The sequence below is a fragment of the Lissotriton helveticus genome, chromosome 1_1, assembly GCF_964261635.1.
Source record: "Lissotriton helveticus chromosome 1_1, aLisHel1.1, whole genome shotgun sequence".
In the NCBI taxonomy this organism is placed as follows: domain Eukaryota; kingdom Metazoa; phylum Chordata; class Amphibia; order Caudata; family Salamandridae; genus Lissotriton; species Lissotriton helveticus.
In genome coordinates, this window is record NC_136057.1 from 439189938 (window position 1) to 439262026 (window position 72089).

Here is a 72089-nt window from a genome sequence, read left to right on the forward strand (position 1 = left end):
GTTACTAAAGGCTCGGGTTTAGCACCACCAACTTGTCGGGCATCCGCAGCAGCAATATTAGCCCATGAGTCACCCAACTCTTGATCATGATCTGTATGACAAATCTTTCCCCATAAAGGCTGTGGAACAACATTCCCAAACAACATGTCTATGTCAGCTAAATTCATGATGCATGAACCTGCAGTCTGTGACAATTCCTTGTAATACCCTGCAGGATTCTTACGGGGATCAGGCAATGTCTGTTTAAGGGCCAAAACTTCAGCTCGCTTCCAAGGAACATGTACCCATACACGCTGAAAATGAGGCTGAATAGGTGGGTTAGCATTTGCGTCCCCTTCCCTCCATTGTGGGGGAACTTCTCTCATGGGATACTGTCTATCTTTCTTCTTAACAGAAGAATCAGACTCAAACAACGACTTGGAAACACCTTCAGTCCTAAGCGACAACAACGTCGCAAATGCTTTCTTAACATCTGTACCCACAATTGCGCCTTTCCCAAACTCGAACCGTACATGGCACAACTCAGACGGATTGGACTCCAAATCATTTTCCTCTCAATCCTCAGAAAGGAAAGTACACATTTTCTCAAAAACTTATCTCTGCCTCGGTTCTTCCCACTGATGGAAGACATCCATAACAGACTCTAGCCCATACCTCGTTGGTTCAGTAACCCATTCATGCGCCAAATAATTCAATGTCTCCTTCTCCCTAGAATCAGGCAGTTGGCTACGCAACTGCTTACGCTCTGTGTCAGGAGTTGCACTTGTTGCTCCAAAGAAAGGATACAGAAGACTAGTGACAGTACTTGCCACTCTCTGACGAGAGAACAGGACTGTTGGGACATGTATGGGCCTGCTCCGTGCTTTACGGAGGATACTGCCGCTTCTCCCGCGGGATGCCAGAGTAGAAGTAGTGCGTAGTACCATCCTCAGTAGGTTAGACTACTGTAACGCACTACTTCTAGGAGCCCCAAAAGTTTTGATCCACAAATTACAGAGGGTTCAAAATATGGCGGCTAAACTAGCCCTATCCCTACCTCGTTCGGCGTCTTCTGCGGGAGCTCTGGCATCTTTGCACTGGCTGCCGGTCCAGCAGAGGATCTCCTACAAAGCTATGTGCCTGGTTTTTGGGGCACTGCATAGTCAAGGACCAATACCATTGCAAAATCTTTTTTCGTGGTATCAGGCTGCCAGACCTCTGAGATCCGCCTCAGCTTTCCTAGTGAATGTCCCTAGAATAAACAGAGTGAGAATGGGTGGCCGCGCCTTTAGTTTTACGGCCGCCACAATGTGGAACACTCTACCTCTAAAACTGAGGAGCAGTCCAAATTTGATTTTATTTAAAAAGGACCTTAAAACTTTTCTTTTCCCTAGAGCAGATTAATTTGTAGAATTGATGGTGGAACTGATCTCAGCGCCAGGATACCCGCTGGGTGACAGCTGCGCTTAACAAGCATTAAAATACATACATACATACATACAGTACTTGCCACTCTCTGACGAACAGAAGGAGAAGTCGATGAAAAGACAAGCGGAAAAGCAGGGTGAGGCGAGGCAGACGCAGAGGCAGTGTCAGAAAGAATACCAGGAGTGGTAGACGTTATAGTAGTTAAAGTTGTAAGAAGTAAAGGCAGAGCAGATGTCAAAGCCGGTGGCCCTAGAGGAGGCTGCACCGGAGGAATAGGAGCCAACTGAAGAACAGCTGGTGGTTGTGGAGGAGCAGGAGGCATTACAACCAAAGGTTGCGCAACTAAAGGTTGCGGAGGTGCCGTTGCATTCTGTGCATAAGGGGGTGGCGAACTTAACAAATGCGACATTAGCGGATCTTTTTCAAGGTCTTTTGCTGCATCTTGCAGAAGAGGCGGCAAAACTGGATAACATTTATCGATCACCATTTTACGTTGCCTGTGCAACTGCTCACTCATCTGTTCTTCTTCGTTATCTTTAAACTGCATAGCAGCTTGCATTATCGAAATACCCCTTTCTCTCTTATTTTTCTTCTCTAATGTAATTTCCTTCTGTTTGGCTTCCTTATGCCATAGGCGGAAAGAGTCAAACATCGCCGGCCGGGCTTTCTTCTTAAAGAGTTTAACTTCTAGATTATCTAGGATTTCCGTGTCAAAGCTACCATATTGGGGCTATTTTAGAACACCATATTTTCTGGTGTAGCGGATCCACACTTCATTATATGTGATGGGGCCTACTCCATGTTTCACATACAGTTCATAAGTTGGAGTTCCAATCGGAGGAACCGGACACGAGTCCTCCAATCGGGAATCCCTATTACAACCAAGACAAAACAAATTTCCAAATCTGCTAAGACCAGGCATCTTCGCTCACTAGTCTAGCTTCAAACCTCAAAGGATTATCGATTACGATATTCTCGTTAATACACGAGTCCTTCGGCTTTGGTACTTGCAAGTTCCAAATCAAAGATCCCGAAGGGATACCCAAAACTAAGAACCAATTAAGGACTGGGAGACGCTCCACTTATACTTAACTGAGGTATCGATGACGTCACCAGAAGACTCGTCTATCATTTCGGTCTATCAAACATCAAGGGTCCAAATCAGGGCGATAGCCAGGGCAGCAGTCCTTCGTAGCCGTCGGGAAGCGGGGAACCTCGCAGCAAAGACTTTCGGACCACGTCGACATGCAGGGGTCGATGAAGTGGCGGCCTTCCTCCAGAATTTTCACACGATGCTCCTTACGAACCTCTGGCTTGGACCGGTACCGTTGGTATCGCCCCACGTTGGGCGCCAGCTGAGGTACTGGGTTTTTCAGAACCGGTACCGAACCGGTAACCCAGCGGTGTCAGGGTACACCCTAAGACCTCGAGTACTTTCCTGATTCAGACCACAGAAACTCAGAGTCTTCTAGGTGAAGTCAAAGATCGAATTTATTGGCTGCAACCAAGTAACAGGCGTCCTAGAAGTACAACAGCACGGTGTGTATATTCTCAGGAGACTGCTCAATCTTACAAAGCCAGGCTCCTCTTTTTATACAAAATATTATGCTTCAGGCAAACATTCTTAAATTTACAGTAGGCCATTCACATATTTTCACTACAAAGAAAAAGCAGAGTCATGATGACAATCCCACATTTCAGTTCGTCCAGCCCACAACAAATTACCCGGCAAGGCCCAACATTTTCATCAGATATCGGTGGACCCCCAATAAAAACGGGCACCTCCTCCTCATAAAACAAGACATATGTAAAGAATCAGGGACAGGTGTGAGCAAGGTTAGGCAGGGTGTGTGTGGGATGAAAAGTTCTATGGCATGTTGTGCCTTGATGCTATCTCGCTCGGCCACTGGGAAAGAAACTGGCCGGGCAGGTTCAGCCTGGGGCAATGGTTCCAGCTTGCCCAGGTCAGAGAGAAGTCAATTAAGGTGTACGTGTCCTTTGGAAGTGAATTTAGCTGTATTATAAGCCTATGTGAGGGCAACTCTAAAATGGCTGCCGTACACAAAATGGAAGCCAAGGGTTCAGGACGAAAATGACGAATTCGAGGTGAAATCGTCACTCGAATATGACGAAAATGCTTGTACATAGTGTACTAGCCATTCTCGGTCTTTTGATATAAAAATCGCCATGCTACGACGAAGTTTTATTCACGAGTCCAGAATTTTCAGAACTACAAACCCTCCTTTTGCCCTTACATAGGCAATTAACCTATCCTCATGCTAATCTGAGTCCAGGTCTATATTCCTAAAGTCATTGAGATGTTGCTGTAACATCATCCTAGTACTTAGCTCGTCTCTTGATACAGGTTTCCTTACACATGATGTAGCACAGAGGCCACATATTGCAGGAGCACACTGCACGCACAGACAGAACAGGAAAAGAATGGCTAAGACCATCCCAATGACCATCAGAATTTTCCATCCCCAGGCGGATATCAGTTCCCAGAACCATCCCATTAACGACCAATCTCCTTTATCCACATGAATAGATTCGGAAATCTTATGCAGTTTGGAGATGGCATGGTATACTGTTGGAGCGTTATCTGGAATGAAAACACAGCAACTCGATTGGATCAATTTACATACCCCACCTCGGTCTGCAAGTATGACATCTAATGCGACCCTGTTCTGAAGGGTCATGAGACGATCCGACTGGAGCTCAGCAGTCAAGTTACTAAGGGCACCGGCAGTTTCAACCACGGTGGATTCAACCACCCTTGTCAATTGCCTTATGTTCCTGCTGTTAGCCATTGGTCCCCAGAACGGCAGAAAACCCTTTACGAAGTCCCCAAATTCTTGTCCTGCAGTGTCTTCTTCGCTGAAGACACCTCTAACTATCCTTGTCTTGTGGTAATCTGCCGCCGCTGTGTAGGTGGGAGGCAGCAAGAACGAAACAAAACATGTGCCCGAAAAGTCAGGGGGCAACCATGTATAGGCTCTATCATGGCAGATGAAATAGGTACCCTTAGCTGCTAAAAACGAAGGGGAAGTCTGAGATGCAAAAACATATGTTTCAGTGCAGATGCTCTTCCCTAACTGAGCTCTGGGATTCTTGCCATTACCTTGCAGACACAGGTGACCCTGATGGGGTACAATCCAAATCGGGGAAGATCTCTTAGCTTGCTGTTTCTCACTCAGAGTAGCTCCATATCCGGTTACGTTCCATCCTATGAATACTAGTGTCTCATCTCTAGGGATAGTCTCGTAGGAAATATCTTCCTTAATCATGTCTACTATACCCTTAACTAGAGCACTATTCTTAGGATTGTCTTCCACAGAAAGTAGGGGGTAGACTTCATGTGCATAGATGAACATTGTTCTGTATGCCCACACAGAACCATTGTGGCTGAAAGGCAGGACCAGATAAGGGATACCTTTATCCGTTGTGTGAGGCATAAGACCACACACCCAACAGTTAGTCGTGTTCATTACTAGTTGGTGTTGGTGCAAAAGCTGAACAAAGGAGTTATTAATAAACTCTAATCTCCTAGCGGATTCGTGTTCAGGAAGGGTTTGAAAAGAGTGTGGGGAAACAGTAGAAGGAGGAGGTATGGGCGGTGTAGTGGGTGCAAATGTCACTCGATAAGAGAATAAAACGTATCCAATAAAAAACGTCATTACATTTAATAGAACAAAAATGCATACTATCAGAAAACGTTTTTTTGGTCATCATGTCACATATTCTAGCTTTAAAGTTCACAGTTTTGGCAGATCTCTCCATCTCGAAAAACTCCATCCTCTCTAAAGTGCTGCTCGCGATGGTAGGTTGTTTCTGCTAAGGAATGCTTCTGTCAGTCTAGGGCAACTCCCTTAGACCAACCAGAACTGTCAACCTAACGTCGTCACCTGCACCCCAAAGACTTTGGGCAATCGCGACCCTAGCAGCGGAACCCAATGGCGGTTCGAAAAACAAAAAATAAGCAAGTTTCTCAGATGGGAGAGCTGCGCTTTCAAAAATAGCGAAAAAGGAAAATTTTGTTTATTTGTCCATAGGTCTCGGCCTCAAATTATAACAATTTCTCCCAGGTACTGTTTGGTCTTGGAAAAGGAGTTCAGGTTCTGTAGTGTCCAATCGAATTGACGGTGATACAGCTGGTTGCAAAATATTGTCACTTTCTTTCTCAGTAAGTGTTCCTTTTATACGTGCATCACTGAAAAGCGAAAAATGAGGCACGGTTTCAGTCTCTGAGTCGGCGACACCCTCCTGGACCCACCGGTCGTACGGCAGAGGTAAAGGCCCCCTCTTGCAGTGTACGCCGTGGATCCAGTGCTTCTTCCCTTCTACACGAACAGCTGATCTCGTTGAAAGAAAGACGAGGTGTGGGCCGGTCCACCTGGGCTGGTCGTTCTTTGTTCGCTGAAAGTTCTTCACCAGAACCCAGGATCCAGGATCGATCTGATGTCCTGGAGCTTCAGAGACTTGAGGCAGTGTATCATGCACCTGTTGATGTAAAACACGCAATTTAGCCGTCAATTCGTACAAGTAGTCAAGCAAAACAGGGTGTTCAATTTCACTGAATTTGGTGGGCCTTGGCACTCCCCATATGTTGGCCGGGCGGCCAAAAACGATCTCATAAGGACTAAGTCCCACTCGCGAATGCACAGTCATTCTGGTTGATAGGAGTGCTAAAGGTAGAGCGTCAGTCCATTTAAGACCAGAGCTCGCTTGAATTTTGGCCAATTTAAGTTTTAAAGTGCCATTGTAACATTCTACTAGTCCAACTGATTGGGGGTGATTTGCAGCATGAAATTTCTGATGAATGCCTTGCCCTTCGCATACTTTCTTCATCACTCGAACCACAAATTCACTCCCATTGTCACTCCAGACCATTCTCGGCATTCCAAACCTGGGGAAGAACTCTTTCACAAGGGCTTTAGCTGTGGATAAGGCAGTGTTGTCTTTTAGGGGGAAGGCTTCCACCCATCTTGAAAAGGCACAAACAACAACGAGTACGTATTTTAAATTGTTGCACCTCTCCATGTGGATGAAATCTAGCTGCAAAACCTCGAACGGATACGTAGGAGGTGCAAAATGACCAGCTGGAGTTGGGGTTCCCCTACCAGGATTGTATTTCAGACACACCATGCAATTTTTTTTTTTTGAGAACCTTTAATATCACTTCACAGAAATACAAGCATGGGCCTACAACCCTTCCGGCCGGCCGCTAGTCAAATCGGAAGTGCAGCAAAGCAACATAGAAAGATACAGCAACCCGTAACTCGGGGTCAGATACGTATCCAGGATATAACTCGTATTCAAGCGTACAGCGTGATAATCAGGATTCAATAGGGTTCATTTTACAGTGAAGAAAAATAAAAAAGGGAAAACATCAGAATAATTGCCATACGGTGATACATGGTCCTACAATAACAATATGAAACAGAAATCTGCAAAGAGTGCGAACACTCCTAAACACAAGGGGGCGAGGCATACGAGTCAAGATAAATGTAAACAACACATACAGGTCGTGGCAAACAGCACCCCAGCCCCTAAAACAAGACAGACTGTAGGAAACATGACAAACGACGACACCAAGAAGAAGAAAAGACAAAGGGCCATAGAGACAAAGAAAGAACAAATAAACAACCCCTTTCCCCCTAACCCCCACCCTGCACCCCTGCAAAAGGCTACGGCCTACCCCCCCCCTCCCCCAGCAGCATGCCTATCGCCCTAAAGGAGAAACCCGAAATATAAAATAATAGAAAAAGGGAAAAGAAGGAAACAAATGTGGAGAAGGGCCCTCGATCAAACCACCCGGCCCCCCCGCACCCATCGCGCGCTATAAGCATCATAAAAGCAAAGTCTGAATAGCCACAGTAAGCAATAATTATCAACGCAATCAATGACATCCCCGTTGAGCGTCCCCCTAAACACCGTCAGCCAACAATGCGTTCCTCCATGTCCCAGACGATCTCACCCCTGGCCTTTTCTATCAATAGTACCCACATGCAGCCAGTCATCAAGCGGTATACAGAACAGTGTGGAGGGTCCAACCGATCCGGGCGGACCAGGCAGCGCCATTACTCCATGGGACTGTAGCCCCCAAAATCCAGCCGAAGACGTATGGCAGAAATCCGTCTGTGTCAGTAACGATACCGGAAACATCCCCCAGCCCGAATACAGTCTCACCAGCCAGGAGGAAAGAGTCACACAATCCAGTAATCGTTGAAACGCCGCCGGGGCAGCCCAAACTATGGATCGATATTGCGTCTTCAGCCGCCGTACAGAGAAGGGCCCCGACGAGTCACTCACACATACAACAGAGCAATCCAAAGCGGCATCACGGACCGGATCCATCGGCGTCTCCACGAACGTAGGCGCAGCTGGGACATTCTTAACTGACGCAGAGGCGGGCACAGCAGCGCTTCCTTGAGATTGAACCAGGCCCATGTGGAGCGGCGGGACAACAATGGCGGCCATCCTTCTTCCCAGATCCCAGGTGTCCCGGCTCAGGGTCACATACAGGGTTGTTAACGCAGCCAATATATCTCTGGACGTGGGCTCTTTCTCGTGGCGACAGACCCCAGGACTCTCCCTCACATCGGATTCTCTGCCCGGATGAGGTGTACGTAAGAGGGTGCTGTCCGCCATCTTAGCTGATCCGGCCTCGTCTTTCTCCACCTCACTTCGGGACCGGGCCCCACACCAGGGAGGGACAGGATTCACAACGGGATCTCAAAAGTCAAGGCAGGTTACTCAGCGGAGAGTCACCAAAAGGCTAAAAACTCCGCCGCTCCCTGGGGGCCGCACGCTGACTCCGGTAAAAGTCGTTAGTGTGCCCGGATACAACACCGGAGTGGGGGCCAAGCATCATGCACTCCCCGCGACCCAGCTGTATCGCACTCCCGACAGAGGTCTCCGCAAGTTGGGCTGGGTCGGCACTGTCGCCATCGGCCAGCAGGTCGTCGGTTCCCTCCGGCCGACTCCTCACCATCACCAGAGGCCGCTGTTGTTGTAGTCGCGGCCGGCAACTCGTCGCACTTGAGGCCCCGGTCCCAGCTCCGTGAAGGCCGCAAAACATTCGGGGACATTTCAACAGGTCTGCAGCAAGCAGAAGCCTCAGGAGCAAACGGTAAGTGAAGGTTATCCTTCGCCTACATTAATATGCCGTTACGGCCCAGGATAATTGCCAGGATGTATGCGCGGGGTTAGAGGGCTCACGGAGCCGAGCGTTTACACAGCCATCTCGATCGCCATCTTGGCTCCTCCCCCCACCATGCAATTCTTGACCACATTCTCCGCACACTTGGGAATTCCAGCATTTTGCCATACTAGAGCCAACAACTTGCAAATCCCTTTCACACTGATGTGAGCCATTCCATGAGCCATTGTAACCACTGCAAGTACATACGCATCGGGTAACAACCATCTCTGATGCTCTGACAATTAAACCCAACAACCATTGGCATCCAATTTACCCGTACTTTCTCTCCACACACTCAACTCTTTCTCTGTAGCTTCAGCTTGAATAGATTTCACACTCTCTATCGTGTCTTCACACATTCCAACATCACCAACCCATCTTGCAGGGCCTGCAACATACATTCGGCTCATCACATTCCTCGCTGTTTCTTTTGCGATTTCGTCAGCAAATGCATTTCCACGACCAACATCATCAGTCACCTTCTTGTGTGCGCTACATTTCACAATCGCAACTTGCAGCGGCAAAGTCAGTGACTCAAGAAGCTCATTCACCAACTGACCATGCTGAATCTTAGCTCCATGCGACGTCAGGAACCCACGTTCTTTCCACAATCGTCCAAAACTGTGAGCCACACCAAATGCATACAGGCTGTCGGTATAGATGGTTACTTTCATTCCTTTCGACAACACACATGCTCTCGTAAGTGCAATCAATTCTGCTGCTTGAGCTGAATTATGTGGGATACGTGCAGCTTCAACAATTGTATGCAAAGTCGTGACAGCATATGCTGCAGTCGTATCACCATTCGAAAGCTTGAAGCATGAACCATCCACCTATAAGGTACCATCACACTTTGCAAGGGGAGTATCCTGGAGGTCTATTCCCCCTTCCGTTTCTTCTTCTGATCTAAAAAAACAATAATGCTGTTCTGAATCATCTAATTCCTCTACAATCGGCAACAACGTAGCTGGGTTAAGTGTGTTGCATCTTTTTATGTGCACATGACTCGCTAACAATGTTAACTCGTAACCTGACAATCGAGCACTAGTTAAGTGCTGTGTCTTGGTTCTGTTTAACAACGTGTCCACTGCATGTGGAACCATCACAATTAACGTGTTATTCATCACTAAACCAGCAGACTGTCGAATAGAAACAGCTGCTGCTGCTGTTGCTCTTAAACAACTCGGCAATGCTTTAGCTACCGGGTCCAAAGTCGACGAAAAATACGCGCATGGATGCTGCTTGTTTCCAAACAACTGTGTCAACACTGATAATGCACTACCTTCCTTCTCATGGACATACAATGTAAAGGGCTTACTGTAGTCGGGGGTACCCAACACAGGAGGCGAACATAATGCACTGCGCAATTCAGAAAAACTTTTCTGACACTCTTCAGACCATGGGACGGGATTCGGTGTATCTTTACAAGTTAATGCCACCGAAGGTTTGGCCAATAACAAAAAATTTGGTCTCCATTGCCTGCAATATGATGTAATGCCCAAGAAAGCACGCACTTCTCTCTGTGTTCTTGGCACACTCAATTTTGCTATTGCCTGAATTCTTTCTGGGGTCAGTTTCCTTCCCTCCTTCGATAAGAGATGACCTAAGTAGGTCACTTCTTGTCGACAATATTGCAATTTTGAGAGAGACACTTTGTGATGCAGATCACACAAATGACGCAACAATGACAACGTGGCTTCTTTACAGATTTCCTCAGTATCTGCAGCAACAAGCAAATCATCAACATACTGAATGAGGGTAGCACCATCAGGTAAAACAATCGTATCAAGCTGTGTTTTTAGAGCCTGACTATATATCGATGGACTTTCACAGTAGCCCTGGGGAGCGCGTTTAAAGCGGAAGCTTTGACCTCCTAAACTGAAGCCAAAAATATCCCTACTCTCCTCTGCAATCGGGATGCTGAAGAAAGCATTCTTCAAGTCAATCACCGAAAACCAGGTGGCAGAAGCTGGAATCATAGTCAATAGGGCAGTGATGTCAGGAACAACTGGAAATTGTGTCACAACTATTTTATTCACCTCTCTAAGATCAATCACAAATCTGTAAACAGGTGGCTGGGAAGGATCAGTTCGTTTCAAAACAGGCAGAACAGGACTATTGCAAACGTTGCCTCTTGTCTCTTCAATTACATCTTTTTCAATCAGATCATAAATGATCGCTAACAACGCTTTCTCACCTTCACTAGAAATTTTGTATTGGGGAATGCGTGGCATTTTAACATTGGCTTTCAATGTTACAACATATCGCGATATTTCCAAAAGACCTACATCATTAGGACCAGTAGCCCAAAGATTTTTAGGAAGAAACGACAATTCTGTTGGAAGTTTATCCCTTGACAAACACATTGGAGAAACCACTTTCTTACCCAGTGTAAGTTGTACTCCCGAAGGAGAACAGTACAAAGTCGCATACAATCTTTTTAAAAGATCCAATCCTAACAAGTTTTCACCACAACCTGTCGTTAAAATAAGGGGTGCTTCGAATTCACAAGGTCCAACAGAAAGGGACAAAGGGTCAGAAATCGGATTTCTAACTGGGGCGCCAGAGAAACCTACTGATACATTCGTTTTGCCAGACAAAGGTGCGCCAGGGAGTTTAGAGTGCATAATAGAACTCTTTGTAGCACCAGTATCCAATAGAAAAGGCTCTGACACACCTGATGTAATCACCTCAACATATGGTCCACTCTGATCTACTGGAACTGAAACAACTCCCTCTCTTTGTCTACGGCTGTCCTAGCAATCATTACCTGCCATGTGCTCATCTTCTGCATAGTAGTCATCAGCATAGTACTGAGCCGTCCTACCAGACGCGTTATTCTGCTGATCAAAACTATTCATTGAATTTTGAGGCGGAAAGGAACGCGCGTTCTGGGGAAAATTTCCACGTCCTCTACCTCTAGGAGCTTGTTGAACACCTCGACCTCTTGCGCCAGAAACATCATTTCCACGCTGTAACAAAATAGGGCAACTATACTTAAAATGACCCTCTTCCTTACAATATGAACACTGATTGGGACCTACAGGGACACGTGGTTGAGTATACTCGACTCTTTGCGAGTTCCTCTGAAACTGTTGAGGTTGCTGATAGTTATTCTGATAGTTACTCTGACCACCACTATTTTGACCACCACGTGGCGGATATGCTTGCTGTAACAGAACCTTCGTTTTCAACTCTTTCGTTTTCTTTTCTGCTCTATCTTTCTCATCTTTATCTCGATTTTCGTAATATTGTGCAGTAGCCAATATTTGTGCTGAAGAGGAAACTGCCCAAGAACTCTCTGAATCCTTTAACTTTTTACACAACTCGGGAAGCAAATTATGCACAAATTTATCGATGAACAACCGTTGGCCACCTTCTGTGCTCATATCTTGACCACTGTGGTCGACAAACGTTTCTTCAGACCTGGTGAAGAAATCAGACACCGTTTCATCTTTCTTCTGCTTACACGCAGACAATTTATCCCAATTCACACGCATTGCAGGCATTATAGTTTTCATGTAATCAATGATCTTACCAGGAAGTTCTGTTACTAAAGGCTCGGGTTTAGCACCACCAACTTGTCGGGCATCCGCAGCAGCAATATTAGCCCATGAGTCACCTAACTCTTGATCATGATCTGTATGACAAATCTTTCCCCATAAAGGCTGTGGAACAACATTCCCAAACAACATGTCTATGTCAGCTAAATTCATGATGCATGAACCTGCAGTCTGTGACAATTCCTTGTAATACCCTGCAGGATTCTTACGGGGATCAGGCAATGTCTGTTTAAGGGCCAAAACTTCAGCTCGCTTCCAAGGAACATGTACCCATACACACTGAAAATGAGGCTGAATAGGTGGGTTAGCATTTGCGTCCCCTTCCCTCCATTGTGGGGGAACTTCTCTCATGGGATACTGTCTATCTTTCTTCTTAACAGAAGAATCAGACTCAAACAACGACTTGGAAACACCTTCAGTCCTAAGCGACAACAACGTCGCAAATGCTTTCTTAACATCTGAACCCACAATTGCGCCTTTCCCAAACTCGAACCGTACATGGCACAACTCAGACGGATTGGACTCCAAATCATTTTCCTCTCAATCCTCAGAAAGGAAAGTACAAATTTTCTCAAAAACGTACCTCTGCCTCGGTTCTTCCCACTGATGGAAGACATCCATAACAGACTCTAGCCCATACCTCGTTGGTTCAGTAACCCATTCATGCGCCAAATAATTCAATGTCTCCTTCTCCCCAGAATCAGGCAGTTGGCTACTCAACTGCTTACGCTCTGTGTCAGGAGTTGCACTTGTTGCTCCAAAGAAAGGATACAGAAGACTAGTGACAGTACTTGCCACTCTCTGACGAACAGAAGGAGAAGTCGATGAAAAGACAAGCGGAAAAGCAGGGTGAGGCGAGGCAGACGCAGAGGCAGTGTCAGAAAGAATACCAGGAGTGGTAGACGTTATAGTAGTTAAAGTTGTAAGAAGTAAAGGCAGAGCAGATGTCAAAGCCGGTGGCCCTTGAGGAGGCTGCACCGGAGGAATAGGAGCCAACTGAAGAACAGCTGGTGGTTGTGGAGGAGCAGGAGGCATTACAACCAAAGGTTGCGCAACTAAAGGTTGCGGAGGTGCCGTTGCATTCTGTGCATAAGGGGGTGGCGAACTTAACAAATGCGACATTAGCGGATCTTTTTCAAGGTCTTTTGCTGCATCTTGCTGAAGAGGCGGCAAAACTGGATAACATTTATCGATCACCATTTTACGTTGCCTGTGCAACTGCTCACTCATCTGTTCTTCTTCGTTAGCTTTAAACTGCATAGCAGCTTGCATTATCGAAATACCCCTTTCTCTCTTATTTTTCTTCTCTAATTTAATTTCCTTCTGTTTGGCTTCCTTACGCCAAAGGCGGAAAGAGTCAAACATCGCCGGCCGGGCTTTCTTCTTAAAGAGTTTAACTTCTAGATTATCTAGGATTTCCGTGTCAAAGCTACCATATTGGGGCCATTTTAGAACACCATATTTTCTGGTGTAGCGGATCCACACTTCATTATATGTGATGGGGCCTACTCCATGTTTCACATACAGTTCATAAATTGGAGTTCCAATCGGAGGAACCGGACACGAGTCCTCCAATCGGGAATCCCTATTACAACCAAGACAAAACAAATTTCCAAATCTGCTAAGACCAGGCATCTTCGCTCACTAGTCTAGCTTCAAACCTCAAAGGATTATCGATTACGATATTCTCGTGAATACACGAGTCCTTCGGCTTTGGTACTTGCAAGTTCCAAATCAAAGATCCCGAAGGGATACCCAAAACTAAGAACCAACTAAGGACTGGGAGACGCTCCACTTATACTTAACTGAGGTATCGATGACGTCACCAGAAGACTCGTCTATCGTTTCGCTCTATCAAACATCAAGGGTCCAAATCAGGGCGATAGCCAGGGCAGCAGTCCTTCGTAGCCGTCGGGAAGCGGGGAACCTCGCAGCAAAGACTTTCGGACCACGTCGACATGCAGGGGTCGATGAAGTGGCGGCCTTCCTCCAGAATTTTCACACGATGCTCCTTACGAACCTCTGGCTTGGACCGGTACCGTTGGTATCGCCCCACGTGGGGCGCCAGCTGAGGTACTGGGTTTTTCAGAACCGGTACCGAACCGGTAACCCAGCGGTGTCAGGGTACACCCTAAGACCTCGAGTACTTTCCTAATTCAGACCACAGAAACTCAGAGTCTTCTAGGTGAAGTCAAAGATCGAATTTATTGGCTGCAACCAAGTAACAGGCGTCCTAGAAGTACAACAGCACGGTGTGTATATTCTCAGGAGACTGCTCAATCTTACAAAGCCAGGCTCCTCTTTTTATACAAAATATTATGCTTCAGGCAAACATTCTTAAATTTACAGTAGGCCATTCACATATCTTCACTACAAAGAAAAAGCAGAGTCATGATGACAATCCCACATTTCAGTTCGTCCAGCCCACAACAAATTACCCGGCAAGGCCCAACATTTTCATCAGATATCGGTGGACCCCCAATAAAAACGGGCACCTCCTCCTCATAAAACAAGACATATGTAAAGAATCAGGGACAGGTGTGAGCAAGGTTAGGCAGGGTGTGTGTGCGATGAAAAGTTTTATGGCATGTTGTGCCTTGATGCTATCTCGCTCGGCCACTGGGAAAGAAACTGGCCGGGCAGGTTCAGCCTGGGGCAATGGTTCCAGCTTGCCCAGGTCAGAGAGAAGTCAATTAAGGTGTACGTGTCCTTTGGAATCAAATTTAGCTGTATTATAAGCCTATGTTGGGGCAACTCTAAAATGGCTGCCGTACACAAAATGGAAGCCAAGGGTTCAGGACGAAAATTACGAATTCGAGGTGAAATCGTCACTCGAATATAACGAAAATGCTTGTACATAGTGTACTAGCCATTCTCGGTCTTTTGATATAAAAATCGCCATGCTACGACGAAGTTTTATTCACGAGTCCAGAATTTTCAGAACTACTATTGGTCAAATCCGCCTGACTCTAAAATGGCCGCCGAGACTCTTGCGAGAGATTGCGCCGATTTCTTTCACTCCTCGCGCTCGCACACGACGCTTACCAGGATCTAGTCAGTTTCTCCAGCGGTCTGGGTGGGCTCCCGCATTGCTGCCATTCATCCACGGGCCAAAATCTTTCTGTTTTCGTCGCAATGCGATCCAGGGTGGGCTCCTGGTTTTTTCACGATGTTTCTCGATGTGGACACCACGTCGATCCGTCAATACCTTCGTCGCCAGTTGTGATTTTGGCGGAAGTCCCCCCAAGGAAACACACGCTGATCAGGTACGGTGAAAGAGATGCTTTTATTATATCGTCTTGCAGCTAGGCATATGTACGTCCATACTGGTTCCCCGCTCCTGGTATTCTGCCCTCTGCCCCCTTGACCGGATGTGGTGTCCGGTGTCCATCTCCTCAGGTCACTTGACCCCGTGGGTCCTAGTGCCACGCTGTCGGGTCACAATAAGCACTGAGCATTAAGATCATGGAAAACGGTGAGTGCAGTGAGTGGCTCTCAGCATCCTCCATTGACCATTGCAGTAGTGCCCAGGCATCCCAGAAAAAGGAGGGGAGGTTGGCGCTATCTGGAAATCAGCTGGAATTGGAATTTTGCTGGTTCCGCTGCTAATTTGCACCCTCTGCTGGCATTTTGTACCCTTGCTGGCATTCTTCAGCTCCATATATCATTTGTACCCTTGCTGTCATTCTTCTGCTCCACACATAATTTTGTACCCTTGCTGGATATTGTTATTTTTTTGTCAGTTTGCCGAGCGGAACCGGATGAGCGAGGCTGCGTGCGGCGTGTGGCTGTGTTTGGAATTAGTGTTTGTGTTAGGATTGTGTGGCCGTACAGGAGCTGTGACCAGAGCTGGGTTGAACCGGGCCGATCAAGAGAGGTGAGCGGAGCGGCGTCCCCCCGCTCCTGCCCCCTTGCTCTCTCCTTTCCTTCTTCCTCGCGCTGCAGCCAAGGAGGGCTCCATCTGTGGAACGAGTGCGGTCCAGATTTTCCAGAGCGCCCACTCTCCTGCCCGCCAACGCTGAGGGGGCGTAGATGGCTCTTCTGCCGCTTACAGCTCCTGCTCCTCGCCGATTTTTAGCGAGGCGAGTGTGCGCGGGAGTGCGGGGAGTTGGGTGCTGCAGGACCACAGAGGAGCACTGTAATTTGCGGCTCAAATGTGCACAGCGTGTATCGGCTACGTGACCGCCCAGGAGGGCAGACATTGAGCACGGTCACGCGAGAGCCGATCTTTTGAGGGATGCAGGAGTCTCTATGCTCTCAGTCGGGCCGCAAGGGAGAGGAGGTGGATATTGGCTCCGCTACCGCCCAGGAAGGCAGACATTGAGTCTGGTTGCGTGGGAGCATTTAAAAAGCGAGAATAGTGGGAGCATAAGCCGTGCTTGCTATAGTTATTAACTAGAGTGAAGGATTTCTGTACAAAGGTTGGTTCATGATGTTGTAGGGGCCAGTGGCTAGAGTCCAGATTTTCAAACCCATTGGCGCATTGGAATACAAAAGGGCGCCTATCATTATTCAGAGGGTTTATAGGAGGACCCACAAGAGGTTTGGCGAGGCTTGTGTAACCATTTAAAAAAGGAATATGAGATCTGGAAAAATTCGACAGATGTCACTAAATACATCAAAGAAGAGTGCTTCAAAGAAAGACTAAAATGCATTCCCTAATAAAAGGAGGCGAGAAAAACTAAAATCACAGAAGGAGAGATTAGTGTCAACCCCCACTCCAGAACGAGCATTCTTCAAGTTTGGGGAAAAAATTGACAAGCAAAAATTTCATTTTCTAAAAGATCCAATTACCACAATTTACGCTTTTGACGGAGGTTTAAGTTTGCCTAGTCCAATAATTCCGAACAAAACAAGTGAAATAAGTCATCAGGAGTTGGGATGTATACAAATTTAGACAAAACCACACCAACCAGTTCAACAAGGGGAAAGCCCTAAATCTAAAAAGAAACCAGGCCAAGATTCAAGCCAAATTGATAGCATAAGTGAGGTTAATAGAAAAGAGGAGAAAACAAAGAAAGGGACGATAAAAATAACAGCGCTGGTACATATGCCCATGGATTCGCCAGATATAATAATAATGAAGTAAAAAGCCGAAAACATCATAGTATAAAAGGGGCCACAGGCAAGACAGGAGAACAAGACAAAGTTCAAACGGATGAATGGACTGGGTCATTTTCTATATCAAATGAATTTGACCTCATCCAAGCTCTGGAACTCAACACACAAAACAAAGAGGAAGATCTCTCCCAAAATAAAGGGGAGGCTCTTTTCCAAGATCAAGGCGACTTTCCTATCTTCATTTTACCCCCAGATCAGAAAGAAAAGGAGACAGGGGGGGCAGCTTCCACCCCAATTAAAAACATTATCAGAGTGGAGCAACAAGAGGGTATCAATACCACTCAAAATGGTCTTGGGGAGACAAAAGGTCCAGTCCCCCCCGATTACAATTTCATCAGTTAGTGGATTTGAAACAACCGTAGGGACGTTGGCACCATCTATAGATTTAGCTACATGGAGTGAAACTTTGTTAAGAACCCTGCAGCAATCGATTGATGTCCAGATTGATCTAATGAAATTAATTGTGGTTCATATCGCAGATATTAAGTCAAAACTGGTCACTATAAATGTACACATTACAAAAAAGCACAATAGTAGTGGTCATATGTCAATCACAAATTCAAACTGTGGATGCGGTCGGATAATTGATAAACTAGAATGGCTTCCAGAAATTCTAACAGATATTTTACATGCTGTAAAACCTGTTCAAAATATGAAATTATCGGCCAAAAAAGAATAAAAAGAGGTAAATAAAGATAGAATTGGTCTGGAAAGAAACTCAAGTAATTTTCAACAAAATGGAATTAGAAAACAAAATGAATCTATGGTTAAAAATGGAACAGGAAAATAGCAAATTATCCAGCAATCAACATCAATACTTCGTTCACCAATTGGTGTCCAAACCAAAAGGCAAAGAAAACTAGCACGTAAGGCAAGGAACAACGCATGCAAACAAGTAAACCAGGAAGACAGACGGATCTATACTTTATTTCTCCAACGGCCAAATGATAAAAGTCAACAAAGTAAAAAGATTGTATAAGAACAACAAATCAGTCTAGGTTACACTGGCAGGATTCTTGCTATAGCTTTAGCAAATCCATCCAAAGTGTTTAATCTATAAGCCACCAGGAAAACAACAAAAGTGAAGACTCTAAAAAAAGCAAACACAAAAAAGAGCACCCAGTAAGTTTATTGGAGATAGGCGACATTCTTGATACATCTGTTGATTGCGTTGAACCTGGTTGTGTTTTAGAAAAAGATAAAAACCCACAAAATGAAGGGTTGATGTCAACAACACACGAGAAAAAGGATATAGAAACTATAATCTGTTGTAAAGAAGAATTAAATAAATCTCTTAAAACAGAAGGACAAAAAAACAAAAAAAGAGCTTGTCGAAATTTTAAAATCGAATCATAATTCAAAAGAGGAAATAAAAAATAAAGAGGTTGAAAATAGTTCTCGTATGAACTTACAAAGTACGCACTTAATAACTGAAGTAAATCGAAATCAACCCCAAAGGGTAACACCTAACATAAAAACACAAGAAGATGTTAAAATAACTCAGGATAATAGGCCATTAACAACTATGGATGAAGTGCTAGGAAATTATATGGGCATCACGGAAATAGAGCCTAGAAGCCTAATAATAATCTCCCTTGGGAAATCAGGACGGGACTGCAAATTACCATCTGTAATTCCCATAACACAAGATCATACTAGGCTAGCAATAATCCAAAAAGTAGTACATTCAGAAGGAGAGATTATCAGCAAGGGTAAATCGAATTCATTCAATCAACATAGGATTACTCCTAAAAATATAGTTCAGAGTAGAAACACAACTTGTGATCCTCTAAGGGCACAAATTTGTATAAACTCAATCGATTTGCAACAAAGAGACCTAGGAGAAATAACTCACAAACTTATTTTCGAGCCGAAATATGAAACAAAGGGCAGATTGAACACCCTTAACAGGGGAAATATTTTGAGACTGTTCCATGAGATACCAGAACTATGCAATATTGGAACAGCAGATCCTTTGGCCATGGAATTTTTGGAAAAGCATAAGAGTCCAGATATAGAGTTGACCCAAACAACTTGGTCCTCAATTGAAACAACTGCTCTGATATATTCTAAAAGGGAGGTCTTTGAATCCTGGGGCATATCAATAGCATATCCAAAACGATTGAAATATCCATTTCCATTATTATTAGATACAGTTGCCAAACATTCATCGGGACAAGAGCTACGTCCTACATCGTGTTTAAAGGGGGCAAGAAGTACAACTCCTAAAAACATAGGCTTGTTGGGTAACAAGGTGGAAAACTTAGATTAAGACGTATTACAATTAACACAACAACCAGTAGATCTTCCAGATTGGTCATGGGTCCCTCACATCCTGTGCCAACAACGATCCTGATGTAATTGATACCACCCAAAGTAAACAACACTCTGAGGTATCTGCAAGGTATCCCAAGGAAACTCAAATAACGTTTTGCTCTTGGAACATTTAGCAAAATGGGCCAGGATCCAGAGACCCTAGGGGCCAGATGTAGGAGGCCAAATACTGGTTGGTAACGGCCGATTTCGGCCGTTACCGACCGGTATTTGGAGTTTCAGATGTAGGGGGCCTTAAATTTACAGATTCGGTATATTTACAGATTCGGTAAATATACCGATTCTGTAAATTACCGAATCGGTAAATTTACCGAATCGCAAATTTGTGATGTAGGTGGCACCAAAAATAGTACCACCGGCCCTTAAGAATTTGTTATTTACCATGACATACTATGTCATGGTAAATAACGAATTCCTGTGTACTGTGCCATGTGGCACACCAGCCAGAATTAGGGGTGCAACAGGGTGTCAAAGTGACACCCTGTCCCCCTGGCAAATTCGGTAATTTTACCAAATCTGTATTTACCGATTCGGTAATTGGCATTGATTCTTATGGGTCTCAAGGCCCATAGAAATCAATGGCAATTACCGAATCGGTAAATACCGATTCGGTAATTACAGAATCATACAGCTTTGGTAAAAATTACCGAATTTTTTCCTACATCGGATTTACCGAATCTAGAATACTGAATCGGTAAAATTCGGTATTCTAGAGTCTGTAAATCAGATTTACCTACATCGGGCCCTAGGTTTCTTACAAAGTTTTGATATTATATTACTGCTAGAAACGTGGAATCTGGCCCCAAAAACAATAATTGGTTAAGAGGAAAGTCACATTCTGGCAGAAAGAATTTGTAAATATGGTCATCCGAGAGGGGGGGGTTGTCATTATATGTCACCGAAAAATTGGACTGGCATATGGAAGAACTCGATATGGGAGAAAATTGGCTGCAAGTAGTAAAATTGGAGAGTAAAAATTTAGTCATTGTAAAGCCGTGGCAGTTGCTGATTTTAAATATATATATTCATTCAAATAAAAAGGAGAACAAGGATAAATTGTCTTGTCTGATAAACTTGATAAAGGTTTTGCAAACCACCTTGCAATGTAGGGAGCTGATAATTTCAGGCGATTTTAACACAAAAATGATGGGGAAGGGTTTGAAAAAAAGAGTATGTCGACAGCTTCATGATGTAGATAATCAAAAGTATGGATTGGAAAAACTTGGTCTACATATCTTAAATGGAAAAACAAAGGGAGACCAACCTGCCGGCATTACCTTCTTAAGTGGGAAAAAACAATCCACAATTGATTACACAATGGTAAGCAACGAATTACTCCAGGCAGTTGAATCATTCCACATTCAATCCTGCCCTGAAAGCGACTATTTCCCCCAAGTCCTCGTTGTACACGCAAACCTGAGTCAGAAAAAAGTCACCAAAACTCTAATAGAAATGCCAGTAATATATAATTTAAAGAAGTTAAAATGGCGTGGCTAAAATATTGAATTTATCATGGAGGCAGTGCATAAAAATGTAAATGACAGCAGTTCGCAGAGGGTTGAAACTTTGGAAGAAGCTTGGGAAATATTAGGGAAATCCCTGGTAAATGAATTCCCAGTACCCCCAGGTCGCCCAGGGTCGCAAAGAAGAATAAACGAACCATGGTACACTATCCAGCTTCGTCACCAAAAAAGGGAAATAGCCAGGGAGGTGAGAAAAAGAAGTGGTGAAATGAGAGTGGGAAAAATAGTAAATAAGTGCCACATCAAAGATATGAGGAAGATATACAAAGAGAAGTGCAGGGAGGCAAAAAAAGAACACATGAATAAACTCTGGGAGAAATTACTATGGGCCAGCAAACTGCCAAACAGTAGTGAATTGTGCGGCATTCTAAACAAACTAATAAAGGGAACAAGAACGTACCAAATGGCAGGAATAAGTGAGGAAAATTTGAGGCGACATATTCAAAACCTGTATAATCATATAACAAATGATGAGCAATCTAGTCTGGAAAGTGACCTGAAAATAGTGCGGGAGGAAAAGCAGCATATATTCACTAAGTGTCTACCTATCTTGGAAAATGGGCACTTTGAAAAAGACTCTAAGGAAATATGCCACACCAGATCAAATCCTTTAACGAACAGCATATTATTAAAAGAAGTAATAAGAAGACTGAAGACGGCGGGTGCAGCTGGGCCAGACAGCCTCCCAAATGCACTTTTCAAGCAAGAGCCAGACTTTTGGGCCCAATATCTTACGCCATTATTTAATCATTTGTTTGCCCAAAATAAGACCCCAAAATCGTGGAAAGGGAGTATATTCCACCCTATTTATAAGAACGGAAGTCGTAATGAGCCAGGAATTATAGGCTTGTTGCCCTGATGGATGTGGAGGCAAAACTCTGCGCATCATGCATTCTGTCAGATCTACAAGCATGGACTGAGGCAAAAGCTATAATTCCCAAACACCAAACTGGCTTTAGACAAGAAATGGGCATGCTTACAAACTTGGCTGCATTAGCAATTCTCACGGAGAAAGCTGCACTAAGGAAAACAGGACTTTTCGCATGTTTTATCGACCTCAATTCTTCTATTGACAGAGTTCCAAGAGAACGACTATGGTTGAAACTAAAAGACTGGGGCCTTCCACAAAATGTTTTGGATGCCATAGTAGTCCTACATACCGAAACCTGGGCAAGGGTAAAGTTGGGTGACGTTAGCATCTTATCCTCCAAAATAAACATTCATAATGGCCTGAAACAGGGTTGCGTTTTGGCCCCAAGCCTTTTTAACCTGTATCTTGCTGACTTGCAACTTTATTTGTTAAATATAAACAGGCTTTCTCCACAGTTGGCAGAAGATCATATACAGTATCTGCAATATGCAGATGACATTGTGGTCTTAAGCCAAACCCCGATCGGCTTACAAAGAGTTATTAACCACCTGACAACATACTTTGTTGAGCAAGGACTAGAGATGAATAAGAAAAAAACAAATGTTGTGCAATTAGCAGGCCCCAGCCCAGGAAAATGGCGGTGGTTTGCCAAATTGGAACCAATCTAAGAAGACAGTTCATAGACGTATTTAGGGATACATTTGGGTCTGTAGTGTAGTTCCTATTATCCCAATACGTTCTGCGCATTGGAATAATATCTTCAATAGTATAGACTTAGGGCAGAGGTTAACTAGGTCTTCTACCGACGATATTAGACTTAAAGTTTTGTGTTTGCCAGCTAGCTCAGAGTTCACTAGAAACTTTCTCGAATAGGCAAGGAGGATTTTAACCTCCCTGGATAGACAAGAAGGGATTTAGTTTCTGACAACCATAGAACATGACAACTTTGCTCTCCCCTAATCAAGAGTGTATCTCTAGAGTCGTGTGAAAACAATAGACAATTTATTTTACTCAGTCAGTACGTGCATTCTTAGGTTCACCAGTTTGTAGAGAAATAAGAGATGGGCGTGGTTCAATAAAAGATGTTATTTGTTGATCAGTCTCTTTTCTCATACAAGAGAAATTAATCGCTATTATTGCAATACTTGTAGTTAAGTAAAGTGCATACAGTAGAGACAGAATTATAAAATAATACTGTAAAAGCATTGATATGGTTTCTGAGCCATATGATACTTTAAAATGGATAAAATAGATACATACATATATACATTTGACTAATCATACTCAGCTGGTGCTTCTAACCACGCCTACCCCAGTGTACCTGACCTAAGCCTAATACGTGGGCGGGAGTAGATAAGTAGCAGTTTAAGTTAAGTTGTTTTGCCAAGGGACTGATTCGAGAATTCTCTGCAAGGGGTTATTCAGTTCTGTACCTGAGATCTAGAATGATGGAGGGCTGGTATCTCTTATCCCAGGTCTTGATATTCCAGCTGCCTGCGAGGGCTGCTTGGAAGCGCCGGAGCTGGATTTCTCGGCAGGAGAAAGGCAGTGTCTCGTTCTCAGCGCGTCAGGAAGGCGGGGCAGCGTCTGTGGGCTTCGCTCTCTGCTGGGCTCCTCAGCACGTCTCGCTGCTCCGATCTCGTCACCACCGCATGTGTTTGCTTAAGGCAATGTCGGTAATATTTATACCTGAAAGGTGCCGAGATTGACGTAAGGATGGACATATATACGTCAATAAGGATGTCATATGAACGGGCTCGTTCGCACATTCTTTTGCTGAAGTTCTCGGTGAAATCAAAACAATGGTTATGGGAATTTCCCAGGTCGCTGTAGGTTTGATTTGTTTTGAGAACTCCGTATGCCTTATCAGGGGCTGGAGGAATATCGCTTGTCTAATTAGATGGCATGCGTTATGACCTAATCAGATAACGCGCTTCTGTGCCGTGGTGTGGCTTAATCAGATAACGGTTTTTGCACCGTTGGATGGCTGCTAGTTAATTATTAACCAAACCAGGGTCAGGAATAGGGGAATAGATACAGTACCTATAGGAATACATCACACCCACTCCACGTAGACTATGTCCATATTTACAAATCTAGGCATAGTGAATATCAGTAGCGTTTGTGTATACCGTACCACCCCAAAATAAATTTATATGCATTCCGAAAATTGGATTTTATAAAATATACGAAACACAATCACATGTACTGTCACGTATACTATAAGCACAAGCAGTCTAATAATGCTACTCATATGTTAAAAATTCAGCATAATCTAAATGCGAAAACCACACATGAAATGGCTCTTAATACAGAAAAAACAGTGCGAGACCATTTCATCACAATCATAAATTTATGTATAACAGTGCTAGCATAGCGAATGTCTTGTGACTACCTAAAAATAGAAATTTAGTTCTCTAAGAATAACGTCTACTTTAAGCAGAAGATAAGTGTCCCAAAAATCGTAAATATTGTGGAATTGGGGAAAAAGTTCTTGCATCTGAAAAAAAATGTATGAGAACATTTTTTTTCATATCGCTTTTCTTCAAAAAGTTGAAGGCCAAATTCAGCATGTAGGGAACTCCAAGTGCTAGTTTGCTCAAAGTTATTCCTGCTGCTCTGGTGAAAACATCATATCATTTAGACTGTTGAAAAAACTGTCAACAGCTTCTTGCGTAAGTTCCACTAATTCGGAAAAGGTTGTTACCATGCATTCATGAGCCTGAGCATGATTGCCTCCATTGATGTTTGGATCAGCATAGCTGACTGAAGGTCGTACCTGATCGATGCTGCTTTCATCTTGTACTTCACTACCCCTCAATCGTAGTGGTGAAGACTCCACGAATGCCGTCATCAGGATTGGTAGCCGCTGGGGCCAGCACAATGCATGAGCCGTTACCGGACCCAACAAGGTATCTGCGTCCATTGGCACATCCGATTGTAGTGCCAGACAGGTGTCCAACACGCATTCTTCGCCGCATAGCAAGCACCTTAATACAGGCATAACACAACATTGCCACATTGGTCTAAATGAAAGAAACCAAGTCATGTTCAGGTCTCTGAGCCGGGATAGTCCAAGGATTTTAGTTACCTGGTCCCGGTAGCCAATGGCTAGGATCATTTCTTCCCTTGTCGCAGGTGTTTTGTCTGTGACATGGTTTGCCATAGCGAAATAACAGGATCAAAAATAGAATACCCGCTACTAGTCCTAAAAGGAGAGGAAGTCCGCCAAAAATGGAATGGACAAAGTCTGGAAAAATACCCAGGATGGCTTTGAATGGAGTTAAAGCACCCGAAAACACTGCTTTAAATACACTGGAGATACCAGTGGTATCAGAAATATTTAAGATTTCGTTCAGTATTTCTGCGAAATGTATGGGGGAATTAGTTGATAATAATGAATGAATCTCTTCTGTTGTCCTTGCAACTTGGAGATCATACGTTTCTTTTGATGACGTGAGCCTGGTCGGCGTCTGTAGGAGCACAGTCTTCATTCTGCTTAAAGTATCTATTCGAATAGAAGCAATTTTCAAATCGGGCCATAACCTTGCCTCCCTGTCTGCAGACTCGCTGGGGAACATTACATGTTCACAGCACATGACCTTCCTAGTCACAGTTATGAGATAAGGTTTTCCGGGCAGCAAACTACAACATCTGCGATCTACTATTAGAATGTAACTCCCGTTCGAGAGTCTCCTAAAGAATGGTTCTATTTGTGTTGCAGGTGTGCCTAGCTGGTAACATGAAAGGTTATTTGAAGTCCCTTCACAGGCTCCATGCAAACTAATACCCTGACACAGAAGTGTACCGCTCAGTGATCTTGCACAATTATCGCCACTGAGAAACACTTTCTGGCCTTTATTGCTGACACATTCGTGTGTATAGGGCAAGTTCCATATTGACTTAATGTATCCTTTACCCAACCTTTCATACTGGCCTGCCTGTATATATTTTTGGCAGAATTGAAACTGGAAAGTAGTTATCGGAATATTTATTATTCCATGTATTATCCATTCAATGACAGGTCGTTCTGACATTGTCAATGGTAATCTCTCAAGTTTTTCAATGCTCAGAATTGTATAGTCAGCACCCTTCTGTGCCAAACTGATTTGTTTATCAGTGAGGTTAAAGATATTAAATAATGATGTTGTGTTGATTAAACGCCAAGGCACATAGCCAGAACGCAAATTTTGTAACGTCCAGCCAAGCTGTACAATAGAACGCAATTGGGACTGACCGTGTTAAGTCTTGCAATATTATATCGATTGCTGAAGACACAATGCTGTCCAGAGAATATATTCTGGAGGACAGAGTCATTAACCCATTGTCCACCACAGAAAGTGATTTTTCCAAATTAATACGGTCAATTTCCCGTATTTTTTCTGCTGTCTCAATTTGAGTTACTTTCCAGACTTCGTTATAAGCTGCATATATAGAGGCCGCTATGAAACGTTTTTGACGCTGTTTGCGTGGTCCCAATATGAAATCACGCAAGTCAGCACCTTCTGTAAGTAAAGTTAGGTGTTGCTTAATTTCAGCCAGCGTGGACGTTTGTAGCCATTGAAGGCAGAGCTTGCCCACGCTGTAGGTGGTTACTATCCCTGGATGTTGTCTTTGGGAATATCTAGGGTCTGGCCTAGTCAATGTGAACCCCTGTTCTTTGTTCAGGAATCTGTCTTGACAGTTATTTGTATCTGTGGGCCAGATCAACCGTTTTTTCCATTCAGGATGTGTTCTGTTTTGGTTTAATATATGGTTTACGTCTATCTCAACATCTATAGAGCTATTACTGTTTACTGTTGGCTTTGGAATAGACGGTTTGTTCAAATCTTTGATTTTGGCTAAGCCAAGACAGGTAGTTTGTTGAATAGTGTCATTCAAAAATATAATTTGTTCTGGGATCATGCAGGCTCTAAACAATGATTCTATACCTTGTACTTGCCAATCTCTTGTACCCCAAACAGTTTTTGCTTCAATATTATTGTTCCAGAAATCAAACCCAAATGTATTCATTTGTTCAAAGAATGAATCGGAATATATCAATTTTGTGTTTGTAAGCATGGTCTTCATACCTGTCTTATTTGACAATTTGAAATAAAATGTTTCTGCATTACTTGTGTTAAACCCTGAAAAGTATGAATATTTATCATAAAATGTTTTCGAGCTATCTTTTGGAGGAGTAGCACAATGTTCCCATTGGTTATAATTTAAAACATTTCTAGGTTGAGCAGATTTATGTAGATAATGGTTACCATAATGGTTGTAGCAGAACATCTGATCATAATTAGATGAACCCTGCAAATAATCGTTGTTCTGTAAATTTAGCAGCCATCACAAGATCAGACATCATATCATTAATACTTTCAAAGTCCCAATCATCCGCAAATGAGCTTGGTTTTACAAAGTCACTCAATGAGATCTTGAATTGGTGTGGATACTTCAGGATTTCAACCGGACCATAGATTTCATAATCAGTTTTGTCCCATGCTACACCGCCTGGTATAGGATTTGCTGTGAAGTTTACTGAAGAAAGTTCTCTTTTCTCGATGTGTGAAGATGTGTGTGGTTTAAGGACCAAGTTGATTTTCTGGCTTGCTGTGTCCTTTTTAGCATATTTCCCTTCAATGAAATGTCCCAAACATAGTACTAAAATGAGCCAAAGAATGAGGATAAATGCACCGAACGCCACCCAAAATTCAATCCATGGAGAGATCAAATAGGTTTCTTTCAGCTGTTGAAAAAGTTCCTTAGCTTTGTCTTTAAAAGTTTTTGTTGATGGCTGTTTCTTTGCTTCACTCAGGTCTTCAGATGAATCATCGAAGTTGATGAAGTAGCCGGATGCTGTTCTGTCAATTGTTCCAATTGTTTTTGGATTTTGCTTTGTTTCATTAGCAAAGTCTGCAGTTACATCATCATAGGTTGTTGTTTCTTGATGAAAAGTTTTAATTTGGGTTTTAAGAGGTTCAAGTTCCATTGCTTTGTTGCATAGTCCTTGTTGATTCACTGTAGATTTTCCAAATGTGATCAGTCTTCCAGTTTGAGCCTCTGTATTCGTAGCAAACATTGGTGTTCTGCTACTCCTTGGGAGTCCACTTGGCCTACTGTTTGTTATCGGCCACATGATTGTGGTTTAACCAGGTCGATGGATACAACTCGGTTCTCCTTTTTACCAGCAAGGGGCGGTAGTACTACTGATCTTGTCCCGTTGACAGACAAGACAGGAACTGCTTTTCTGTAAGAAGGCCCAAATTCCTTCTTTACCGCAATCTTCTCTCTGACTAGATCCCCGACTTTTGGAATCCAGACAGGCCTTGCTGGGACAGGTGGTTTCTCTTCAGTGGTTGTTTCAGTTTTATGTTGCTCAGGTCTTTTCTTGTTTCATTTAAGTCCTGTAAAATAGCCAAACAATCTTTGATATCAAAGCTTTTGTCTTTAACCACTGAAGTCTGACTATCAAGATCTTGGATCATCATTCTAGTCCCGAACAATAGTTCGTACGGACTGAACCCTTTCAGAGAATTCCTTGGCAGGTTATTTAGACTACGTTGGACACTTATAAAATGTTTGACCCACCCAGCACCCGAACCTAATACCTTTGCTGTTATAGATTGCTTTATGTCACGGTTTTTTCTTTCTACGATTCCGTTTCCCTCGGGATGAAATGGACAAGTGTACCGCAATGCAATGCCCATACTGGTCATGGCCTCCTTATAAGCCCGGGAGCTAAAAGCAGGACCCTGGTCAGAATGTAGCATGCCAATTGCGTATGTGCCGATAAAGACTCGCAAATCTTTTATAACAGTTCGGGCGTCAGCCGATCGCTGGGGCCACATCCATATGAATCTCATGCATGAATCCACTGCGACCAAGATATATTTATAGTTACCATCCCTTTGTAAGGGACCACAGTGGTCCAGGTAAACACAGGCTAATGGTTTATCTGAGATTAGAAGGGGCGTCTGTGCTGGTCGTTTCACTGTTGATACTTTCATTCTTTGACATGTTTCACATTCTAGAACATAGTTCCTTGTTTGTCTTCTCATTTGTGGCCACCAGTATCTCTGTTTTAATAATGATACTGTGGCTGAAACGCCAGCATGTACAGAAGCAAGCCCTTCGTGTGCCGCTATGATGAGTCCTAACCTATGTTCCATGTTTGGAATTGCCCTATCTCCCACTCCAGGGATTCGAGCAAACGGAACATTATTTGCATCAGTTATGTATGAGTACTTTACTGGAAAGCCTTTCGGGAGTGTTTCTATCGCATCTTTTACTGTAGCGCTGACAGCCTGTAATATTTCGCTGTCTATTTTTGTTTTTGACCGGGTGATAGCAGCTACGGAAGCCGTTTGCACTGCTGCCTTCACTGCTTCGTCAGCCAATGAATTCCCTGCAACGTGAACGCCATCACGTTGATGACTCAGTGTATGTATCACGTGAGTCTTTTGTAGTTCCTTTTGCAAAAGAACTACTTGTTCCCAAAGCATTTTATGTTTGATTGTGCCACCTTTTGCATCTTTAAAACCATTCTGAACCCAGATCTGCAAGTATTCATTGTAAGATTGGCCGCAGTAATACGAATCGCACACAATAAGTGTGGGGAATTCTCGATCGGTATTTTCAAGTGCCATCTTGAATGCTAGTAGTTCTGCTCTTTGAGCTGTACAGTCTCCTAGAGATTGCGTTTTAGTGACCACAGGTTTAAATTTTCCTTCGTGCCAGCGACCTTTAACAATCGCGCACGCAGCACTGTAGGCTTGTTTACCCCCCACTGCGGGTTGTGCAGATCCGTCTATATATATTATACAGCCGTAGTGTTCTAGAGGCAGAATTTCGGTCGGCGGAGGACATTCGAATTCATATTGGAGAAATTCTTGTGTTTTTAAATTGGGATCAAATTCGTATACCACGTCTGTTGCAGCAAGAGAGTTAGCCCACTGTATCCATCTTGGATGGAGTGCTTTAGCATTCGGAATGCTTGCCTTGGTTACCGCCTCTAGAGCTGGTATAGGTGTCACGATGATTATTCGTTTACCCTGTGCTAGGGCCCGCTCCTTTGCTACAGCAGTCTGTACCGCGGTCAGAATTTTTTCCGTTGGGCTAAATTTCATCACGTGTTTGTAATTTTGTTTTAATTAACATGTCTGTTTGTAAAGATCTCAAAATTTCTGTGGCAATTCTTGACTTTTTAAAGTAAAATTTGCAAACCCTCTGCTGCGAACCCAAGTATTATGGTGTTCACTCTCTTCAAGTGAGTATCCAAGTCATCGTCTGTTAGATAGATGTCGTCGACATAAGATAATGCCTCGTCATCATAGGTTTGTAGTAACTCTGTTACCCTCGCTGAGAATAACCCTGGGCTGTTCTTGAACCCCTGGGGCAAACAACAGAAATTCTTTTGCGTGCCATTTATTGAGAACGCCGTCAAATATCTGCTCTCTGGTGCTATATTTTGACAAAAGAAACCATTAGAAATGTCTAAGGTTGTTTTGTATTTTTTGCGCACTATGTTATTCATTAGTGCAGCACTGTGCGAGTTTTGTACTGCAAATGTTTTGCAACATGAGTTAAGGTGTCTGTAGTCCAAAACAAGACGATATGAATTGTCTGGCTTGGAGACAGGAAACAAAGGGTTGTTCATTTGTGAGGTGCAGGTTTCAATCACCCCCTGGTATTCAAGTTGATCTAGGATTTCTTTTACCTGTTTTTTAGCTTCTTGCTTAATCGGGTACTGCCTCTGTGCAGTAGGTTGTGATTTTAACTGGATTTTGTGAGGAGAGTCCTCATCCCATCCCACATGATTTTTATATAAGGCAGGGGCTTGAGCTACTGCCCACTTTCTTGCAAGTGTATATTTTTTATGAATTGGAATATGGTTTAAGAAGGGAGGCATAATTATTTCTTCGCCATGTGGGCACTCCCTGACAAACTCTGGAGGCCAGTCTTGTTCAGCTAGAAGGATGTCATAGCCCTAGGACAGATTATCCCAAAATAGTCCCCTTATTTTTCTAGTCTTATCCCCCTCTATACGCAATGTTATTTCATATATTTTATGAGGTTTGCTAACTCTGGTATCTGCAGTTTCCACCTGAATGTATTCATTCGTGTCCACTGTCTCCAGATGATTCATAAGGACTTTGCGAGCTATGCTCACTTCTGCTGCGCTGTCTAGCATTGTCTGAGCCCATTCTCCGTTTTTCAGCTGTGTCCTCAGTATTCTCGGCATTGTTGATTACTTTAATACTGGCTACCTTCTTTTTTTGAAATTGTAATTTTTTATTCAGATGAGCAGGTTCTTTGTCTTTGGACTTGACGTGCTCTTCCCTTTGTTCTGATCGTCCTCTTCTTTCCGATTTCTGCGAGGAAGTCTGAAAAGATTGAGAGGGACGTGTATCAATATCTTGATATCTATCAGGTTTCTTTATATTATCCCTATTTCTAAGGTTGTATTTTTTCACAGAGGGCTCCCGTTGGGGAGACTTGCGTCCTTGGTCGGGAGATCTTTCTCTCCGCCAAGGAGACCTTCCTCTGGACTGGAATCTTTTTTCTTTAGGATTGGATTGCTTATTTCCATCCCAGCTCTTTTTTTGAGTCTTTAAATTATTTTTTATAAATACTTTTTCAGGACTTTCAACTAGTTGGGGTTTCACTGGTATTCCACCCAAACTATCTCTTCCTAGTTCTTCATAGGATTTTTCTATAATTCTGGCAATTTCCGATGGTTGGTCTGCTATATTTGTCTCTTTTAACCTCTGGCGAATCGCCACATTTGCTGCTTCTCCCTTTATGTTGGCTAATAATATTGCAGAGACCTGCTTGAAGTCTTTCAGTAGTTTCATACCGAGAGTTAAAGCGGGTTCTGGACCGTATTCATCATGAATCTGTTTTAGCACATCTGGTATTACTGACATGGATGGTACACCATGTGTTTTTGTGTAAATGGAAGCAAAGACTGTTCCCCAAGTGTCACAATCCTCCACATGTGGTGCGATTCCCATTGGAAGACAGATAGTCAGAATCCTATGTTTCTCAACAGGGGTGGTATCTGGAAACACCGCCTCTATTTGAGTTATTTTTTGTGCTAGCCAGAAAGGAAATTGTTCCCGTTTTGCGGGTACCTTACCTAGACAGGACTGTATGTTCTGTGGTGTAATGTTATTTGTGTTCCCCTGATGACTGGTCAGCTGTGGAATTTTAATTGCTGGTTGGATTGTTGAAGTCCGCATTGCATATTGGACTAATTGTCTATGTATTTTTATTAATTGTTTTAGCTGTGCTAAAAGTTCTGGTGCAGGCATTTCTTCAATGTCTGGATGTGGTGTGTATCCGGCTAGGACCGGCCACGTTGCTCCTGGTCTAACTAGTGGACCGAGCCTGGTGATGTGATTATTATGTTTTAGGGCGCCATTAAACAAGAGCAGATGCTCTTGGAATTTGAGTGGTATTTCCACCTCCTCGAAAGGAGTGTACTCACTAGGAGGTTCCTCTATTTTGTAATAGTGGAAGTCCTTTGTTACAGCGTTTGCTGCTGGAAAGTTTATCCATGAATAGAATACCTCTGTCTGCCGATATTCGTGTGCCTCAATTACGAATATGACTGTACCACCTCTTGGTGTCAGTCCATTTTCTATAAGTTTTAGGGTTATAGATTTCCTTATGTTGACCGGGATGAGTATTGCATCTGGGTCATTTTCCAGCAGAGTATTGTCTGCTACTAGGAGTTCAGCTGCTAGTCTAACTGTCTCCCTTTCTTCTTCACTTTCTGTCATTTTACTGACAGGAAGGTTATTCTGTTTGTTTGCAGATCAGGTTTCTATGGAAACAAAGATTAGATGCACAATATTTTGGAACAGTGTATCCTTCAACGTTGAATAAACCAAGAACCATACATAGGAGTCTCCTCCTGCGAGGTTTGGCGGATATGACCTTTCACCCACTCCAGACGTCTTTGGAGTATTATGGGAAAAAAGGGGTTCTGTGTGAAAAAGCACGACTGAGTTACTCTAATGTCTTGCGTTAGTTTTATCGCCTATCCAAACGTTGGGCGCCATGTAGTGTAGTTCCTATTATCCCGATAGGCTCTGCGCATTGGAATAATATCTTCAATAGTATAGACCTAGGGCAGAGGTTAACTAGGTCTTCTGCCGACGATATTAGACTTAAAGTTTTGTGTTTGCCAGCTAGCTCAGAGTTCACTAGAAACTTTCTCGAATAGGCAAGGAGGATTTTAACCTCCCTGGATAGACAAGAAGGGATTTAGTTTCTGACAACCATAGAACATGACAACTTTGCTCTCCCCTAATCAAGAGTGTATCTCTAGAGTTGTGTGAAAACAATAGACAATTTATTTTACTCAGTCAGTACGTGCATTCTTAGTTTCACCAGTTTGTAGAGAAATAAGAGATGGGCGTGGTTCAATAAAAGATGTTATTTATTGATCAGTCTCTTTTCTCATACAAGAGAAATTAATCGCTATTATTGCAATACTTGTAGTTAAGTAAAGTGCATACAGTAGAGACAGAATTATAAAATAATATTGTAAAATCATTGATATGGTTTCTGAGCCATATGATACTTTAAAATGGATAAAATAGATACATACATATATACATTTGACTAATCATACTCAACTGGTGCTTCTAACCACGCCTACCCCAGTGTACCTGACCTAAGCCTAATACGTGGGCGGGAGTAGATAAGTAGCAGTTTAAGTTAAGTTGTTTTGCCAAGGGACTGATTCGAGAATTCTCTGCAAGGGGTTATACAGTTCTGTACCTGAGATCTAGAATGATGGAGGGCTGGTATCTCTTATCCCAGGTCTTGATATTCCAGCTGCCTGCGAGGGCTGCTTGGAAGCACCGGAGCTGGATTTCTCGGCAGGAGAAAGGCAGCGTCTCGTTCTCAGCGCGTCAGGAAGGCGGGGCAGCGTCTGTGGGCTTCGCTCTCTGCTGGGCTCCTCAGCACGTCTCGCTGCTCCGATCTCGTCACCACCGCATGTGTTTGCTTAAGGCAATGTCGGTAATATTTATACCTGAAAGGTGCCGAGATTGACGTAAGGATGGACATATATACGTCAATAAGGATGTCATATGAACGGGCTCGTTCGCACATTCTTTTGCTGAAGTTCTCGGTGAAATCAAAACAATGGCTATGGGAATTTCCCAGGTCGCTGTAGGTTTGATTTGTTTTGAGAACTCCGTATGCCTTATCAGGGGCTGGAGGAATATCGCTTGTCTAATTAGATGGCATGCGGTATGACCTAATCAGATAACGCGCTTCTGTGCCGTCGTGTGGCTTAATCAGATAACGGTTTTTGCACCGTTGGATGGCTGCTAGTTAATTATTAACCAAACCAGGGTCAGGAATAGGGGAATCGATACAGTACCTATAGGAATACATCACAGGTCGAGGCATGTCATTTAAGGAACAGAAAAGAACAATGGAAGCAAGAGCACAATCGCTAATTTTTGCTTACAAACAACTGAAACAAAAACTGAGTTGCCCATCATATAGTCATCTTTTGAAAGTAATGGCCTCACAATTAATCCCTGCTCTTGCATATGGGTTGGAAATATGGCATGGCCGGGAATGTGAAGTTTTAAACCATCTTCAGACAAAACCAGAAAATCCAGAGTCAATCGGTTTTTATAAAATGATGCTGGAATTTCCGTGCAGCAGATCCTGGCTCACGGAATAGCCTTTGCTGGTCCGAAATAAAGGCTCAGTTGGTTTTGCAAAAATCGCACACATGGGGCGAGTTTTTACAATCAGCATTAACAACTTTAGACATACAAGAGGCATGGGATAGTAAGATGGAAAGGGCAGCTTTTAATAAAACGTGTAATTGTGCTGCAAACAATATGTCCCTTGTCGAAGATAAAAGAGCCTTGGTAAAACACAAACATTCCTGGACAGTTATTTTTTTTTTTTTGTTTGTTTTTTTAAAGAGACCTTTATTGTCCAGCATACAGTGTACACAGCTCCATAGCTTACAACCCAGCCGGGCCAGCTGCAGGTAATGAACTTTGTGGCTCACAGAATGTATATACACAGCTGTATTTCCGGCAACCCTGGGGTCCGGCAGCGTAAATCAACATTGCGCAGTACAACATGACTTGTATACACTTGATATCTAGTAATTGTGTGGTCTGTGGGTTTTGTTTTTTTGACATGTGCGTAGTGTCTCGAGGTGGTTGCGCTGATGCTACCTTCGTTTATAGCTGCGGTGTCTGCCGCGTCCATCACTACCAATGTGTCGTATCTGCGAACATATCTGTGCGGGGTGACATTGTGACTGGCACGGCGCCGTTCGAGGGAGCTTAGAGGGTGTTCAGCGACCTAGTGCAGATGGGGCGTGTAACCTCCAAATGTAAAATTGTTCTGCTTCTCAGTTTCTAGACGGGGGGCCCAGACTTCGGCTGTCCCATCCGTGCGTACCCAATGGCGGGAAGTAGCATAAAGCGCGACGATGTATGCGCACGGACATGGTCCAGTTGAGTATGTATCTGTATCAACAATTAACTACAAAACAGGGACGTGGGGTTCATAAGAGGCAGGTAGGGATTGGTTCATGCAGAGTTCACCGTAGTGCCGAAGAGGTAGAAATCTGAATCAGCGTGTCAGTCGTGTCTCGCGGGGTATGCAAGCGGGGAGGGCCGGGACTCAGGAATGTATGGGTCGCCTGCGCAGTGGGGCCCCAATGGGGGTGGGGGGTGTCCCCCGAGTGACTGGAGGGTGTAGCCGTCCAATGTATGGGTCGGGCCACTGCCGTCGCCACTCTCGCAGCGGCGCAGCCCCGGGAGTGTGGTATGTCATCAACAATGCGTGTTATGAAAGCGCTAGTCAGACGGTGTGCCGAGTCCGATGGTGATTCCTGGACAGTTATAAACTCTTATGTCAAACTAAAACTGCAAGCTTGTATGGAGGCTCATTTTTGCTTGTTTTTAAAAAACAGCTTTATGAAGTATCGGTTTGGAGAATATGAAACAAAGGATCTGCGATAATCATGGAAAGGAAAATTCACAAATGAACACTGCTGTTTATATGGATACCGCACCGAATCTTTATGTCACCTGATGTGCGTTTGCCCCTCTTTTAAGGAAGCAAGAATGAGACTTTTAAAACCAATCTTAATGGATCTTAACATCTGCACCTGTAGACAAACTGTGACTAGTTGGTTGGGGGCGCGTCAACTATTCTTATTTGCCAAGGGGTTACATTTCTTACTTTGATTAACAACCTCTTATGTAAAGAAGATACAACAAAGCGAACTAGGCTATAAATGAGTTGGCAATATGGATGAACTGTAAAAAACTTTTTAATTTTAAATTGTTTTTAATGTATCTTAGTTTTAAATTATGGAAATTGATTTTAAAACAAATAATTTATCTTTAGTATAATGCTTTACGGTTGTGATAACTAAATACATTTTTTCTTGAATTGAATTGAATTGAATAACAGTGCCTGTGGCAGGGGGAGGCTTTGTCCTTGATTCGGGGACAAGTTCCTTTGTTCAGTGGCACCAGTGAAGCCTTTGAGGCTCACCGCCACACCGGTCTAATCACTAGCCATCCTTTGTGGGCAGAGGTGTCACCTCCTGCTCACCCAGGTCTTTGTCTCTGATTCCTGGGAGCGGCACACACTCCCCAGCATAAGGTCAGACTTCTGTCTTGGCGGCAAACCTTCGAAAAAGCCCGCCAAGGCACAAGAACACTGGGTTAACTTGGTGGATACTATCTAAAGTGCCACCTAGCTATATGCTGGTTAAACCTCAACACCACCATCATGTCTGGGGTTAAAAAACACGGTCTTTGAAACACAAAAGTAATTGGCCAGGCCATCATGCAGCTGGACATATAGGTAATGCTTACATGCCACCCATGTTATCCGATGACCGTCAGTCACGTGTAGGAGAATTACGTTTAGAATGCTGCCACAGCGCAATATATGCTTGCACGTATATTCCCACACATATAATATAATGTGCCCTGCCTCCTGGACTATACGAGGCCTGTCTTTGGGATGACTGACATATTAGATGCAATGAGGTGACCCTTGTCCTTCATCCAGTTGCTGATGTCTGTCATGCAGTTGTGAAAGTTGGTCTTGTTGGTGGTGTCTTCAGAGAGGGGGAGGATGAGTTGTGTGCCATCGGCATAAGATATGATGTTGAATCCGTAGATTTTGGCGATGCTAGCCAGAGGTGTCATATAAGTGTTGCAGAGGGTGGGGCTGAGCGAGGATCATTGGGGTACTCCAAAGATGATTTATTTGGGTTCTGAGGTGAAGGGAGAAAGCAGACTTTTTGCGTTTTTCCGGTGAGGAAAGAGGAAATCCATCTGAAAGCAGCTCCATGTACGGCTATGTTGTGTAGCCTTGTGATGAGTGTGTTGTGGGAGACCATATCGAAGGTTGCCAAGAGGTCTAGGAGGATCGGAGCTGCAGTCTCTCCTCGGTCAAATGGGGCTTGGATGTCGCAGGTAGCCACAATGAGGGCTGTCTCTGATATGTGGTTGCGGAGGAATCCGCATTGGAAGGAGTTAAGTAGGATGTTACATTCCAGATGTGAAGAGAATTGTTGGTTCATGGCTTTTTCTAATCGTTTGGCTTGGTGCAGGAGTAGGGAGATTGGTCAGTAGTTGTTGAGTTTGCTGGGGTCGGCTGATAGTTTCTTTAGTAGGGCGTTGACTTCTGCGTGTTTCCAGTCCTCAGGTAAGGTGGCAGTGGCAACTGAGATGTTGACCAAAGTGGTGAATGCATGGTTGATTATGGCTGTGGTGAGGGCATGGGTTGGTAGTGGCCCCTGAGTGGTCCGAGTTCACGAAGGAGGCGGTTTCCTGTGAGCAAGTGGCTCCATTCGGTTAGTCAGATGCCTGTAGTGGTAGCGCGGTCATTGTGTTGCTTGAAGAAGTTTGGGGAATTGGCTTGGGGTTTGTAGTGCCTATAGATGTTAGCTATCTTGTTGTTGAAGAAGTTTGCAAGGTTGTTGCAGAGTTCCTGTGAAAAGGTAATGTTGTTTGTTGCAGTGAGGGGTTAGATAATTATTTGAAGATGCTGAAGAGTTCTCTGCTGTTATTGCAGCTTGATTCGATGCATGAGACTAATGCTATTTCTTTGATTCTTTCAACTGTCTGTGGTAGAGGTTGGGGGGGTGTCTTGAAGGTGGTCTTGTCAGTGATGTCCTTGCTCCTGTGCAATCTCCTTTCTAATTGTTTACAAAATCATTTATTGGTCGTGAGGTATTCAGTGTATCATCTAGACTGCTTAGTGGACTTTCTGTGTGTGTTATTGCCAATGGGAGTGACCCTGGCAGTGCCATTGGTGATCTAATTGTTGAAGTTTCTGATATTCTGGTCTGGGTTGTTGTAAGAGATGGGGTGGGTGGTGTAGAGGGTGTTGATCTATGTGTCCTTTGATACAGCATCGGTAGTGTGCGTTGGTCAAACTGGGGGTGGAAATCCGTGAGCTGGTGATGCTGTAGTTGACAATAGAGTGGTCAGTCCATGTGAGTTCCGTGGTGTGGCTGTACCTGACAGGGTCGCTGGAGATGAAGATGGGTTCTAGCATGTGGCCTGTGGTGTGCATGGGGCCGTGGATGAGTTGGGTGAGTCCAATGTTGATCATACTGTCAAGGATGTTGCTAGTGTTGATGTCATCGTGGTCATCAAGATGGAAGTTGAGGTCGCAGAGGAAAATGTAGTTATTGGAGTCTATGAGGAGAGGGACGATAAAGTCGGCGATGAAGTTGCAGAAGTCTGGATGTGGTCCTGGAGGACGGAAGGTGAGGATTCCCCTGATGGTGGTTTTGCTATCTGTTTGGAGTCGGTAGATGAGTTTTTCCATGGCTTGTGTGATGTCTTTATTTATGGTGGTGCTTTGGATAGATTCCTTGTGAATGATGGCAATCCCAATGCTAGGTTGCGGTAGATGATCTTGTATCCTTCGGGTATCGCGGTGGCGATATCCGGAGAGCACAAGCAATTGGTGTTTTTGCTCAGGTGGTGTGTTCAGGCTGGAGCTGGTCGGTGGTTTGATGTGTGTGCTGTGGCAGGTGAAGTGGTAGATGGTGCTGGTGAAAAGTACAGCCGTGGAGTTTCGATCAGTACCGTGGCTGTGTTTTTTGCAGCATCAGGTGTCAAGGGTGTAGAGCTTGGAGATGGTGTATCCTCCGGGGGCAGGAGGGCCAGGGGCCATTGCATTTGGTGAGGTCCAGACGCAGACAGGTGCAGACGGGCTTGCCATTGGCACGCCTTCGGTGCGTTAGAAGGGCACTTGCACTGCAGCCTTCATCAAGTAGGTCCTGGGTGAGTAGGGCTTCTGTTGGCGGAAAAAACTTGAGTGGGAAAGCCCGGGCAGCTACGGTGTCACAGGATCAGGCTAGAACAAGCAGGAACTGGAGGCCTCAGGCAAGTGGCAGCATAGAAGTCCAGGTACCTACTGATGCAGTCGAGCTGCGCTTCAAAATAGTCTGTTAGGGGAGTTACTTTGGGTTCATGTCTTTGGTAGCAGCGTCATTCTATTCATAGGTTATATTGTTTTGCTACTTCAGCTACTAGGAAAAATTAAACGGCAGTTAATTTGTAATTATATGGGCAAATTTGGCTTAGTGTGGATTTTTGGAGAAGTCTCCATATACTTTGATTATAATTAGGGCTCCCTGTTTTATGGTATTTATTATTTTGCCATTTCCTTCTGTATTTATCCATGTTTATTTTTGGGGCATTTTATTTGTATTTATCTACATTAATTTTTGCTGCAATCAAAAGACGATGCTGCAGCTAGTATTTTTCCACATTTACCTAATCCTTTCGGCGCTTATGAAGAGCTCAGCTCGTCATGAGGCACAGTGGAGCTGTGCTTATGACGGACTGAGCTCTTCATAACCACTCTGGAACGCCCACGAGAAAATTATTCCCCTCCTGTGCGGGGCGTTCCATTGAGCGGGCGGAGTCGTGACGTGCTCAGCTTGTCATTGGCACAGCTCTGCTGTGCCGTGTGATGAGCTGATCTCGTCATGAGCACCACGGCGCCGCACGCAGCCCCCTTGCCCCCCACACCGCGGGGGAATTAGTCCCGCAGGGAAGGGGTTAAATAGACAATGCACACATGCACTCGGTTAATATTGGTTAACATGACACATTCATCTGAAAACTTAGCCATTGTTATACAAGCACATGTGCATTTCAAAAGACTTTAAGGACATTGAGGCTCTTTCTGGTTTGTTAATGAGATGAAGACCACTGTAAACCAGTTCAATATTTGTTGATGATACTGTAATGGCCAAAAGATTCAAAGAAAGATTACACAATCTTGGCCACATCTTGCTTCTGAGAACGCCAGTACGTAGTTGCACAGATCTCTTTTTGTGGAATATTATGCATTAAATATTTGTTCAATTCTTCTTCAACAACATTCATTGTGTCATCAGAAGCTCCAACCAACATGAATAAATCTTTGTAATCATTGAAATCTTGACTAAATTGAACTTTCATGAACAGATCCAAGATTGTAACCTATTTCCAAAAACAGCTGTAACTCATTTGCCCTGTTATGTTCCTAGCTAGGACGGCATCCCACTTGTTTTTCAATGCATATTTAAAAGTAATCATCTCTTTTATTAGGGCATTTGCTTATTTTTGTGGTAAATTTTGCTATAAAGTGGTGATCATTGGGTCTTGTGTATAGTCTTGCTCCAATGCCAAAACCGTGTCAACATCTATGACTGCATATATTTGGTGGACATGTGTTTCTTCTGACTCCAGCTTCTTCTGAATGTTGATAATACCAGTGACAGTTTTAACAATGAAATGTAACTTCACATAGACAGATTGGTGGTTTGCATTGTTGAGGCGGAGTAGTTTTTTATATGTGATCCATTTAGGAACCAGTGGCTTCTTCTTTGTCTACTAAAAGAAAGGAAGTAGTGCCATATTTCCAAAAGTCTTACTGCTCCCTCACACCAGCTGAACCATTGAATCACAACAACCGCCCTTGGACATTGCATTCCTTAATCAGCTCTCCATTTGGATCATCAGTCTGGCGTGCATGAGTTGTGCACTGCTCCAAGGTCATTTGCTCCATACGGGCCTTCTTTATGACTGGAGTTTTACTCCTCAGGTGCGTTTTGATATTTTCCGCTGCCCTGTTTTCAATGTCAAAAGTTGTTCAACATGACTTGCAGGTGAACATTTTTATACCTTTAAGGGACACAGATTCAAATTCTGCATACTCCAGTATGTAATCATCAATGACCTTAGGTTTGCAGCCCATCTCTATAAATGTAAGGATTCAACGATTAAGCACCCATTGGGTTGATTTTAAAACACTGCATGTGACCAGGACAAAACACTCAGCCTTTACCTGTACTGCGGAATTGGATATAGATATGTACATTTTTAGTTGCAAATAATTTCTAGCATCTTATTTATCAAAATATGTCCAAGCCTTTCAAGATACCTAATTCGGTTTCTAGTTTTCAAGAAGCAGAGAGAAGCCAGCACAGTAGAATTGCAGATGCCAAAAATATGTTTGCATAGATCAATAGTTTTAAATATCCGCTTAAATGAAAAATCTAATTCACTAGACATATTTATCACCTGAATTTAGTTAAAGCATTTATTATGTTTTAACACAAAAGATATTAAAGTGCTACATTAAATGGCATGAAAGTCGCACTTGCAGTCAAAATATAATTTTTCCTAGATAGGTGTTTTTACATTTTAATAAGATGTTATTATTCTGACACATATTTCACTAATGATTTATGAGGCTATCAACAGCTCTGTACTACCACAATTTATATTCTCATTTTAATCTAATATGAATTTACAATAGTGTCAGTTTGGGGAAATCAGCCTCAGTCATGTACTTACCATAGCCTTTAAGTGCAGTTACAACGTGGCAGCTGCCATGAGATATAGAAGGGGCCATCATGGAGAAACTGATTCTCATCATATGTACTCTTTTGCAGAGACCTGCCTTAGTTGTGTGCAGCTAACAGATATGAAGAATGGGCCCTCACTTGTACAGAGGGTGGCTTCTAAAAAATGTAAAAATATTAATTTCAAAAGACTAAAAATCCACAAATTAATAAAGCTTCCCTTGGCTGTGAACACGCAGCGGCTTAAGGGTTTTCCGAGTTTGTGGCTGGATTGTTCTTGCAGCCACACGTTGTTGTTGTTGCAGATTTATATAGTGCACACCTGACCCATACGTTTCGGAGCGCTTTACCCGAGCACCAATTACGTAACACAAGGACACATTCATTTTTGGTAGGCTCGGGGAGCTTTAGTGGCACGTACACCATGTACTGCACTGCAAGAACAACCTAGACACACACTCGGCAAACACGCCAGCACCTGTGAGTAGACTGTGAAGCCGCCATAAACTTCTCTGGACTGTGAAGATGCACTGGCTGGAGTGTTTGCCGAGTTTGTGGCTGGATTGTTCTTGCAGCCACACGTTGTTGTTGTTGCAGATTTATATAGCGAAAACTCGGTCCGGAGGTATTGGAGCGCTTTACATGAGCACCAATTATGTAACACAAGGACACATTCATTTTTGGTAGGCACAGGGAGATTAAGTGACACGTACACAGTGTACTGCACAGCAAGAACAACACGGCCACATTTCCAGCAAACACTCCAGCCCCTGCAAGTAGACTGTGAAGCTGCCATTCAACTGTCCCCCAGAGAGTACAAATGTCAGTGAAATACACGTACCTTTGGCTTCAAATGGCGATGGGCTCGCGCATAGCTCACTCGAGTGGCTGAGCCCCAGAGATGGCTAGTGAAGAGCAGGGGCAGCAAACAGGATGGTCACAGTGCAGGTAAAAAAAAGGAGGAAGTAGGGGGATGAACCCCAAAAATAAAGGGCAAAAGGTAAGAGGGTGGGCCGGATAACTGTTGACACTGCCACACAGTGATGCCTGGATCCGACCATGATTGGCTCAGGGGCATGGCAGCAGGTTAAAAAAGACCCTAATTGGAAATAATTTGCAGCAAATCACAAGCTGTAAGGCCCTGTAGGTGAGGGACGTGGGGAGTCAACTCGGCTGGAGCACAGCAGCGCGGCAAGATTTGCTAGTATTTTCCTGTTTCTAAATATAAATACAGACAAAGGATAAAATAGTTTTCCATCTGAATTTATATGTAAATATCCGTTTAAACGGAAAACCAGAGCCTTAATTATGATAACACCCTTGAGCTGTATGTGGGTATATCTATAACCGTATATTTGTGTTGTAGTATTCTTGATTAATTATGTAGATTAGTGTAAATATGCCGTACACCATGCACTTGCTGCTCTAAGTTAATTTTAGTGGGTTCTTGCTAACATCAAATATGATTTTTCTCTATTCATGATTGGTAATGTCATACAAAAGGAAAGTTTCATTGTTGTGCATTACTCTTAGTAGAAATGTATATCCTCAAATCTTTCTGGAACAGAAGGTTTTTTTTGGGGTTGCTTTTCTAGTTGTGACTATAAGTCTTTTTAATTAAGGTATAGACGGGAGTTGACCTGTAGTATAATCGGGAAGACTGGGTGATATATTATAAAAATATGTTCATATTGATTCTTGTGAGCTCATTCTAGTTCTCCCTGTGGTCTTGCTGTAGATATCTGACTTCAATTTCAGAAATGTGTGGGGGATGATTGTGCTCCTTAACGGTTTCAACAGTTTGTTTGTTGTAGCCCTCCCACAACATGCATTAGAGTAGTATTTAATAAATTTCCATTATGTGTTCCCACTGTTTGTACTTTCTCTGCTGTAAGTATATTGTAATGATTTATTAAACGTTTTTGTTTCTGAGATTTGATATATGTCCCACGTTCCTACTTTTTACCTGTGGAGCATAGAATAGTGAAACAACTATTAAATTAAACTAATATTATTTTGATCTAATATCATTTTTTTAATTGTATTACTTTTATTGCTCTTTTATACTTACAAATGAGATGTTGTGGTATTTTTTGGTCTAGGTGTTTGATTTTTTTCTGTTAAAAAATGTGATTTGCTATTGTTACAACTTTATTAGCTAAATGGTTTTGGAGATTGTGTTTATTTGAGGTTAATTTTCAAAGATATCTTGGTGATAATTTCCTTATTTTATTTCCTTATAAAAAAACATACTTATTTAACCCCTTCCATGCTCATGACGAGCTCAGCTCGTCATGGCATATACCTCTCAGGTGCTCATGACGAGCTGAGCTCGTCATGACCACACCCGTTTTCATTGCTGTCCAGCACAGCAGGGGAAACTCTCAAGCAGCGATGAGGCTAACTTATGGTTGTCAAGCTTGCTGGTTCAGAATAATCCTGTCTTCATTTTCTTTTTCTTGTAATTTATAGTCTGGGTTTATTTTAATTATTTATATTTATGAAACATGAACAGGAAGCTATATACGACTGAGACCTCTTGGGGTCGAAATGTGTTATCTTTGTTTTCTCAAATAAAATTGGATTCGTAAACCATTGTACCAGAGTGGCTGGACTTTCTTTCCATTGGCTTGTAAGAGGCTTCATAATTATATACATGATGCATAAATATACGCCCTCGGGTGGCTCTTTCTGCCCGAGGGCTTACTATGTCGGATTCTGACAGCCTCTCTGTGCTGGCCTTTCCGATACAGAAAGGCTGTCGGGGTTCAACTTTGGGGGCCCCCAGCAAGGCCCCCATGGGTACAAAGCCTCCTGTTGTAGGCCGAGGGGGCACCATAGGTGCCCCCTAGTTGATCCCTGCACCCCTTGTGGTGCCTGCCACGGGATGCAGGTTTGAACTGCAGCTCCTATTTTACAATGAGAGCATGTATTCCGGCCGGAATACATGCTCCCATTGTAAAGTATAGGCATGCAACCGAACAGTGTTGGGTCCCATCCTAATTAGTTGGTCAGGACCGCCCACTGGGGGTCGGCCGGTTCCTTGACCAAGAAGATGTTGGGCCTTAGTGTTAAATATGTAATTTATTGCAGTTTCTGTTTTCTTGAAGTTTGGATATGTTATTAAATAATGACCCAATCATCGTACACTGAATATATTTAATGGTATATGCATATTCTATTTATGTGCAAACCAGTAACTGTAATTTGCATACATGAATTCTCTCCCTTAGGTCAGGCAACCTTGTATTGAAAGAGCCCTGCTAAATCTTCAAATTGTTTTCCAAATAGATCAAGCTATGATGCTTATGCAAACTAACTTCCAACTGGCTGAGGCATCCTGTTTAGTACCAATTCAATAGAAGAAGCTCATGGCTTTAGGAGGTGACAACTAAGATTAATGTTGAAGACTAGACTTGAAGAAGTGAATATTAGCAGTAGTTAATCAAGCCATTATCCTCTCAAATGTCGTCCGCGTCACAATCCCTTTTCAGAATCCACAGTCCTCTGCAGAATCATGTGCACAAAGGAAAACAGACACAGAAATGCGGCAGCGTCTGCCTAAGGTGTGTTAGAAGTTAAAGGACTTCTGCAGATTTTGTGATATTTTTCCGAAACTTTATTAACTTCACAAAACTATAAAGATTTTCACTTTCGGAAGTTCATCTGCAAAACATAGAAATTAGCAGGTGCAAAATTGTATTAGTGGGATGAATTTCTACAGCACTTGATAACAGGGACGGCTTTAGTGCTGGTGGCGCCTGGTGCGACAATTTTCATCGGCACCCCCTACCCATGACCTCCTCCTCTGATTCCCTCACTACCAGCCAGTAAAAGTGCCCCCTCATCTCTCCATCGCCCTTCTCTCATATACATTTCATTTGTTTTAAAGCGCTGATAAAGGCTGTTTTTCCAATCCACCCGGTTATCCACATAAAATACAGATCTGTTCTTTGCAGTAGGCATATTAACCCTCTGCATTACTTTATGGCAAATCAAAACTGCCACAAGACACATCAACGATCTCTCGCTGTAGCAGGAACCTTAACCACAAGTGTTATTGTGTATTTTGTTTCTTGCCTGAAAGCTGGATGCACAAGGAACTCTGCAGCAGGTGCTTTTAAATCATAAATTATTGCTAAACACAGCTCCTCCCCCAAAGGTTGGTGCCACCCTCCAGGTCAGCGATCAGTGCGGCCGGCCCTAGATGATAAACTGTGTAAGTAAGAGTTTGTGTTTTTACCTCACCAAGCAACCTTTGTCAAAATGTTTTTCCTATTGCCTAAGTTTGTGCATGTCACATGGTGCACAGCTCAAATTGAAGTTGCCGCCACCAGGCAATTCCACAAATTCATATTTCACTAAACAACTTCTTTAGTAGAAATAATCAATCTTAGACTTAAACTTATGAGCGAATCAATAAAGAAGCGTTTAATATTTCTATTTCAGTATCTAACAATTCTGTTTGTACCCCAGTGCACTTCGGGTTACTCTTCATCGGGAAGGGCAGAACAACATAATATTTACAAATGGGCCTGGGCTTAGAGAACAATGCGGAAAAACGCTGTCTTTTCTGCTTTTATGTAATCTTTACATTTTTATTGTTTGCAGCCCTGCAACCTTTCCTAACAGTAGAACAACATTGGCTAGGAGAAGCAGCTAGCTAGAGGAAATTCCGAGAATAGGTTGAGTCCTGCTCTTCCACTTGAGGCCGGATTAAGAGTGAGCTGGAATTTAGGTGTGGAGGTACAGAGTCCAAAAATAGAAATGTTGACCAGCATCTCTGTAACTAAAGCCCACCTATATCAGTCTTTATTTCTGCAATAGGAAAACTGTCAGGACCTGGGACTACTCGGTCCTTTTTGTAGAGTCCTACTCAGCCTGGATATCCACCAAACACTATGCCACACATGGTGTAGTATTATACGTCTTTCTTCATGTGCTTGTAACTGTGATTGCACCAGATTCGTATCTCTAAATCTCCCTCAGAATCCTCGGTCGACTGGATCTTTGTTATCTGCTAAGAAGTGTAAAGGGGATAAAAAACCAATGCATTCGCCACTAAACAGCATGGAACAATTAATTTAGGCTCGGAAAGGATCACTGACTCCGAATTCAAATTTAGGGGTTTATTACAAAGCCAGAAATAATTGAACATACAAGCATGGCATGATGAGGTTAAAGAAATACATGGGCACTAATACAAAGTTCATCCTACGCACCAGTCTGATCTGGTGTAGCATAAAAATAATGAGTAACTCCAAAAATACTAAACAGACAACGACTGCTTCAACATCTAAATCAGTCTTCATTAGTGGCTGCAAAAGAAATCCGTTAATCTGTCCCTACTGTATCACTAAAGTGGCATCCCTACTTAGCATCTCCCAGGCAAGATCAAGAAAAGGTGTCAGCTTGTGAAGACTTCCTAAGAAGTACACTCACATTGTAAGGGTTAGTAGCCAAAGCTAAGTCTTCCCTCTAAGAATCGATCCCTTCTTCTACCCTCCTAACGGCTCTCTGCAAACTCATCCCTCGGGGCACTGTCCCTAATACAAATTGAACTCCTAACAGAACACACCCCTGAAACACCTCCTCTGGCCGGGCACCTCTCGTAGGTAACTTTCCACCGAAACTCAGTCCAGCTACCGTTGGTGTGTCCTTGGGTCTCAGGCTTCTTCTAATTATCGGCATTCCAGGCTACACTGTTGCAGGTCTCCTCCATATCTAACTCCTAAAACAAAAGGAGTCAGTCTAACTAATGAGAATGGTGTCCTTGCACCTGCAACAAAAGCATGAGAACAGAACAACCTTGCATGAATTTCGCTGACTGCATTCAAATGAGAGCTTAACCAGGGGAAAGTACATTTCGGCCTACACAATTCAGCTGACATGAGAAATACGAATAGGCCTTTTGTAGCAAACGTGAACCTTCATTTTAGGCCTCTACATAATAAGAATTGCACACATTAATAAATGTTGTGTCTGCAAGCACTACTCTTCCACACGTTAAAGCACAGTTAATCGTTCCTACATGTGCAAGTTTAATATGGTGCACGTTTAAATCTAATGCATTACATTACTCATGAACTACTTCATTAAGCACTTGCAATAAATATCAAGGATTACATAAGTACATTTAAATGTCATTTTTCCTTCTCGACTGACATGAACTAGTTTTTTGTCATTACTCTTACACATTTCGTTACTACCCCACATTTCTAACCATCATCATTTAGTATAACACAAGAATATATGCGGGTGGGGACTATCCATGATTATGATGCAACCCTACAATTTTTCAGATTATCATGACGCTCTATCAACTAAATTCAACATTCTAAATCAGCCTCCATTGTATTTCGCTCTAACACTTATGTCACAGTTCTATGGAGTCCATTAGGAGCCAAGAGGGTTCCATCATTGCTAACTCGCCAGACACTACAGTTTTCTGCATGGTTATTCCCAGCTTTGGGGACTTTCCACTCCCATGAACAAGCTGCTCTGAACGGGTGGTGAATGGGCAGGAGGGCCGTGATAGGTTGTATAGTAGGGGGCCAGGAGGGGGTCAGGAGGGTGTCTGTGGTCTGAACATGTTGTTATGGTTGAGCGGAGTACTGCACGCGAGTGGTCAGGTGGGGCCAGGCTGTCTGTGTTTGAGCCACCTTCCCTGAAGTCCAAGTCGATTTTATATATTTTATCAGGTGCAGAAACAGACCTGGTAAAATTAGGCCCAATAATCCAACATCTTTGAATTGGCCTGAGAGGTATGCTCCTGTGGACATCTGGGCAATCAAGTAGTATTCGGCCCCTGCATGTCATGCTGGAATCAAAGGGAGGAGGAGGGAGAGAGTTTACAATCTCAAGGAATGGATGGCATATGTTATGTTATGTTATTATGAGCTTGTAGAGCGCGTTATCACCCAGTGGTATCTAAGCGCTATCAGCGGACACACAGGACACAGAGCCACCCGATCAGAGGGGCCCCCAAGCCTCTACAAACAGCACAGTCTTCAGATTCTTCCTAAAGAGGGGGAGATTGGTTTCTTTCTTAAGTTTAGCTGGCAGGTGGTTCCACGCCAGAGGGACAGTGCTGGAAAAGGCACTGCCACCCTTAGAAACAAGGTTGAACCCAGGACATATCAGGTTACATGCCTCAGTAGACCGAAGGGTCCTACTTCGCCTGTAGTTAGTAAGTCGGTCCTTGATGTAAGTGGGGGCTGAGCCATAGATGGCCTTGTGTACAATACAGAGGCTCTTAATTTTCACTCTCTGGGCAATTGGCAGCCAATGTAAGTTCTGTAGTAGGGGCGTAGCCCGGGTTCGCCTAGGTTTGTTGAAAATAAGTCTGGCAGCATCATTCATCACAACCTGGAGCCTAGCCAGGAGGTTTTTCGGTAGGCCAAAATATAAGGAATTACCGTAGTCCAGTTGTGCCAGAATCATGGCAGATACCGCCAGCCTGAGAGTGGAAAATGACAATAGTGAAGATAATTTCCGGAGTTGGCGCAGTAGACTAACACATATGCCCACCACCGCCGACACCTGCTGTGTCATGGATAGCAGGGCATCGATTCTAATGCCCAGACTTTTTACTACTATTGCCGCTTCTGGCAGAGGCCCCAATTCGGCCGACCAGAACAGACCACTCCACGGATTGGCAGCTGTAGTAACTGCCAGGACTTCAGTTTTGTCCGGATTTATTTTTAAAGAATTGTCCGACATCCAGTTGATAGTAAACCTGAGAATGTCTTGCATTCTCAGGTGAGCCATAGATGAGTGTTCAATCTGGATCAAAATTTGCGTCTCGTCGGCATAGTTATAGACCCTACAGTCCATCCGGTTCAGTGCTGCTATCAGAGGCTGCAGATATATGTTAAAAAGCAAGGGTGAAAGAGCTGAGCCCTGGGGTACACCACAAGTTAGCTTGGCTGGTTGAGACACTAGATCCCCAAGTTGAACTCGCTGTTAGCGGTCTTTGAGAAAGGAAGTCAGCCAGGCCAGGACCGTGCTCTGAATCCCTTGATCCTTTATCCGCGATTGTAATCGGCTGTGATTAACGGTGTCAAACGCCGCGATAAGTCCAAGAGGACCAGGGCACATGGGGCTTTTTTGTCAGCCTTAAGTCTCAGATCATCCAGCACGGAGAGCATCACTAATTCCGTACTGTGATGAGCTCTGAAACCCGCCTGATTGGGCTCGAATAACTGATAGCCTTCTAGGAAGTGGGTGAGGGAATGCAGAACATGTTGCTCTAGGATTTTAGCTAAAAAAGGCAGCTGAGAGATAGGCCTAAAGTTCTTTAGGTTTTTTGGATCAGCGCCTGGTTTCTTTAAAAGAGGGACCACCCGTGCTTCCTTGAAATTGGAGGGGACAAGTCCCGTCTCCAAGGAGTGGTTCAAAAGGGCGAGAACTTTATCCTCCAACCCCGACCATCCCAGCTTAAAAATCTTAGGAGGGCAGGGGTCTGCTGGAGAACCTGATTTCACCCGGCTCATTATAATATATAAAGACTCCTTGGTGAGGACGGGCAGCCCCGTCAAGCGGTTTGTTGTCGGCCTGGGGTGGATAGCGGGCGGCTCGATAGAACAAGGGAGCTTAGGGGTATGACTGATTTCCAACATCAGATCGTTTATCTTATCCATAAAAAAGATTTGAAAATCTTGACAATCCTTTACATTAAAAGTCGGATTTGGCCCCTTAACTGTTCGTAGAGAGTTTAAAACTTTAAACACTGCTTTCTGCGGGTTAGCGGCCTCCGAAATTGCTACTTCATAAAATTCGGCCTTCCTCAGGCGGATGGCTTTTTTGTAAGCTGCGAACTGCAGAGTATAAGCAGCCCGTGCACTGAGCATGTGAGACTTACGCCAAGCTCTCTTGCATTGGCGGAGAACTTGTTTTTGTTCCCTGAGAGCATTATTAAACCATAATGCCCCTTTGCCCTTGTAGCATTGGTCGTTAGTGTGCACAAGGAAACAGGTGTTTCACCACTACAGTGGCATCCAATAGGAATCAATCAATCAATCAGCATGTGTATAGCGCGCTAATCATTCCGGGGGGTTTCCAGGCACTCATCTTGGTTTCTAGTCCCGCTGTCAAGTCCCTATGCAACCTATCCCCTAATTGGGACTTGTCTACCACTTACAGAACATGGCCAGCTCATAGTGCAGATGTTCATACACATAGTCATCTATGACTAGGACCCAAGCAATTTTCAAATGTATTCTCTATCCACTGCACTGCAAATTCCATAAGATCATTGATAATGAACCAGGTACATTTTTCACCTCAATCAAGATGCTATCTATTGGCAGCAGAAGGCAGGAACCCAGCTTTTCATGTGGTTCACCATTTTTTATTTTATAGACCTACCAAGGGGGTAGATTAAGATGTTAGGATACTGGGATACCACTAATCACCCTCTCACTGTTTGTGTTCTATCCTTAAATCATGGTGCATAAGTGAGAAACTTCAACAGACATATTTGTCTTTAGGTAACTTTGCAAGATGTGCACGGGTGGCTTGAGTGTCAAAAGCACAATGTGAGATGCACTGTGGCTTTACATGTTGAATGTAGAATCCGAAAAACATGTCAGCAGGCCTGACAAATGTCACTGAGGTAGTGCTAGTAAGGCTGCAGGGTTAACAGGTTATACTAAACTGACATTCTTAAGTCTACCTCTGCCATTAAATATGTCAATGGCAAAGTGAGCCTTGAAGATGCAAGACCCAGTTGTGTCTACAGTACTAGCAATTAAATTAGTTACGTTGCATATCTTAAGAAGCTGGAATATGGGCATGTATCATATTTTACAGATTTACCCTTTGTGATAGTATATAAATGACTGAAAATCAAATGCTTCAGTTACTTTTTAGTACAAATATTTCCAGCAAGGTTTTTCGTTCCTGCTTCCTGGTCTAGACCAGTTCATACAGCCCTAAAATGTCCTTCAGTGCTTACAATTAGCCCTCCCCTGAACCCAGAGCACTGGCACTGGAGTGTTGTAGAACAGTTGGCAACACACTATGCTGCAGGGGTAATGGGCATTTTAGTTCTGATTTGATCTCACTATCAGCAAGACAAGGACCTAGGATTGCAAGAGCTTCCTCTGCTAGCAAACACCATCAATATGCTAACAGATAGAGGTTATCAGTGAAAGCTCCTATCGCATACACAGGCACAGGGGATAGGCTGCAATTCATACTCATATTCTATAGCCAACATTCTGTTGGAAAAGACCCCTAATTGACTGGGTGACCAGCGTGGGTGTTCTCTTAAATGTGGACAGCATATCTTATTAGAATGGCCAGCCCAGGGTGGGGTATGGAGCCCAGAGAGCTGAGCAGGCTCGAGAATTGTTTCTACCATTCTGAAATCGTGCTTTCTAAGGTAGTTTTTAGCCTAAAAAGCAAATTAAGAGTTATTGGTGCAGACAGCATGGGTAGTCTTAGAGATTGGCTTACAGGCTATTACAAATCATTACCGGGCCTGGTGGCTCAGTGGAGTATACGTCCAATGCAGGGGCCTGTGTTCGACCTCATGGTCACAGGTTCAAATCCCTGCGGGTCCACTCAGCCTTTCATCCATCTGAGGTCGATAAAATGAGTACCATGGAGTTGGGTAACAAGAAACATCTGTTATTCAGCGCCAAGCTACCTACGGGTGAACGTACGCTTTACAAATACAAGTTATGTTCTATAAATCATGCTGCCCATCACCTGTAAGGCAGAATGTTGCTAAACTTGAAGAGACTGTGGAAGCCATACTCCTGTCACTTGAAGACGTACTGAGAAAAATCCTACTTCCGTTGGAATCTCCAGAGGCGTTATGCCACATAAAAATAAGAACAAATGACATCTTGAACGTTAAACCTGCAGGCCAGTATAACTGGATTCTGAATTGAGTGCTGAAGAGAGTGGTTCAAATATCTGTCTCACTTTACTGTCTGGGACTTGTTATCCTAAGAAGATTTCCTGGAAGTTTGGGACTGTCGGAAATATTAGTGAAATTGGGACTTTGACGTTTATAGGGCTGGAACACACTCTAAGGCTACCTGAAAAGCCCTCCTGAGATGCTATAGTTAACTGATTCACCCTATTCTGAACTTTTTAAAGTGAGTTTCGAGGCTGGAGTCGGACCTCAGAAACCAAGAATTCAACTTTGTGGAGTCCTGCCCCACATGACTAAGTCCGAATGAGAAATTTAAGGCACAACAGTGATCTCTGTGATGAACTTCAGAAGCTACAATTTTCAAGTTTCTCCCTCTTGGAGCTTTTGGTGGCGAATTTCAAGGCTTCATTGGGACATAGTGGAGCCTATCTCAGTCATAGGTCACCACCTTGCCCAGCTGGATGTTTTTGACTCCCAAAAAATAATCTGGGGCTTTCATTCACACAGGCCGCCTGCAAACCTGCCAGGTCAGTAGAGGCTTTGGCTTCTACACCGTGGATCTCAAAAGCCTTTAGAGCAACCACAAGTACAGCAGGTGCTCTGAAAGCAGAACAGTTTTCCAAGCAGGTGCCTAATTTTGACCCCGTTCAGCAAAGCAAGCTGTTATGTTTTTAAGAAACAAACTCCCCAAAGTAGGGAAACCGACAACAAATGGCCCTGACATACTGGGAGTTTTTCTCAGTTGTAATGGGGCCTTTTTGTTGTTTCTTGTTTGCGACCACCAGGGATTTCCATATAGACCCAAACAGAGGAAATTTCAAGGGCCGGGCTCATAGGCGATGGCTGAAGCCTCTTCATGAGGTAAAGAAAGGGCTGACCACTTCCTGAACTAAACTCACACTACGGATTTGTCACATGCTGCCAAGTTATGAGACTAGAAATTAGGAAGAATGGAAAGAAAAAACCTTTCAATCAGCAAAAAAACTCTTTCACCAATCCTGGCCAATAAACAGGACAGATAGAGGAACAAAGCTGTAAGAAAGAAGAGGGATACAACAAAAAAATCAGTAAGTCCAGTGAGTAAGCATGACCTTTGTAGCTGAATGAATGGGAACCTACTGCCTGAAGCTCAACTGCAACAAGACAAAGTGCTAGTCTTCAGAAACAAGACTTCCCCATGGAACAACACATTGTGGCCGACAGAACTAGGACCAACACCCACCAACAATACCAGAAATTTGGCGATCATCCTGATGACAAGCTCATAATGACGACACAAGTCAACTCAGTGATTGCTTCCTGCTTCCACATACTACATATTCTAAGATTTTCAAGAGGCTGCCACAAAACACCAGATACACCATCACACAAGCAGACTAGACAATGGCAACACACCCAATGTAGGAATCACCAAGCAACTCCTACACAGACTTTAGACCATACTGAATGCTGGCACAAGACTTGTAGTCAACCTCCCTCACAATACCCACATCTCACCTCACATCACCTCAGGGAGCTCCACTGATTACTCATCCACAACTGCAGCTAATTCAAACTCCTCACTCACACCTACAAAGCTGCACAAAACCGAACCAGCATACTTAAACAACCACAAACACTTTCACTAGCCTACTAGACACCTACGCTCAGCCTTACTCGCGCACACCCACCGCATCCACAAAAGCAGATCAGGAGGACACTCGTTCACCCACATCTCACTAAATGCAAGGAATGTCCTCCCACACTTTTTGAGCTCCGCAAGAAGCTGAAGATCTGGCTCTTTGAATAAATCTGTGTGGACCGCACGCCTACACACCTGCTGTAGGGCCTGAATACCCTCATGGGTGATTAGTGCACTCTGCAAACCAACATACCAAAGCATACCATAACATGACATGACATAACATAACAGAACAGAACAGAGCAGAGCAGAGCAGAACATAACATAACATAACATAACATAACATAACATAACAAACAACTGGCAAATAAGCCTAATTGCTATACGAGTCAGAGCTGGTCTAAGTTCCTTTTTATATCCCAAAACAGGAAGTAAACCAGTGGAAACAAACAGGAAATGATAAGCCACCATCTACTCCTGGGTAATTCAAACAATAAATACTTGTAAGAGGAGATTTTCAACAAAGTTAGAAAATGTGGCATGTTCATTTTGGAGCTTTACTAATTATCTAGATTCTTTTTACTAAATTGATTTGGGAATTTCATCAAATGTATTTCTTGACATTTTCGTGATGTAAAAATGCCTTTAACTCCATTGGTGTTCTGACAAAAATCGTGGAAAAGAATTGTGAAAGACAAATATTGGGGCTTTAATATTGTAATGTCCAAACTCTTGTGAGTGTGAATATCACAGGGAAGATTAGCATTTTTAAAACTACTTTTTGTATTTTTGTTAAAAATGTAATTGTGTGTTAGATTGTTTTAATTTATGTAATCTTTTAAGTGTATTTTGTATATCTTTTTGCTTTACCATGTTCTTTTTTATAAAAAAAGATAATTTTGGAAAATAGTTTTAGGATCACGATATGGATTTATAGGGGAAAAGAGTGGGGAGTAATTATAAGTTTGTTATGTTTAAAACTGTTGGGTTCATTTTTGTTTTTAATGTTTTTATAATACATTTTTTATGAACTTACATCTTCATTTTTTAATGTTTTTTATTTCACTGACAAATTGTTGCTTATGCTTTTAACATGGAAGTGTTGTTTACTTTAGTTTCTCTGCCTGTAAAGTGAGAGAACATTGTAAAGTAAACTACCTGACAATCTCGCTAGAGTACAGGGAGTGCAAGAAAGAAAGACTGCAGTATGTAATTTTTTTCTAACATACAACAAAATATATCAGCAGTTATGAAGCATATTTTGCTTTCTAATTCTGAATTTTAATGGAGCAAATAATTTAATAGGATCAAAAAAAATATTGATGATGCCCAATTTATAAATATTGTATTGTATTCAACTGTATTCTAGCATTTATATAGGCCTTTGTAACCCTTAATTAGGGCACTGAAGCTCTTCCCTACGTGGACAGCAAGCTAAGCCATATTGGGTGTGTCGTTGGAAGAGTGTTGTCTTTGTTTTGTTATCCTATCTGGGAAGGGTTTCCATGTCATGTGTGATGACCACCGAGGTGTGGTTATTGTGTTATTAGATGCAGCAAGTGGCAGTGTTGTTGATGATGAGGTACAAGAGATAGAGACATGCAGTATATGGTTATACAGGTTGCTGGTGCCTTTAAGGTATTTGTTATGATTTTAGTCTGCTTAGCTGGTTACTGCACTGGGTTGTCTAACAAGAAATTTGGTGTACGTTGGGAGTCTGAGCTAGCATGGTTAGTGGTAAAGAGAAGTGGAGAGATATGCAGGAATAGGCATTGTTACTATGATACCATATCTGAGTGTCATTGTGAGATCTAAGGAAGTGGCCACAGTGTATAGATATTTTCAACCTGCAGTGGTGGAATACATTAAAGCCCTCCAATCGACCAGCAATGAGTGGCAGGTAAAATTGACCAGCAGTGTATGACAGGCCTGTTCATTTGGTGAACATTGGTTTATTGGACGAACAATACCGTTGATGGGCAACCCTTGCAGCAGATATTTCTTTTTGGAATGTAAGAGGTGTAATTTACATTTGGCTGCTGATCGCTGAATGTTTTGGTATTAGTATTAGTGTGGGCCAGAAAAGCTATATATGAAATTACATAACTGTATAATACCCCAGTGAACCATGGGTCATCCCTACTTAACTGTTTTGCCATTCAAAAGTAGTTTGCTGATTTGTTTGTTTTCATTCTGAGGATTATGAGCTGAATGTTAAGTCTGAGGGTGCGACTGCATTTATGGGTTCTGTTGTTAGAATGTGGGGTGGAGGATTTGTATTAGAAATAGCCATGTTTTCAACTGTCTTCTGAAGAGTATATGCCCCTATGTGCTTTGAATGCTGGCAGGTAGTGAGTTACAGATCTTGACGGCTTGTGCTGAGAAAGCAGTGATTCCTACCAATTTCTTATGGTGAGGTGTTATTGTGATAAGCAGTTTAAGCTTGGAGCACAGTGTCCTGTTTTGTTTGTATTGCTTGAAACTAATTTGTAGGAATAGTGGTCCTTTTCCTTAGGAGGCTCTGTGAACAATGCACGTGCCTTGAACATTACTCTGCTAGTTATATGCAGCCAGTGAAGTGTTTGGTAGACTAGAGTCATGTTCTCTTTGGGGAAAGTGGAGAAGAAGTCTTAAGGCAGTATATTGGCTAAGTTGTATTTTGCATAAAATGAATATGGGTGAGCCAAAGTAAAGGCTTTTGACATAGCCAATCTTGGAGATTATGAGTGTGAGAATGGCTTGCTGTCGCTGGGGTAATCCAAGGTATGGGAAGATGCAATATCGGCCCTGATTACGATGTTGGGTGGACAACACTGTTGCGGAATCAGGACCCATGACCTCCGGTCGGCCGTCCCAAACGTGTTATTAGGAAGCTACCCCACATGGTGTGTGGCACACTCCCTCTCTCTGGGAGCTCGTGCTGCAGTCATTAAACGCCCGATGGTACCTGACGGTGCATGCCAAGTGGTACAGGGATTAACAGGGGGACACCATAGGTGACCCTCAGGCCTCCAACTGGAGGCCGCTGTGGCAAGGGGGCCCTACTAGTGGCCCCCAAAGTAACATACCAACAGGGTTTTTATGTCAGAAAACCCGGCATGAAAAGCCAGTTGGAAACCGACATCATAATCCGCACTGCATAAATGCCGTACATAGGGGATTATGAGTGGCCTCCGATTGGCCAAAGGGCTCCTTGAGCCTGTCGGAAGCCAGGCGGCCCGACCGGCGGGTTTCAAATCCGACAGCCTTCATCATAATAAGGCTGTCGGACTTTAAACCAATGATGTAATTTGAAAAGCCTCTGACCTGTGGTCGGAGGCTTTCCGACTTACATCTTTATTGGGCCCATTGTGTTTTCATTGTGTAGACGGCACTCTGAGAGACATTGTTAAAATGTGGTATCAAGGATAGGTCTAAATTCATGGTTATCTCTAGATTTCTGATTTCTTCTGATATTGTTGGATGGGCCTCATGTTCCTCAGGCCATATGGAGGTAGGCTGGTAGTTTTGCGACTGTCCCTAAATCATTTTAATCATGGTCTTTGCAGTATTGATCTTAAGATGGTTATTCATCATCCATGTGTTTATGGCCTGATGGCAGTTATCGATTTTTACATTGTAGAGATCCTCCAGCCCATCCATTTTTTAAATGATTTTGGTGTCACCTGAATAGTTGTAACAGGTGAGTATGGATGATTTTATCAGTTTGGTAAGGGGGTCAGGTAGATATTAAATAATAAAGGGGATATGATGGAGGCCTGAGGGACGCCACAGTGTTATGTGTGAGGAGCTGATGTGAAAGGTGGTACCAACACTAGTTTGCATTTACGGCTGAGAGGCCAATAATTAGGTGGGCATTACCTGTAGTCTCTTCTAATCTTTTGCTTATGGTATGTCAAACAAGAATTTGTTGTTTGAAAAGATTGCACCACTGTGCAGGACATTGAGTCATGTTGTTCTTAAACCATCAACGTTCATGAACTTTCCTAATCCTGATACATGGAGAGGTTGTCACTACCTAAACTTACCAGCCATTTCGAGTCTGAAATATTTCAGTATAGCTTGCCATGTCACAAAAAGCTGCTATAAAGGACTATCTATCTTTCAAAAATGGTTTAGATCAATACACTGAATATTTAGATCATTGAACTGAATATTGTGGAAACTGTAATCAGGGCATCTGGGGCTAAAGGGATTTGAATTAAAATTGACCTCTCTAGACATCTCCACATGACACCAAAATCTTCTGATGTTTATATATTGTAATATGAGATCTGTGTAGTACGAATCCGCTTTTTTAAAATGTATTGACTGCTTTGAAATTTTGCTTTATCTTTATCTAATTGATGGTTATGGCAAATAAATTGCTGTTATCAGGTCCTATGTAATTAATGTACTAAGTTCATAATACTTGGTGAACCATTTATATTGGGGAAAGTATGAGAATGCTAAATGGTAAGAATGTTATAGATCCGCACAGATTCCAGGTTTTCTTTTCACAGACATATGAAGAAATTAGTGAATTAGTAGACATTTGGTGTTTGCAGGGCATTCTGGGTAAGAAAAGATATTGGGATCCACGCATGCCACACCACCCCGTACTACCTTAGGTGACTTTTTTCAGATAAGACTAGGCCTGGTAGGTTACCCTGGGTGCCAATCGAGCCCATGTCTAAATACTGCAACTACTCATATCGGCAGAATAATCATTCTGAAAAAGCTTGATGTTTCCTTGTTGCAATTAGGGCATTTCCTTTCACAGGTGATAGCCCAATACCAACAGTGGAGTGCTATTGTTACTGAGAGAAGAGTAGGAACTCTGTGTGGTAGGAAATTTGTGGATCTCTGCACACACTGTGCTACGCAATACAGCAAAACAAAAAAATAATCAACTCAGGATTTGAGGTAAGAATTTTCACACATTCCAACTTTGATTCTGGTGTTTTTACCAGAACAAAGCAAACACAAGGAGATGATGGACAGAGCGCTGAAACTTTTCAGACACTCACCCCAAGTCACAGATCTGGGTTGAACCCATCATCGTTCTTTAGCTCACTTCGCTACCCCAGTTCAGACACAGCTACATGCAAATCAGTCTTGACCCTGTGCCTCATGGGGTTTTTACCAGAATTTTTTTTTTTTTTACAGTACTGTAAAAATGTGCGGGGGATGTCAGTGGGTTGTCTTCTGCCCTAAAGCGGTTAAACCCCTACCAAAAACATGCACCCTGAGAATTGACAAAAAGCTGTAGGTATTTGATGGCCACATGGCACTAACTTCTTTGTTGCAAGGTCGTAGTGGACATCTACAATTTGAGATGGCCCCCATGATAGTAAGCTTCTGGGACTGGAGAACAGCAAAAAGCACCGTGGTCCACGAAAGTTGGCAGCTGCTGCTCTTTACCATGCACAGCCTAGAGAAAGTTTCAGTTGCCTTACATGGTGAACAAATTGGGTTACTGGATGGGGGGGCTGAAACCCTTCTCAAGAAGCAAACAATTCTTCTCAGGGTGAAGTCATAAGCAAACCCTAAATGAACCTGTGCTTATCCCTTGGGTAGCTTGGCGTAGAGCAGTCGGGCTTAACTCAGAGGCAATGTGTAAAGTACTTGTGCAACACTTCAAACAGTAACACAGTGAAACCACACCACAAAATAAGCCCACAACAGAGTTAAACAAATAGAGTATTTTTTATTAAATAAAACAAGACCAAAATCTCAGAAAATCCAATCAATAGAACCAGAGATATTCAATCTTAAAGATTGCAGAAAAAATAATGCCATAAGGCGTAAAGCGCCAACTGTTAATATCTGGTCACGCCAAACCAAAACTAAGACACAAGTTCAGACTGACCACAATGGACCGCAATACAGCCGCAGGGATCTAGTTAGGCCCATTGAACAAAGTACCTTCAATTTTGGTTTGAGGAGCGTTATGGGGATCTGCATCAAAAATGGGTTGTATAGTTGAAGTGATGCATCAGTTCTGAGGTGTGACTAGACTGTGGTGCAAGGTCCTGTTGCATCACAGTCTAAGATCCTGTTGTGAATGTATCTAGGACCCTATTTAAATATTCCCGATTCATGCCCTTATGTGGTTATAACAAAACATATCCTTATAAAGGCATAAGAATCATGTCCATATTTAGTCATATTTACAACAAGGGGTGGTGATGGACAGAGTCTCTGAATTAAGCAGAGTACTCTCACCCAGTCTAGAGATCAGGGCTAGATCCAACACCGTTTTTTAGCTCATTGCACCATCCCAGTTTCAGAACCTGGCTGTATGCAAATTAGTCTGTCCCTGGCCCAGTGCATCATGGGAACAGGGCAGACCAGACTACAAAAGCCAATTCTTACACTGGGAAGGAAACAAGCTTCCGGGGACCGGTTTCTGCCATTTTAGGCGTCTTCGGCCCGGCTTGCTTGAATCCTGATGGTGCAATGAGCAAGGGACTCACATCTGAGTATACCCTTCCACGCTTAGGGTGGACAAAATTATTTACAACAAGGGGTGGTGATGGACAGAGTCTCTGAATTAAGCAGAGTACTCTCACCCAGTCTAGAGATCAGGGCTAGATCCAACACCGTTTTTTAGCTCATTGCACCATCCCAGTTTCAGAACCTGGCTGTATGCAAATTAGTCTGTCCCTGGCCCAGTGCATCATGGGAACAGGGCAGACCAGACTACAAAAGCCAATTCTTACACTGGGAAGGAAACAAGCTTCCGGGGACCGGTTTCTGCCATTTCAGGCGTCTTCGGCCCGGCTTGCTTGAATCCTGATGGTGCAATGAGCAAGGGACTCACATCTGAGTATACCCTTCCACGCTTAGGGTGGACAAAATTATTTACAACAAGGGGTGGTGATGGACAGAGTCTCTGAATTAGGCAGAGTACTCTCACCCAGTCTAGAGATCAGGGCTAGATCCAACACCGTTTTTTAGCTCATTGCACCATCCCAGTTTCAGAACCTGGCTGTATGCAAATTAGTCTGTCCCTGGCCCAGTGCGTCATGGGAACAGGGCAGACCAGACTACAAAAGCCAATTCTTACACTGGGAAGGAAACAAGCTTCCGGGGACCGGTTTCTGCCATTTCAGGCATCTTCGGCCCGGCTTGCTTGAATCCTGATGGTGCAATGAGCAAGGGACTCACATCTGAGTATACCCTTCCACGCTTAGGGTGGACAAAATTATTTACAACAAGGGGTGGTGATGGACAGAGTCTCTGAATTAAGCAGAGTACTCTCACCCAGTCTAGAGATCAGGGCTAGATCCAACACCGTTTTTTAGCTCATTGCACCATCCCAGTTTCAGAACCTGGCTGTATGCAAATTAGTCTGTCCCTGGCCCAGTGCATCATGGGAACAGGGCAGACCAGACTACAAAAGCCAATTCTTACACTGGGAAGGAAACAAGCTTCCGGGGACCGGTTTCTGCCATTTCAGGCGTCTTCGGCCCGGCTTGCTTGAATCCTGATGGTGCAATGAGCAAGGGACTCACATCTGAGTATACCCTTCCACGCTTAGGGTGGACAAAATTATTTACAACAAGGGGTGGTGATGGACAGAGTCTCTGAATTAAGCAGAGTACTCTCACCCAGTCTAGAGATCAGGGCTAGATCCAACACCGTTTTTTAGCTCATTGCACCATCCCAGTTTCAGAACCTGGCTGTATGCAAATTAGTCTGTCCCTGGCCCAGTGCATCATGGGAACAGGGCAGACCAGACTACAAAAGCCAATTCTTACACTGGGAAGGAAACAAGCTTCCGGGGACCGGTTTCTGCCATTTCAGGCGTCTTCGGCCCGGCTTGCTTGAATCCTGATGGTGCAATGAGCAAGGGACTCACATCTGAGTATACCCTTCCACGCTTAGGGTGGACAAAATTATTTACAACAAGGGGTGGTGATGGACAGAGTCTCTGAATTAAGCAGAGTACTCTCACCCAGTCTAGAGATCAGGGCTAGATCCAACACCGTTTTTTAGCTCATTGCACCATCCCAGTTTCAGAACCTGGCTGTATGCAAATTAGTCTGTCCCTGGCCCAGTGCATCATGGGAACAGGGCAGACCAGACTACAAAAGCCAATTCTTACACTGGGAAGGAAACAAGCTTCCGGGGACCAGTTTCTGCCATTTCAGGCGTCTTCGGCCCGGCTTGCTTGAATCCTGATGGTGCAATGAGCAAGGGACTCACATCTGAGTATACCCTTCCACACTTAGGGTGGACAAAATTATTTACAACAAGGGGTGGTGATGGACAGAGTCTCTGAATTAAGCAGAGTACTCTCACCCAGTCTAGAGATCAGGGCTAGATCCAACACCGTTTTTTAGCTCATTGCACCATCCCAGTTTCAGAACCTGGCTGTATGCAAATTAGTCTGTCCCTGGCCCAGTGCCTCATGGGAACAGGGCAGACCAGACTACAAAAGCCAATTCTTACACTGGGAAGGAAACAAGCTTCCGGGGACCGGTTTCTGCCATTTCAGGCGTCTTCGGCCCGGCTTGCTTGAATCCTGATGGTGCAATGAGCAAGGGACTCACATCTGAGTATACCCTTCCACGCTTAGGGTGGACAAAATTATTTACAACAAGGGGTGGTGATGGACAGAGTCTCTGAATTAAGCAGAGTACTCTCACCCAGTCTAGAGATCAGGGCTAGATCCAACACCGTTTTTTAGCTCATTGCACCATCCCAGTTTCAGAACCTGGCTGTATGCAAATTAGTCTGTCCCTGGCCCAGTGCATCATGGGAACAGGGCAGACCAGACTACAAAAGCCAATTCTTACACTGGGAAGGAAACAAGCTTCCGGGGACCGGTTTCTGCCATTTCAGGCGTCTTCGGCCCGGCTTGCTTGAATCCTGATGGTGCAATGAGCAAGGGACTCACATCTGAGTATACCCTTCCACGCTTGGGGTGGACAAAATTATTTACAACAAGGGGTGGTGATGGACAGAGTCTCTGAATTAAGCAGAGTACTCTCACCCAGTCTAGAGATCAGGGCTAGATCCAACACCGTTTTTTAGCTCATTGCACCATCCCAGTTTCAGAACCTGGCTGTATGCAAATTAGTCTGTCCCTGGCCCAGTGCATCATGGGAACAGGGCAGACCAGACTACAAAAGCCAATTCTTACACTGGGAAGGAAACAAGCTTCCGGGGACCGGTTTCTGCCATTACAGGCGTCTTCGGCCCGGCTTGCTTGAATCCTGATGGTGCAATGAGCAAGGGACTCACATCTGAGTATACCCTTCCACGCTTAGGGTGGACAAAATTATTTACAACAAGGGGTGGTGATGGACAGAGTCTCTGAATTAAGCAGAGTACTCTTACCCAGTCTAGAGATCAGGGCTAGATCCAACACCGTTTTTTAGCTCATTGCACCATCCCAGTTTCAGAACCTGGCTGGACTGGGTAAGAGTGGTCTGCTTAATTCAGGCACTCTGTTCATCACCACCCCCTTTTCTGAATCATTTTGTCCACCATAAGCGTGGAAGGGTATACTCAGACATGAGTCCCTTGCTCACTGCTCCATCAGGATTCAAGCAAGCCGGGCCGACGAGGCTGAAATGCCAGAAACCGGTCCCCGGTAGCTTGTCTCCTTTCTAGTGAAGAATTGGTTTGGTAGTTTGGTCTGCCCTGTTCCCATGATGCACTGGGCCAGGGACAGACTAATTTGCATATAGCCAGGTTCTGAGCTGGGATGGGGCAGTGAGCTAAATAACGGTGATGGATCAAGCCCTGATCTTTGGACTGGGTAAGAGTGGTCTGCTTAATTCAGGCACTCTGTTCATCACCACCCCCTTTTCTGAATCATTTTGTCCACCATAAGCGTGGAAGGGTATACTCAGACATGAGTCCCTTGCTCACTGCTCCATCAGGATTCAAGCAAGCCGGGCCGACGAGGCTGAAATGCCAGAAACCGGTCCCCGGTAGCTTGTCTCCTTTCTAGTGAAGAATTGGTTTGGTAGTTTGGTCTGCCCTGTTCCCATGATGCACTGGGCCGGGGACAGACTAATTTGCATATAGCCAGGTTCTGAGCTGGGATGGGGCAGTGAGCTAAATAACGGTGATGGATCAAGCCCTGATCTTTGGACTGGGTAAGAGTGGTCTGCTTAATTCAGGCACTCTGTTCATCACCACCCCCTTTTCTGAATCATTTTGTCCACCATAAGCATGGAAGGGTATACTCAGACATGAGTCCCTTGCTCACTGCTCCATCAGGATTCAAGCAAGCCGGGCCGACGAGGCTGAAATGCCAGAAACCGGTCCCCGGTAGCTTGTCTCCTTTCTAGTGAAGAATTGGTTTGGTAGTTTGGTCTGCCCTGTTCCCATGATGCACTGGGCCAGGGACAGACTAATTTGCATATAGCCAGGTTCTGAGCTGGGATGGGGCAGTGAGCTAAATAACGGTGATGGATCAAGCCCTGATCTTTGGACTGGGTAAGAGTGGTCTGCTTAATTCAGGCACTCTGTTCATCACCACCCCCTTTTCTGAATCATTTTGTCCACCATAAGCGTGGAAGGGTATACTCAGACATGAGTCCCTTGCTCACTGCTCCATCAGGATTCAAGCAAGCCGGGCCGACGAGGCTGAAATGCCAGAAACCGGTCCCCGGTAGCGTGTCTCCTTTCTAGTTAAGAATTGGTTTGGTAGTTTGGTCTGCCCTGTTCCCATGATGCACTGGGCCGGGGACAGACTAATTTGCATATAGCCAGGTTCTGAGCTGGGATGGGGCAGTGAGCTAAATAACGGTGATGGATCAAGCCCTGATCTTTGGACTGGGTAAGAGTGGTCTGCTTAATTCAGGCACTCTGTTCATCACCACCCCCTTTTCTGAATCATTTTGTCCACCATAAGCATGGAAGGGTATACTCAGACATGAGTCCCTTGCTCACTGCTCCATCAGGATTCAAGCAAGCCGGGCCGACGAGGCTGAAATGCCAGAAACCGGTCCCCGGTAGCTTGTCTCCTTTCTAGTGAAGAATTGGTTTGGTAGTTTGGTCTGCCCTGTTCCCATGATGCACTGGGCCAGGGACAGACTAATTTGCATATAGCCAGGTTCTGAGCTGGGATGGGGCAGTGAGCTAAATAACGGTGATGGATCAAGCCCTGATCTTTGGACTGGGTAAGAGTGGTCTGCTTAATTCAGGCACTCTGTTCATCACCACCCCCTTTTCTGAATCATATTTAGTCATAGCCAATGCAGTCCAAATACGGCAAGGCTACTCCCATAGACTCCTAGAAAGTACAACACGTTCTTTAAACAAACCAAGCCTCCAGCAGCCCGGGAAATCCCCCTGCTTTTGTTTTGATTTGTGCAAGAACTCCTGGAGTCCAGAAAGAACTGTAAGTTCTTAGTGACGTCTCATGTCCAACCTTACGTCAAACTTGGCACCTTCCAGGTATAAATATACCAACGTTGCCTTAAGCAAACACACGGTGGTTTGGAGCAGAGCGGCTATCTACTTGCCCGAAGCCCAGCTGATGCGAGTGCCGAAGGAAGCCGATCCTCCCCTTGACGCACTGAGAGAGACGCTGTCTTTTCTCTTGCCGAGAAATCCAGCTCCAGTGTTTCCAGTCACCCTTGCCGGTTGCTGGGAAATCGAGTCCTGAGAAAGAGATACAAGACCTCCTTCATTCTATAACCAAGGTACGGAGCTGATTAGATCCATAGAGAATTCTTGATTCAGATTCTTGGCAAAACTATCTTAACTTAAAACTGTAGCTCATATACTCCTTCCCACGTACTAGGCTTAGGTTAGGTACACCGGGGTAGTCGTATCTTAGAAGCACCAGTTGAGTACGTTTAGTCAATGATTTTATGTATGTATATATTTTATCCATTTTAAGAATCATATGGCTCAGAAACCATATCAATGCTTTTACAGTATTATTTCATAATACTACTTTTACTGTACGCACTTTACTTTATAACAAGTATTGCAATTGTGGCAATTCACTTCTCTTGCACGAGAAAGAGGACTGCTCAATAAATAACACCTTTTATTGAAAACGCCCGTCTCTCTATTTCTCTGCACTCTGGTGAAACTAAGCATGCACGATTGACTGAGTGAAATAGCTGTCTATTGTTTTCACACGACTCCTTGTTCTGGAGGGAGCAAAGTTGTCATATTTATACGGTTGTCAGAAACTAATCCCTTCTTGTCTAATCAGGAAAGTTAACTCCTTCCTGTTCATTCGAGAAGGTTTCTAGTGACCTCTGAGCTAGCTGGCATACCTAATTAAGTCTAACATATTCAGTAGAGACCTAGATGACCTCAGTCCTACGTTTAAACTATCGTTTATGTCATTCCAATGCGCAGAGCCTATTGGGAATATAGGAACTACACTACAATCCCATTGATGAGGGCTTGCGATGCAAAGTCCGGAGCCGGGGATGTGTCATGCAGTCGGAGCGATACGTCGGTTCAGAGGAGCTGCGAGATTGCGATGTGGAGTCTGGCGTTGTGGTAAAGGCTGCCATTGACGAGAGATGTGAGATCCAATGCCAAAGATGCGTTGCACAGCGGTGGTTCCAAATGCGATGTGGTTTGCTGCAGCAATGCGTGTCTTAGCAACGGGTCTAATCCATGCAGCAGCGGAGATTCCTCAGTTCAACTCTGGGTTGTGCCGTGCAGCAGAGGAGATGCATTGATCCCGATGGATCTACAAAGGCTGGCAAAGCACCTTAGGCCCACTTCCAAGCATCCAGGACTAGGGTGGCACCACTTAGCATGCTAGACTCACAGATGGCAGAGTCCAGGTGTAGGTGCAAGGTTGTTGGAGCCTTCTATCCCTTAGGCTCAAGTCAGGAGGCCAGCCAACTAGCCCTTGGAGTCACTCTGAGGTTCTGGGTTCAAGAGATGTAGGTCCAGTCCTTCTCACCCAGGCAGGAGGGCAGCAGGCAGCAGGTCAGCACAGCAAAGCAGCAGCACAGAAAGGCTACAGCAGAGTGCATTTTAGCAGAGTGGCAGACCTTCAGCAGCACCGCAGTCTCCTGGCTGGGTATCCACTGGTCCAGAAGTGTACTGAAGAGTTGGTGGCTGAGGTACAGTATTTATACACAGTGGTGCCATTAAAATGGGGGAAAAGCTTCTAGAAGGTTCCCTTTAAAGTCCCCACGAACCCTGCCCCCGTCCTGAATCTAGACTAAACTACAGGGGGTATGCAGCCCTTTGTGTGGAGGCAGGACATAGCCTATTCAAGTGTAAGTGGGGCTGAGCCAAGCTCCTCCCTCCCATCCTGCCAGTGGTGGCCCATCCAGGCACACCTAAGCTCCCCTAATTTATAGGATTTAAAGTTGGATTATGGAAAGGTGGTTGAGTGTGCTTTAATATGTTCCTTAAATAATCCATGTATGCTTTCACATAGAATCACATGGTGTGCACCCTGAATATCGCAGCCAGAATATTGATGGCACGTAATATGGAGGAGGGAATATTCAATCAAAAATATCTGCATGTAGGAAAGTATAGGAAGGAAGTTTCATATGCACTAATCTACCAAGTTGCCCTGTGTCATGCGCGCCTCTTGTAGATTTCCTGTTTTCTGCACCAGAATTCAGGAACGTATAGGCCAATAAACCTACAAAGGTAAACATGAAGTTACTAGTCCCAAAATGTAAAGTGGTGTTTTAAAATCACTGTGTCACACATGACACTGGGCCACTTGGCAGCTCCAGCCATATCAGAATGTAGCCTGATTTCATGATGATCATGAAGTATTTCAAAAGCGCAAACTGATTACCCAGAAAGGATGTCCTTCCGCTAACCTGTCTGAAACAAGCTGCATCTACTGGAACAACCAGGTCTTCATTCTTACAGTACTTACATGGATGTTTTTTGCCCCTAGGAGGGCAGGGAGGCTGTTCCATAGCTTAGGGGCCAGGGTAGATAAGGAGCTACCTCCCTACCTTTTGGGTTTAAATCGCAAAATCGTTAGTAGTTTGGCTTTACCCGATCTTAGCACTCTCCTTGGAATATATCGTTTTAACTTCTCAGAAATACTTACTGGTCTCCTTTGGTAAAATGATCGATGGGCTAAGCAAGCTGTTTTGAAAAGCACTGTCTGATTAATGGCACCCAATTTAGCTCCTTCATAGTGCAGATATCCCTTAGCCAGGCACAATAAAGTGGATACATGCATGCAAAGGAAATGTTCACAAGCAAACGGCTGACACCACACAAGTTTTAATTAGAGGATATTATGTTGCAGGTTTCTGTGGTAAGGTTAGGAATGGATTAACTCACAGGCGATCCAAGGGTAGCAAGCCATCGATGTGCCCTAAGTTGACTGCTTGCCTGAATTGCCAGCAAGCACCAGGAATAATAACATCTGGTGCAGAACCTTTAGGGTTCATCCACATCTGAGCCCCATAGTCTGTGAATATTGAGTCACGGCCAAAGGAGAGCAATACAAGGCAATCACCCCATTTCTCAGGCTCACAACTGCTCATGGGAATAACAGGACGCCATCACTTTCACCCTAGAGCCCTGCTCTAAAGATTCCTGGAGTATTGGCATGAAACAACCTTTGGGCTACGACTTGTGGTTGCTTTGCGCACAAAAATCACTTGGGTCGACCTGTAACTCCACCAAGAATCAGGGATGGCAACTAATGGCTCTGAAGTCCTCTACCTTTATCTATATTGGTAGCAGACTGCATTTATTTCTTAGTGTTTTGTTCACTGAGACACCGTTGTTGTCACTACCAGCCACCAAGGGTGGCTCCTTCATATAGGAGGAGGAGCCATTTTATGTGTCTGCTTCTCGCACTGCAAGAAAGCAAAAGACAGGATTTGTTGGGGGCGGGGTGGGCGGTCCTGCTCCAGGCAGGGGAGGAGTGGCATCTGTACCCCAAGGCTCCCTATGCCGTGACAGGAGTGCAATATGATGTTCTACCTTTCCCTCCTTTGTATATTACTATACTATTGTCCTGCCATACTTGTGAATCACTGCTGTGTTGAGTGTTACACTCCAAGTTACTGTCCTATGTCCTTATGCTCATCTCCATCACTGGCAGTGTGACATTAAATAGGCCCTTCGCTGCACAGCATAGCCCAAAGAGGATGACCCAGGGTGTTGCGATGTATTTAAAGGGTCGCCACCCTGCCCCGGAAGAGACTTAAATGGAGAGAGTGAGGGGGCCCTGTCTCCACAGGTAAGAGCCTTCCCCCAAACCTATGGGGGAAAGAGCAGGGGGAGCAAGGGTGTGCAGCAGGGCATGCTGAACTAAGCTGCTGCCTAGTGTCACCCTATGTGCGAGACAGGCAGCCATATAGCAGAAGGGACAGAGTCATTGAATGTATGACGTTACAACGCATGCTTTTACCACGCATGCTGTTACAACGCAGGTTTTACTACGCATACCATTACAACGCATTACACTTGGGGGTGCTGGATAGTGAATAGTTTAATTTACTATTCCAACTCCAGTCCCCGTGGACACTAAGGAAGGTGTTGGATAGTAAATTAAACGTATTCCCTATCCTAGAGCGCCCCCCCAGTGTAATGTGTTGTAATGGTATGCGTAGTAAAACCTGCGTTGTAACAGCACTGCGTTGTAATAGTTGCGTTGTAATGGTTGTAAACCGAGTCATTTATTCCCTCTTCCAGCTATCTGCTTTATCACCCAGCCTTGTACCCTTTGAGGTCTTGCCACTGATTTGTCGGGGAGTCTTAGGTACACGATGTTACAGTAGTCCAGATGTGATCAGAGCCTGGACAACAAGTAATTAGTTCATGCCCAATATTGGATTGAGTAAGAGAACACATATGTCCTTGATACCAATGTGTGTAAGCACAGGCATGAATCAATCTGCACAAGTTTGATAGAGTGCCATGTTATTTGGAAAAACTGTAGGGGTGCACCATAATCCCAAGTAGTCAGCACCCACATATTTAGAGGACCATGTTATTGTGTGATTTTATAATGTACTACTAGGCCAGGGATCAGTGCAATATGTAGTTGTGTGCTTATATTGTTTAAAGAACTAATGTAGTGCCAGATTCGAGAATATTAGAAAACACTACTGGGCATGGGCTCCCAACAGTAAGGCCAAGCCACTGACCTAATAATACACTGAACAATTGCCAATACTGTTGTCCTCAATTCCTCTTATTTGTCACAGCACATTGGAGTTAAACCAAACATGGGTCCAAAAGTTATAATTCAGTCTGAATAAATCGTTATTTTATTTTTTCACTTGAAGTACATTTGTCAATTATTTTATACCATTTGTACAATTTTTAAATCCCTACAACCAACATACAAAAACAATTTATGCAATGAATAATGAGTAAAACTGTACATAATTCAAAGCATTCATTACTCCCAATCAGTCAACACATTCCACACTCAACCATTCCCTATCACACCCAAAAAATGATCTATTTACATTGAAAATTCAATAATCCATATATACAAAACCATAGGAAATACTTTTTTTTATGCTTGTGTTTATATAAACAATGATATATATTTTTAGAGATCTTATGGCGTACAAACTAGCGGTCTCCGCGTTTCGAACTCCAAATTGGTTGGGAGTTCTCATCAGGACCTCACAGCTCTTACTGAAGAAGAGCCTCATAAATCAACCCGCCGTGAAACAATTCAGCCCACGTCTTGTGGGCACCTCTAGGAAATGAAATGTATGCAGAGACTTAGTTTCAGTATCTTTTTGATTGTAGGTATAGACTCACAGTGTTTCCTTCCTGGATTAGTATCGGCGCGTCTCTCAGTCACCGATGCACGCTGCGTTTGGTCAGCTGTATCCGTGTGTGTGCCGGTAAAAGTTTACAAGCACTGAAACTGAACAAGATACTGAAACTGTAACTTAGAACGTGTACAGGATTGTTTCTTATGCATTTCTCTTGCAGGTTGCAGGCCATGTAGTTTGTTAGGTAGAATAATCCATTGTTTTAGGAGTTAGGTTGGTAGTAGTGAGAACGAAGGGAGTCTACTGGTATGCGACACTGCAACAGTTGGCGGAGAAGGCGCCTGGGACCCAAGGACACAGCAACGGTTTTTGGAAGAAGATGGACATGTGCTGGAAAAGTACGAGGGGCATGCCTGAAGAAGGTGTTCCATGGGCATGTTTACTGTTTTTTTATTTTGTACTAGGGAAAGTGCCCCGAGGGAGGAGAGTCAGTTGCAGTTGTAATGGCATTCTCAGTCGTAGTGGGGATAGAGTTGGAGTCAGTCTGAGTCCCGTCTAAGGCAGTCCAATTGGAGATGCAGTTAGACAGGGGTCTCAGTGGGACTAGGCAGGAGAAATTAAGGAGCATCTTAGAACGAGCTCAGTAGCTTCAGCTAATTACTTGAGGAAAGTGAATGTGCTCCTTAGGGAGCCTTCACAGCTGACACCTTTTTCTCTTGCCTGGGAGGTATGTTATATAGGGATGTCACCTTAGAGTTAGTGTAGAGACAGATTAACCTTTTCTTTCCCATTGGAGCAGATGCAGTCAAGACTTCAAGTGGGAACAATCATTGTATGCCTAATGTTTCTTGAACTTACGTTGCTCTTTATTCTGAGTCGTCCGAGACTCCTGCGTAGGATTATGTTTGTATTAGTGCCAGTTTATTTCTTGAACCTCTTGCTGAGGTGCTTGTATGTTCAGTTATTTTTGTCTTTGTAATAAATCTTTAAACTTTTCTTCGTAGTCAGTGGTCCTTTGGA

The 72089-nt window shown here is 43.8% G+C and overlaps 1 protein-coding gene across 1 annotated transcript; it reads right to left on the reverse strand.

Annotated features, from left to right (window-relative positions):
* Positions 1 to 3686: 3686 nt before the first annotated feature.
* LOC144762376 (endogenous retrovirus group PABLB member 1 Env polyprotein-like) lies at positions 3687 to 38865 on the reverse strand. Its single transcript, XM_078647549.1, has 2 exons — positions 38649 to 38865; positions 3687 to 5110 (listed from the first exon to the last, which is right to left on the reverse strand). The coding sequence occupies exons 1-2, from the start codon at positions 38863 to 38865 to the stop codon at positions 3687 to 3689; spliced, it is 1641 nt and encodes a 546-aa protein (XP_078503675.1).
* Between the last annotated feature and the right edge of the window lie 33224 nt (positions 38866 to 72089).

Excerpts from the sequence above, each read along its gene's own strand:
- LOC144762376 (XM_078647549.1), bottom strand. The coding sequence starts at position 38,865 with ATGGAAAAACTCATCTACCGACTCCAAACAGATAGCAAAACCACCATC. Across the intron at positions 5,111-38,648 it reads CACTAGCAACATCCTTGACA|TATGCATTTTTGTTCTATTA; the intron begins GTATGATCAACA and ends GTTTTCTGATAG.